Source organism: Sinocyclocheilus grahami, unplaced genomic scaffold (assembly GCF_001515645.1).
Source record: "Sinocyclocheilus grahami isolate Dianchi unplaced genomic scaffold, SAMN03320097.WGS_v1.1 scaffold268.1, whole genome shotgun sequence".
In the NCBI taxonomy this organism is placed as follows: Eukaryota; Metazoa; Chordata; class Actinopteri; order Cypriniformes; family Cyprinidae; genus Sinocyclocheilus; species Sinocyclocheilus grahami.
Genome location: NW_015505447.1, coordinates 1,224,003 through 1,286,944, shown reverse-complemented (window position 1 = coordinate 1,286,944; position 62,942 = coordinate 1,224,003). Strand labels below are relative to the sequence as shown.

The following is a 62,942-nucleotide window of genomic DNA, read 5'->3' as shown; positions in this document are numbered from 1 at the left end:
TTTTTTTTTTACCCAGTCATTTAAAAAGAACATTTTAGAACGGCAATACCGTGATACCGTGAAACCGTGATATTTTTGCTTAAGGTTATCATACCGTCAAAATCTCATACCGGCCCATGCCTAGTGCCTATAGATATTTAACCTCTCAAATATTTAACCTCCTTTTGAATTTACTGCGTGTTTAGAAGCGGTGTTGGGGAAAGTTACTTTTAAAAGTAATGCATTACAATATTGCGTTACTTCCTAAAAAAGTAACTAATTATGTTACTTAGTTACTTTTTATGGAAAGTTATTGCATTATGTCCTGAGCTTGCATTTGACTGTTTTTATTCATTTTGAGGAATACTGAATCTGTTTTTGTGCGAGTGAGATGAGTAAATACATGTTAACATTTAGTCTAGAACTACAGTAACCATGTTCACACAGCGCACACAACGCCTCTGCACTTACACCTGATTTCTCTCAACACGAGGACAGGAGAGCTGTCAGTCAATACATGAGAAACTAAGTAACTGGCGTTAAAGTAACTTAGATATTTTCTTGTAAATTAAAAAGTAATGCATTACTTGACTAGTTACTTGAAAAAAAGTAATCTGATTATGTAACTCTTTGTTACTTGTAATGCATTACCGCCAACAAATAAGTCTGATGATTTTTCCTGAGGTGTGTGTTGGACTTCCTACTCTACTGTTTTTTTTGCACTCTCTTACTAATAACCCATTTGAATCAAACATAAGGAGCTTTATACCTCCATAGCTTCATTTATAATCATAGTTAACTATCCAGAACAGATGTTCATATCTAGACTCGGTCTACTGTATGGGTTATTGTTTTCTTATCCATCCGTTACTTCGTATTTCTTTGAAGCGGAATTATAATTTTAATGGATTTTTATGCTTGATGCACAAAGAAGTCACCTCTGGTCCACGATACCTTTGGATTTCAACACACGGAATGAGAGCTGAAGCCTATAGCCCTTTTCAAAAGCCTGCCATTCCAGAACTAAATGTACGGTACTAAAGTGGGTAGTTCCACAATTAGTTCTGGTACTATGAAAAGGTTCCTGTGGTGTGAAAGGCCCTAATAACACAAGAGTCAAATAAATTTTGTTTGTGTTCTTCCATTTAGTCCGCAGTGTTTCCCCCCTTACTTGCCACTGCAGTCTTTGCCTATAGGCTGGTGTGAATGCAGTAATGATGTGCTGAATTATGCAGCAAACCCTCTGATAGGCCCTTTTGCTTTTACTCAAAACTCCCTTTTAGGCATCTGTCCTTTACGTTTATTGAACTCACTCTTAAATATTTATCTTTTTACCTCCTTTGCTCCCATCATTTCCACCCCTTCTCTTTATTCCTACTTCACACACTCTGCTTCAATCCAAACGTCCAGATCTCTTTCATTTTTTTCACCCCCCACCCCTCCTCCCTGCCTAATGGTCTTTCCCAAACGGATCTTGCTTTCCCAAGTCTTAATCCCCCATTCTGTGTGTCTTTTTCCCAGTATCAAAAGAACCACAAAGAGAATTAATGGGGGAGAGAGAAGGAGGGAAATTAGAGAAGAAATTATGACGTCAGCGTGCCTTCTGGTTCAAAGCTATGACATTAGCAGCTCCGGCACTGAAACGTAGCCAGTATGATGTCGAGATTGATGTGCATTTGCATTTGTGGGTGTGTGAATGTGCTGCCAAGCCCTGAGTCAGTGCTTTACTTAATATGCACATTAAAGTGAGTATAGGTACGCTTGTGTTATACATCACACGGTATATCACACTATTTTCTGTTTGTGCACTCACACACAGGTTGTTTGTGTGTAAATAAGTGTGTTTAGTGGGAGGTTAATTAAAGAGAGTGTATGTGCATGTCTGCAGCGAAGGCGGAGGGATGGGTGGGTAGGTTTTAATGGCTGGCGTACAAAGTGACTTGAAAATGATTCATGGTGTTGCTGGCACTTACATGGCCTTCCATTTGTATCAGCACAAGCGCGCCGTCTCTCCCTCCCTCTCTTGTTCTTGTGTGCTCTCGCTTTTTTCGCTCATTGTGCGAGGAACACAAACAAAAGGCGCGGAGGGTGGCCTCATCCCCTTTATATTCACTTTTATTTACTCAGTCTGTTCTGGATCTACCCAGGCAGGGATGGACGCTTTACGACCAGGCAGATTTATAGCAGAGAATCTAGACTCTCTCCTGCGTTGAAAGATCTAATGCATGAATCAGTGCAGGAGGAGTAATGATTTCCCATGTTCCCTGGGGAATGGTGGGGTTCAGGGAGGTGAGACATGTTAGCATTCTTCTCCAATCCCCATGCAGGGACTAAACTACCGCTGCCGGGGTTAATGTATCTTGGTGTCTGGTGGCGTCCTAATTGATGCTGATGGACCGTATGCTGACAGCCTGCTTTTCATGTTTTCCCTCTGTTCAGTTCAGTTATGTTGTTTCTTACAGTCCTTCTTTCTTTTCTCCCTCAAGGTCTTGTTCCTGCATAAAGCGCAACCCACCCAAGTGACTCTCTGGCCGTGTCATGGCGGCGAGGCCCATCCTTTCGTTCTTACTGGCTGTGCTGGCGTGCACTGGGCCGGCCCAGCCCTCGCCCCCACTGCTGCTCCGCCCCCGGGAGAGAGAGAGGGACTCTGGAGGGGCTTCGGGCGGAGTCAACATCGCTGTAGTCCACTCCGGCTCCTCCCACCTCCCGGAAACGAGTGCCGGGGTGGGGGGCGTGGGCGTTGCCTCTTCGGCGGGCTCCGGCTCCGGTGCCGGGCCAAGCAGCAGCAGCAACTCAGGGACAGGTTTTCTGAGTCGGGCCTGGTCAGGACAGGTGGGCGAGAGCGTGATGACACCATGGGGACCCGCGAACGTGATCTGGCTGGCCGTGAACGAGAGCAGTCCTGGGAGCCTCTTGCTACAGTTGTGTGAGTTACTGGCTACCACTCCACTACAAGGCCTTGTGTTTGAGGAAGAGAAGCCGCCACCACCCAACCGGGCACCATTAGCACCTATGCTGGAATTTGTCTCGGCCCAGACAGGAGTGCCTGTGATTGCTGTTGGAGGAGGGGCTGGCTTGGGGAGGGAGCCACAGGTAAGAGTTAAGATTCATTCATGTTGCGTAAGATTTAATGGTTCTTCATGAATTTGAGAGATTAGATGCAATTTCCTCAAACAAGTTAAACGGTTTCTCTAACCAGAAATAATTCTCTAATTATTTACTCATCCAGATGTATAGGATTTTCTTACTTCTGTGGAACTCAAATGGAGATTTTAGGGAATATAATCCATCTTTGTGAGTCTACGAGTCCATCTTTTTTTGGTCCCTCAAAGCTGATCCTTAAAAAAACACACAATACAAACACAGCGGTACTCCATACGACCCCAGTTGGTGAACCAATGTCTTCTGAAGTGGAAAGGAGGGGCTGGCTTGGGGAGGGAGCCACAGGTAAGAGTTAAGATTCATTCATGTTGCGTAAGATTTAATGGTTCTTCATGAATTTGAGAGATTAGATGCAATTTCCTCAAACAAGTTAAACGGTTTCTCTAACCAGAAATAATTCTCTAATTATTTACTCATCCAGATGTATAGGATTTTCTTACTTCTGTGGAACTCAAATGGAGATTTTAGGGAATATAATCCATCTTTGTGAGTCTACGAGTCCATCTTTTTTTGGTCCCTCAAAGCTAATCCTTAAAAAAACACACAATACAAACACAGCGGTACTCCATACGACCCCAGTTGGTGAACCAATGTCTTCTGAAGTGGAACGATAGGTGTGTGTGAGGGAAAAATACTAATATTTTAAACTTTTTAAACAATGAACCATTGCTTCCAGCCAACTGTCAGCACTCTGTGAAGTGTGATGTAAGTGCGTTGTGAAATTCATGCAACAAGTTTGTGAAACTCTGTGCCTCTGCATCATTTCATGTGTAAGTTTCACAGCGAAGTTTTGGGTGAAGTATCCTTTAAACCGCAGCCGATTTCATTGGTCAATTCAGTCATGCAGTCACCTGTCAAGAAAAGACTTCATAGACTTGATTGCAAACAAACGGTAATTCTGTCTATTAGGATGTGCTATATTTAAGGTTAAGGTGTAGGTTAGGTTTAGGGGTTAGTATTTGTTTCAGTGTTATGTAGGTAATCAATGCTGGGACTGACATGACCAGTGAATTCTTTAAAATTGGCTGCAGGACGGGGTTCACGCTAGGCTTGCTGCGATAGTCGGTGTTGACGGTGTTACCCTTGTTAAGCTGTAACACCGGTTACGTCACTTGCCCACCACGGCACCGCCCGCCACCGTCGTTTTGATTTTTATAGTAGTAAAAATCATTTAGTTCAGTTAGAGAACAGACAATATAGTTAAACTGAACGTGGATGCTCAATGCAGCGTGCCGAACCAGAGTTGCATCACAGATCAGCAGCTGGAGACAAATTTAATTTATCACGTGAGGAGAGTGAGTTGAGCTGACTGACAAGAAGAGTGAGGTGAGACAGACAAGATGATGATGGAAGATTTAGTTTCAAAACGAAATGCAAAAGCGTTTGGCAATATTTTGGATTTTGAAAAGCCTGTTGACTTTTGGCGTTTATCTAAGGTCATTTTGGAATTTTATCTTATTTATTTGGTTCCACTGGTTGCTGATTTTTACTTTATTTAAACTTTGTGTTATTTATTTATTTTATTTTACATCACAGTGTATGCCATGCCTCCAACTTTCTTATTCGTTTTGCTAATAAAAGTTCTATATTTCTTATTTATTTGGTGTGTTTTTACTTGTTTTGTTAATAAAAGTTTTATGTTTAATGTAAGTGAGTTTGTCTTTGTACTGTTTTGTTGTTGTCCATTCAAGCAATTTGCGTGGAATTGTTGCTAATTTGAAAGTGAAAGTAAAATTTTACTTAGACTCCGATGAACACAACCCCACCCCATTTCACCTATTCAAGTACACATACAGAGCAGAGGGTAGTGAAAACACACACGCACACCGTGAACACACACCCGGAGCACTGGGCAGCCTTTTTTCTTTTCTTTTTTTGCGGCGCCCAGGGAGCAGTTGGGGGTTTTGTGCCTTGCTCAAGGGTCTCACCTCAGTCATGGTATTGAGGGTGGAAGAGACCCCCACCTACAATCCCTGCCGGTACCAAGACTCGAACCCGCAACCTTTGTTTTACAAGTCCGACTCTCTAAACATTACGCCACGACTGCCCCCATCTACCAGCTGGTGCCAGACAAACCCCTTGATGCAGTCTAATTGAAAATAAACTAAAGCTCATTACCATTTTCTTTAGACCTAATTTTTTTACACTTTCCCCCAGAGATGTAATAGTATTTGGTCATTTTTCAGCCATGACCTCAGTTGTCCTCTCTATGCACACTGCTCTCAGCAGCCTGGAAAAGCACTGAGCTGTCTCCCAGATATGCCTCTTCTAATTTTAGTGAAACTGGCTAATTATTCAAAGTATTAAGCATTAGTCAACAATAAAGGTCACCCAGGGTTTTTTTTAAATGGTGAATGGGCAGTAAACAGAACAAAATGTTGTGTAAGAGGCCTGTGTACAACAGTAAAATGTTTTACCAATGTTATGGTAGGTCATTTTTTATTTACAGCATCTATACACACTGGAATTTATGTACGTTTTGGCTTAGAGGAAAAAAAAGGGCAGAGCTTTGCGAAAGTGATGTTCCATCATTCGACCATGTCTTGAGAAAATTTTACCTTTTGCCCTCCAAAGTTGTATCCACCCTCCAAAAACATTTCAGAATGGCAGATGCAGAGAGGATTTCTGATTTGGCTGAAAAGGTGTTGGCCACTCCCAGATTGTTTATAGAGCCTTGGGGTGTCAGGTAGGATATTTCAGGACACATTTTAGTGATTGTCAGGATTTGATTTGATGCATTCCAAAGAAAACTGCTTAAAGCACCTTTAATCTAAATGTAAACTAGTATGTACAGTATTAATATGACATTGTATTTTCATAGTAAGGTGCCATCAGTAACTGAAAATCATGTGAAGATGGTTTTGTTCGCACTATGCGATTACAGTGCGCAGGTGTTATTCGTACACAAACACATCCGGTACATCTATTATGTGCAGAAATGACTCAGTCAGAGGCCTTTTGAAGGTCTCTTTTGTCACTTAAGCCTAATGCTGTCAACACATGCCCTGGATTTACAATATTTATAATCTCAGTCTGTTTCGCAATTTTTTTCCATCCTTTGAACAAATACCGCCAGGGCTTGTTTGGAAAAATCTCTACTTAAGTTATTCATTCCGCAGCAACCAGGATCTGCCACTCAAATGTGACGGTGGACAAAAAAATTCACTGTGTCGTACTACTTAATAAGATTTCAGCATAATTAAGATGACCAATTAAACTCGAATAAGTTTCAGGCTACCTATGATGTTTTATTCACACTCGGGAGACAGCCTCTCCGCCACCGCATTTCTCTCCTGTGGAAAAATATTACATTACATTTTGATTTGCTTGCTTAGACTTTAATTAACTACAATTAGAAAGGATCATGTGTTGTGGATTGGTAAGAGCATGGGTTTGGAGCCATGGAGTCAACTCCCTCTCGCAGGGCATGTCTCCAGAGACTTCTTTTACCTCTTCACAAACCGCCAACCAGAGCACGGCACAAAGGAGTCACTTAACTGGTTTAATTAGGACAGTAATTAATTAGATGATGTGGTTAAATATTTCGATGTGAGAAGAAAGTAGATGTTTCAGACACTATTTTGGCACTCGTCACAGCTGCAAAATGTAATGCTGCAAATCCAGTTTCAAGTGCTCAATGTAGATTGATTTCAGCCAAACCAAAGCTGTGGCATCAGAAGAGACAGAAGTCTGTTAGTACTGGGAAAAACAAAAATACCTCAGGCACTCGCTCTCCCCCCCAAAAAGAATGAAAAATAAATGTAGAATTGCATATTGCTTCTGTTTTAAAGGCACAATATGTAAGATTTTTTAATTAAAATATCCAAAAACCACTAGAACAGTGTTACATATTTTGCTGACTTGTGTACTTACATTATCCCAAAAGTTTCGAAGAATGTTTAAATCCAGAGAAATAAGCTATTTTAACTAGTGACACGGAGCGTGTCCATAGTGTCATTGTGTCGCCTGCCAATGACGTCATTCCCCCTCGATTTCCCGTTTTGTTTTGTAGAAAACATGGAAACACCAAAGACGCTTTAATATGTTGTGCGTTTTATTAGACCGGTGACGACCGCACAGAGTAGCATTATAACGGAACTTTCAAATGTATCTAGTATGATAAAACAGCGCTGCTTTTTTTCCCCATATACGCACGACCGGAAGGAGCGGAAGCAGTCGACTGTGACGTAATAAAAGCTCCGCTGCTTTCGAGCCGTGTGTCACGCTCGTTCAGCGGCCTCGTTTCGCTTCGACAGCTTTCGGCCTCACCCTGCTTCATTCTACTACATTAACAAATCATCCATGAACATGATTTCTGCCCGAGTCCCGTTGGATTGCATCGGCTGTGGGGATGAAGATGACAACTCCCACGATTCCACACTCAGTCACGGCGTCATCAAACTACGCCTTTGTCTATTTGTTTATTTTGAATACGCGCCCTTTAGCGGCGAAAATTACATATTGTGCCTTTAAGCAGATTTTTGGTGTTCATCGGAGTGTAAGTTTAAACCTAGCCTTCCAGGGTCCATTTTATTCTCTAAAAGCTTTTGAATAAAGTAAAATAACTTGGTCCATCTGGACCTCAGTGTGGCACATAATGCAGTACGGACAATTATTGCTCTCTCAGGGGCACAAACTAGCACATGAACAACTTCTGGTTCAAGTACAGTGTGCGCATATGAAACCAGCAGGATTCAGACGCTACCCAATTATAATGCAGAGCTATGCAATGCTATAAATATGCGGCCTCGTTTCGCTTCGACAGCTTTCGGCCTCACCCTGCTTCATTCTACTACATTAACAAATCATCCATGAACATGATTTCTGCCCGAGTCCCGTTGGATTGCATCGGCTGTGGGGATGAAGATGACAACTCCCACGATTCCACACTCAGTCACGGCGTCATCAAACTACGCCTTTGTCTATTTGTTTATTTTGAATACGCGCCCTTTAGCGGCGAAAATTACATATTGTGCCTTTAAGCAGATTTTTGGTGTTCATCGGAGTGTAAGTTTAAACCTAGCCTTCCAGGGTCCATTTTATTCTCTAAAAGCTTTTGAATAAAGTAACTTTACATAAAACAATAATATAGTGCTCCAATCCGTTCTTATAATAATGACATAAAATACAAAAACACTTATGCAAGCGAATCGTGCCCACAGCTAAAGTTTAGCTGCTAAACTTTTAACACTTGAAACAATAATGGTGGATACGTTAGCGGAGTGCTGATGAAATGTCTGATGAAACAATATAGTTTGTAAACCAAAATATGCCTACTGTAATGTTTGAAAAACGACAGACAAAAGACGCTCTGTCTTAACTTTTAATCAGAACGCAGAACAGCTGTATTATAATGTCCAGGGGGCGGGTTCCATTATTATTATTTCTGGACTCCTTTTTAATGGTTAAATTAAATTGTATTAATCAAAAAGCATGTCTAATTAATTAAAATCATGAAACTTAAACAAGTTTACATCAATTTATTAAAAATGTTACAAAAATTACATGTTTAGGGCCCTAGGAAATGTTTTATTTTTCCCAACCTTATGTTTTATTGTTACCAAATTTTGTTTTAGCATGTCTAATTATTTGAAAGCATAAAAACAAGTTTCATTTATTCTTACAATAGCTTTATGATTTTTTTGCTCAGAAATTCTGTTGTGTATTTAAATTTTTTAAGGCATGAACATTCATTTAATCTATCTTTTAAGTAATGCAAATTATTAATTAATTAATTAATTAATCATTTAATATTACAATTAAAACATTGAAGAAATATTGTATGATTATTCCTTAAAAATAAGGTTTTAATAATTTTAGTAGTAGTAGTATGTACATGCTACTGAACAACAGTAATATATTTCTGCCGCAATGCCTTCAAGTTAAACCAAACTTTTATTTTGACGGGTTGCCGTGAATACCTTTACATTTCTGTGTGTGTATGACATGATGATAGTTTTACTCAAATGAAACAGTCAAATGCTCATGAAGTGACACTCAGAGCAGTTCTGGAGATGTTGTTCATGTATTTATGTCCTCATTATTGAGACGGCAGACCACCACAAGCTTCAGGCGTGCTTCAGTACAAGTAACTGTTAGTAAACAAAACCGTGTGTCTGCGCGATTAATTAACACAGAAACACGCAGAATTCATATTTAAATAGTGGTTTTGTGGCTTAATATTTACAAATACTAGTGAGAGTGGGAGTGGGAGAACTCCGCTGTGCGTGATACAGAGAGCGTGACCATAATGTAGAGACCGGGCGGGCCGCCCCCTAATATAATGGCAGGGGAGTCTTTATTATTAAACGAAGTAATTAGAACAACATCAGTCTACATTAATCGACACATTCTTAGGAAATAGTGGGTTCACAGCGAATTATCAGAACTACTTCAGTAAGACAGTAATATCGTGCTTTACCTGGAAACCTAAAGCTTCACTAGTTATACATCACATATTAGCATAAAAACTTGATATTTTGAGCACTCAATTGAAACTATACACATAACGTATCAATCGTACTTACAGGTTGTGGTTTGGAGAGCTTGTTAGTCCAAATTAAGAAGATTAGAAGCCAACGAAGATAAAAGCCAAGATTAGAAAAGCAGTCCTTGGTAAAATGACATGCACACAAGAAAAAGTTGGAATTGTATTTCTGTGGTATCCTTGAACACAGCATCTTCTCAACATGATGTAAACACACTAACTAGCGGAAGTGTTTGTGGGCAGGTCAGACTCTGTTCGTATTTCGTGGGCAGACGGGATTATGCAAATGTGTTACCCAGTTACGTATACCGGTAACAGACAAAAGATTTGAAAATATGACGACTCGTTAAGGCGAATTCAGAATCGACTCTCTCTTTTGAGAAACAATATTTTTATTTATCATGCACTTTTTTAATAACAACTTTGCAGATTGTTTTCATTTAAGGATAGCTACGTTATAAACTGCAAAAAAGATATTTTTCAAAAACCCATATGACCTGCTCTTTAAACAAATGCAAAAGTTGAAAAATAGGAAATTATTATTATTATTATATTTTGTAAATAATTAAAAAACAAAACCTATAAAATCACCATCAATTATAAATACCAATTATTTTTTTAAATTATTTATTTTAATTTCTTTGAATATGTACATCAGGAAGGTCTGAAATGACTCTCTTCCTCTCTCTTGCGTTCAGTAAAATGTAATAAAAGACATATAACCTGCTCCAATTTTGATGTATTAAATTTATTGAAGGAAATGTAGAAGTGTGGAAAATGTAACATGGCCAATTTAAAGTGCTGCACTGCTTCAAGTTACAGTACTACTGTAAGCTCTTTGAGCTTTAACAAGCTAGTCTTCATTTAAATATAGAGCGGAGGTGAGCCTTTATGCCTGATTAATGCTCTGCAGTCGTGACATTTTTCTCCTCACCCGGTTTGCAGCTCCTCTGTCTGGCTATTATTTGAAAGGCTCAACAAAATAGCCTGGCTTTATCCTTTGGTCACACTGTATGAACACTTGTTTTGCATATTTGAGGTGTTGTGTTGTAATGAGCATGTTAGAAAATGGGCTGAGTGCCTTGATTGTTGACAGAGATGTTAACAATTCCTCTCTTTTTTTTTTTTACAGGTATGTATCATGAATATACTAACAGTGTAAGTGTAATTATGAAAAAAACTGCCAGATTGCCAAGGTAATGCCTAGGGGGAAATTATTCATAAGGGAAAAGGACTGTGGAGTTTTTTTTTCTTTTATTTGCATTGGAAGTGTTTGTAATGTGGCAAAATTCAGCAAAATCAACATCAAATTGTTTGTGGATGTCATAACTGCTATTTTGTTCTGGCATTATACCAGGTGTCTATACTCTTTAAAAATGCTGGGTAAAAACAAGCCAATTTGGGTAGTTTTTAAACACAGTGTTGAGTTGAAATAATAGACCGGAGACATGCTGTGTTAATCTTATCTGACAAGTTGGGGTGCTCATTTACCCAGCAGGCTGGGTTACACATTTAACACAGATGGTGTCACGTTACGCTGCTGCGGGAAGAACTTAGGAGACACGGAGTAGCATGCACAGTCTTTAATGATGAAAACATGGGGTAATCCACAATAGGAGCTGGGCAAACACACATAGAAACAAGTAGAACCAACAAATACAAACTGAACAGACTGGGGCTTATAAGGACTGGATAACGAGGGACAGACAGGTGAGGGGAAACAATTAATATCAATCAAACTGAACAAGGACAGGGACAAGACTAAATAAGGAAACACAGGAAGGACTACGGGGGCAAAACAGGTCCAAAAGTCTGACAGATGGTAGCTCATTGATTCAACTTCATAAAATGGTTATTATTTTAATCTTTATATAACTCTAGAAATAAATTGATTAATACTGAACTTGAATAGGCTGTTTTTGCAGTCACAAAATAATTAAATCATATATAGATGACTCAGAAAATGCAGATAAAATTAGCAGTTTGGCTCTTGAAAATCAAATTCATTAAAATCCAGAAATAATAATAATGTCTGTGAAAAGATAATCATGGAGTCAATATGTTATAGACAGTGCTGTATTATTCAAACAATGGCAATATATTTTTAATAATTTATTGATTCTTCCTAATTGTTTTTCTTTAAACTCACAATCCCCCTGCAGTTCCTTCATGAACCCCAGTTTGAGAAACCTTGATGTAATGTTTAATGCACTTCATGTTGTTAATAATAATGAATAGAAACTGTTTTCTTTCTCCTTGTATTTTTATATCAATATTGTGCAAGATTATCCTATTTAAATCAATGCGATGAACATGTTAGGTCACAAGTAATCTAAAAGTAATCTGATTATATTACCTAAAATGTGTAATGTAATGGATTACGTTACTGACTACAATTTTTGTCATATAATTTGGAATCAGTAACAGACTACAATTTGCGAGTAATCTACCCAGCACTGGTTATAGACCAGCAAATATGTGCTTAAGCCAAGTTCAATATATGAAAACATAAGCTAATATTCACCTTTATGTTGTATCATCTCCTCTGTCAGACATCGGAGATCACCTCCATTATGATCAACAAAGCTGTGTATATGCTAACTGTACGCATTGACAGCTTTGTTTAATATAACAGGGGCCATCTTGTATGGTCACATCTCTTCACTCGCTCTGACACAGTGAATGTTTGTGTAAACCCAGCAACCCTAGCAAATGAAATTAGTTCTAAGTGAAGCTATACAAAAAACAGTATATTTTGCTGCAGATAAGCCAGGCGTATTTAACCCAGAGGTTTTTAAAGCACACAGAAACAAAGCCCTCATTCTCGCAGAGCACTTCACACTTACATTTCTCTATGTAAACTTCTCAAAGGGCTACACTTGAAATGTTTTCTATAAGCGAATCATTTTTTTTTTTTCAGATCAAGCTGTTAACATGCAGATGTAAGTAATCTGACATGGAAATTATAATTTGTCTGTATGTAATTTGCATCGCTGCAATTACAATATTTACTCTAATGTGAGGTTTTAGCAGCTGCAGTATACACAAAACATCTGCCCAGAAATGATCCTTCAAAGATCTACAGAGGTCACACTTAGCTCGTCTGAATTTTCAAGACATAAAGTCAATTATAAAGGCAACACGCTTCTCATTTAATGGCCAGTGTCACCAGCAGGCACAAAACAGGTGTCATGCCAAATTCGTGATATATTTGATCATGATTATGATGCATTAGCAAGTGTCAGACTAAGCGTTGCTATTTTCCACTATCTGAAATACGGCTTTACGTCAGAGTCATAAATCTCTTCGATTGTACAGTGGAATGGTCACCTTCCAGGGTATAAAAAAAAAGATGCTGAGATGAGCTGAAGCAAAGCTGAACTGACTGTTTCGAATCCTAAAGCAGCCAAGGACACTAATGTCACCTGAAACACAGGCTTATGAATAGCAATGAATCCTTTACGTCATGCTGTGTGGGTATTAAGAATGACTGTACTGATCTGAATGAGTAAGAAGCAGAGGCTAAATGGAGGGAAGAGAAAAAGACCAGATAAATGAGAAATACTGAAACAAAGGGCTTGTAGATGATTGATCTAAAACTACCAACAGATGTTCAGAGAAAATTTAGGCTGGAAAGGGAAGTGAAATCTGTGATGCCTCAGTCCTTTCAGAAGTTCCTCTATTTATGCTAAATATTATGTTGCAAAGTTTTACCATATTTACCCACAATTTCTTGTTCTTTCAGGAGATTGGCTCCGTCTACTTGCAGTTCTTGTGCTCCACTGACCTGCAGCTGGAGGTCATTTTCGAAGTTCTGGAGGAGTTTGATTGGACGGCTTTCTCTGTGGTTACCACACGCCACCACGGCTATGAGGACTTCCTGGCCATGGTAGAAGGCATGATAGATGGCTCCTTCATCGGCTGGGAGAGAAAGAGCGTAGTGATGCTCAACCTGACTGATGACCCGGGAGGGGCTCGTACACGCAGGCTGCTGAAAGAGAACGAAGCACAGGTCAGGAGTGAGAATACATGAATGCATTTGATTCCGAAAGTCTGAAACCACTAGAAAAAATGCTTCTATCTTGTGTGCTTTTGCAATTTAATACATTTCACTGACAAATTTATTATCAGCTCAAATATTTTAATGAACATTTTAGTTTAAAAATAAACACATCAGAATAGTATTTGGTTCGTCTCTCTTTTGCTTTAATGACAGCAGCACTCAAGCAGCTGCTTGAACTCAACAAGTTTGTATAAAACCTGATGATCATGTTCTCCAGCATGATCTGAGAATGATCAAAGAGCATCTTGAGCATCAATAGAAAAAAGAACATGAGACTGTCTGCAGAGAGGGATCACATGATCAGTGTTACAAATTACATATTATATACAAGTTACATATTATTGTATTATTAAATAAAAATACATTTTTATTGATTTATTTCACTTTTTAAATCCTAAAATGGTTCATTTCCAGATTCAAATCACAGATTTCCTGACGTTTTGACATTCATTCATTCATTCATTCAAATCAAATCAAATCTGAAAATCTAATTTTCTTGTACATCATTTTATGTCTTTTTTATTTAAATCATTAAATGTTGTTTATTTCTAGTTTCAAAGCCTAGAAATCTTTAATATGTGACCTGTGCTGGCAAAATGAGTCGGAATGAGCAAATTTAAAAAAAATTAGTTCTCTTCATTTTCACATTCTACATTAAAATACCTTCAAAATAATATATAACTTTGTTGGAATTGGACACAAAATGACTGAGCTACAGCCGTTTGAAGTCGATAGAGTCTTACTGCTTACTGTCTTACTTACAAAATTTACTGCGATTATTGGATGGCAGGCACGCTACAAATAATGAATGGAATAAAGATGTGAAATATTTTCCAAGCATTTATACCATCCTTCCAAGCAAGATACATGTTTCGTTTAATAATCCCAGATCATATGTAATATTTTACTGCATATTTACACGCTGAACAGAAATATCGTTTTTATTAGGTCAATTACTGTTGGCAGTGTGGTATAGTACACCGAGCTTCACGATTAATATCGCTAATCCTGCCCGAAAAGACCATAAACATTACAGTTCACGTCTGCAGTAATAATTAACTAATAGACATGAATCCTAAAAACGAATAATGTCCGAGCAAATCATGACTTTTTCACTTTACACCTACCTCTGACTAGGCTTAAGATTTAATCTCAGACGTAGCACTACGCCGAGATGGTGCAACGGGTATAAATTCTACGCACGACTTAAAGCGCATTTTACGTCCAGCCTAGTCTTACAACTGGGTGTACGTCTAGTTGGTGCAACCAGCCCCAGATCTTTCTCCAACCATTAACTAAACGTTCATGTAAGACATAACAGATTATGTTTGTGTGAATCTCGCCAAGACATTTTTCGCAATATTTCGCTCTCGGAGAGGCGAGTCTTATGCATGCGCTTAGCAATTGTCATGCAACGTCAGTCAGCACAATCGTTTTGTTTTCATCAGCATGGGTTTGAAAATCATATTTTACTAGTTCAGACTCTTGTCATACAGAATTCTCTTTGAAAATTCATAAAGCGGGAATGCTGCGCTTTGCAACAATATATCTTACAACTTGTAGTGAGATGCAGCAGCAGTCATCCAGAAGTGAGAAGAGAAAAAGGTACTCCTCTCCGTTTTTCACTTCTTTTGCCTGTAGCTCAATATTAGACCGTGCACATTCCGACTCATTTTGCCAGCACGGGTCACATATGATCTGATGTTTAGATCCCACTTTTTTTAAAAGTAATTTTACGTATTTTATTTAAATCTCAAAAAGATTATTTTCAGGTTTAAATCCCAGGCTTTTAATGAGATCCTATTCTTATCTTATTGTAATTGTCGTAACATTAGTATTATCTTATCATGATCGTTTAGAGAGAGAGAGAGACTGCTTTTAATTTATTATTGGGACAGCTCACATTTAAAAGCCAAAAACTTGGTAATTGCAAAGTTTTCACAAATAACATTTCTTGTTTAATCTGTTCATTTTTTCAAATCTTCATATAAATCCATCCATTTTTATATGATCTGATGTTTAGATCCCACTTTTTTTAAAAGTAATTTTACGTATTTTATTTAAATCTCAAAAAGATTATTTTCAGGTTTAAATCCCAGGCTTTTAATGAGATCCTATTCTTATCTTATTGTAATTGTCGTAACATTAGTATTATCTTATCTTATCATGATCGTTTAGAGAGAGAGAGAGACTGCTTTTAATTTATTATTGGGACAGCTCACATTTAAAAGCCAAAAACTTGGTAATTGCAAAGTTTTCACAAATAACATTTCTTGTTTAATCTGTTCATTTTTTCAAATCTTCATATAAATCCATCCATTTTGTGAACTGCACTGGAAGCTCTTTCTCTCAATAGTGATTGTCCAGTTCATTCTCTTCCACTGTTTCATTTCCTTCCATTGAACTATCATTCCCACTCCACCAGCTCCTATTTAATTTTTTCCCTTTTTAATTCAAAGTGGCTTCTCTGCCAGCACAATTAACAACTGTATTACCAAATCAGTCTTGGTTAATTATAGAAGCATGAATATGACAGCAAAAAGAGAAAAGACAGCTCTAATGCCCCAGAGCAATTATTCCAGAGCACCCCAAAATCAGCAACATAAGGTAAAGCTCCTCATGCGTTCGATAAGTCACTTCCTCCATATTCCCAGCTTCATTTCTCGATTAACCTTCTCTCTCATCGCTCAGGTATCCGTTCCACTCTTTCTTTTTCTTCTCTGTCTCTCTCTCTCTCTCTCTCACTCTCCTGCATTCTTTGGCATTTACGTGAAGGCTCCCAAAGAGAAGGAGGTCGCGTGACCTACGAAAGGGGAGATGGCATCCGTAATGTTACTGAGCAGCGTGACATTAAATGACAGTTTCCATCTGACCCAAAGGTGGCCAACTCAATTCCGCACAGGACTGGCCATGCCAGCAGACATCCTCGACGTTCAACAACTTGATTGATCCACAGTGTCCAAGCACCCAGACTTTCAGCCCCTAATCAGTGACTGATACAGGAGCACATTCAAAGTGCCTGTCACAGTTCCCGCATGGAAAAGAATGTGGAAAAAATTGGGGTTAGCTTGATGCAATGTGATAGGAACGTCAGTTCGGTTTTTGTAAGGGCCCAACAGACACATGCTACATGAAAGTGCAGATGTTATCGACAAGCTTTGTTATAAATGTAAAAACTCTGCCTTCAGTGATTTGCTTTGAAACATAAGCTTACGTGCTTTATTTTATTTTAAAAAGCTTTACCAAAAAGACCAGCATGCTGAAAAATTGTAAATGTAAACTGCTCCATTATCAAAACTGCCATCAGAATAAATAATTCATTCCTCCTTCACATGTTTAACCCTCAGAGACCCAGCGTGGAAGAATTGCAACGGTTGTATAAAGCAATGAATTAATAAAACAATTCTGCTAAATGTGGGTAAAAACAACACATAACAGTAGCCAATTCTCTAAAAATGTAGAAAAAATTGCATATTAACGCTGAAGTCAAAGTCAGCTGACGCAATTCTTAGTGATATTCTAGTGGTGGGGAAATGCTTACATGCCCTGAAATTTTGAAAATATTTTTTGTAAAAATTGCTATAACCTTATAATTTAATTAAGAGGTATAAATAAATACATTATATTTAAAATGTGCTTTTATATGAATAATTATTGCAGTGTTTAAATAGTCAAATAATGAAATGTATTAACTTTCCATCCCTTTATTTTTTCCCCTCCCAAAATACAAAGCTTTCACTTAGTGTTTAAAAACACTGTGGTAAAATTTTATTTTGCACATCTTTTAAATTATACCCCAATGCAAAATGTATAAACAAAATGTTTTCTTTTTTTAATTAATAAAAGCTTTCTAAAGACATGTTAAAGGGTTAAAATATCACATCATGAATATCAATGCTTGGGCCTCTGAGGTTAAAATGGGAATGAACGGAACCATCTACAGTGCCAACAACATGTCAAAGTTTGCATTGTCATCAACTGCAAGTGTCAAAAATATTAGAAGCTTATATTTAAGGATTTTCATTCATTTTTGCCCATTTATTTTGCTTTTTTGCACAAAACAAAAAAATTATAATAATAAAAATGAAGACCCATGGCCACTGAAAAAACATCTGGGGGTGTAGTCCAGTATCCAGAGCGTAGTCTTGCCCCTGCTGGAAGATCTATTGATTCCACACTTCTACTTTCACTACAGTTGTTAACTGAATTGTTGGAGGAGTGCAGGTCACCAGTCATCAACCCTCAAGAGTAGTTTTATCTCCCTGTCAGGAGCCTGTGGCTACATGTCGACAAGTGGGATAAGCGACCCATCTCCATCAAGAAAAACAACACCCCTGCACATCAAAGTAATTTTACGATGACTGACTTCTCTGACCTTTTTCTGAAACATGTGAAGAAAAAGCCCTTGTACACTATTTCCCTGGTTTGAGGTTTATAAAAACACCCTCGGTCAAGCAAAGGATATTGAAGAACATGAGTTAGTACATGTATAACAAGCTGACTGGATCACTCTGTTCTGATAGGAAAATCTCTGAAATCATAGAAGTATCATGAGGAGCCAGGAAGAGCGTATTGAGCTTGATGATTGTAATATGTTTTTTTTTTTGGTGTCTCTTAAAGTCAGCATATTCATTTTCTAGCTTTTTAAAATATTCTTTGCATGACCAAAGAAAAAAAAGACCAAAGATTTTTTGTTCTTATTTTTCTTCGCAGTAATTTACACCAATGGTCATCATGCACAATAAAATCATGAATGAGTAAATACATTTTGATTTTATGTCGACTTTAAAATGAAAAAGTGGTTCCTTTGAATACTTAATCCTTTCTTGCCCTTCCACTATTTACAGGTACGACTCCTATATTGCTCACAGGAAGAGGCGGAGCACATTTTTAAGGCTGCATGGGCATCCGGGCAGGCTACTCCTTCACATATGTGGTTTGCGGTGGGCCCAGCTCTGTCTGGACTTGGTCTTGAGGGTCTACCCAAGGCTATTTTCGCTGTGCGACCCCAGGGATGGAGGGATGAGCCACGACGGCGAATTGCAAAGGGTGTGTCAGTATTGACGCACGGTGCTATGGCTTTACGTAGGGAGTATGGTGGGGCCCGAGGGACGAGCTTTGCTGGGAACTGCGTGATGGATGGAAATCAAACACAGAGGGTGCCGGATAGGATCAGGTGAGAAAATCTACTTGATAGCTGATAAATTCATGGCTTTGTTTGGTGTGCATCCCTGTCTCATCCAAAAAACTAATAGAAAGAAGAACAATATACACTACCGTTCAAAAGTAAAAACAGAAATATTGTGAATATTGTGCAATATTAAAAATAATAATTTTCTATTTTAATATATTTTAAAACATGGTTTATTCCTGTTATGGCAAATACTGAATTCTCAGCATCATTACTCCAGTTTTCTGTGTCACATGATCCTTCAGAAATTATTCTAAAATGCTGATTTGGTGTTAAAGAAACATTTTTTATTATTATTGTTGAACAGTTGTGGTGCTTAATATTTTCGTGGAAACATTGATTCTAGCCTTTATTATCACTTTTGATCAATTTAATGTGCCCTTACTGAATAAGTTTTAATTTCTTTCAAAAAAAAAAAACTTTTGAAATGACCTCATTTTTTAAAGACTAAGCTAAAACTTGAATCCACAAAACACATATTTTTATTTTATGACGTCATTAGATAATCATGAACAAGTATTTATTTTAAACCATGATCCGCACATGATTGAGCACCTAGCCTTTATTATCACTTTTGATCAATTTAATGTGCCCTTACTGAATAAGTTTTAATTTCTTTCAAAAAAAAAAAAATCTTACTGACCCCAAACTTTTGAAATGACCTCATTTTTTAAAGACTAAGCTAAAACTTGAATCCACAAAACACATATTTTTATTTTATGACGTCATTAGATAATCATGAACAAGTATTTATTTTAAACCATGATCCGCACATGATTGAGCAGGGAGAAGAATGTCCAGCTACATTTGAAAGAATAAAAGTACTGACCCAAATGCAGTCCTGGCCCATTCCACTCAAAAATTTTAAAAGCATTCATTTGATAATTAATATTTATTACATTTTTGTTGTAATATATCTCTCCACAGACTCCTAAAACAAACTGAAATCTTTATTTCTGGCCACTGCTGTTAATTATGTATGAACACTACATTGACTTGTACTGTTAGAGGAAATTGCCCTAAACCGGGTGCACCATGAACGGCCAAAAAACATCTAGCGAGTTCCTGTTTCATCTTTTGCAGCACAAAATTCAAAGAGCAGTGCCAAACAGTGCAACTGTGATGATTGTATCAAAAACCTGTGTTATGTTTCCTGGGTCTCTTTTCACCTATCACCCCAATGAGGCCACATGTGTTCAATCATTTGATAATTAATATTTATTACATTTTTGTTGTAATATATCTCTCCACAGACTCCTAAAACAAACTGAAATCTTTATTTCAGGCCACTGCTGTTAATTATGTATGAACACTACATTGACTTGTACTGTTAGAGGAAATTGCCCTAAACCGGGTGCACCATGAACGGCCAAAAAACATCTAACGAGTTCCTGTTTCATCTTTTGCAGCACAAAATTCAAAGAGCAGTGCCAAACAGTGCAACTGTGATGATTGTATCAAAAACCTGTGTTATGTTTCCTGGGTCTCTTTTCACCTATCACCCCAATGAGGCCACATGTGTTCAATCACACACACACACACACACGCCCTTAACCTGCGTTTGATTTGTGTTTGACAGCCCATACTGCAGGGATTTGCTGCCTGTCAGTCATGCTTCTCACAAATCACTCAATCTCCAAAAAACTGAGGCCTCAAACAGCACCATCGACTTGTCTTTTATGGTGGGGGGAGCTCTCTCAGAAGTGTTCATGTCACTCAGACATGAACTGAGAGAATCATAAATCTTTTAACCACCTTCAAAAGTCAATCACTTAAACATGCCATCAGGTTAGGTTAGCTGACCCGGCCAGTTCATTTTCATATTGAGCGTTCTCTCAAGCCCACTCTACAAACACCTTTATCAATCATCAGATTTTGTTTGATGTGACATCTGCATACTAGGTGTAACCAAAATTATCCATATTTTAAAATTAATTTCTCTATTCTTGGCCTAAAAAGGGATTTGCTTCTCTACCTCAAAGTATTGCAACATCTTTTCCTTCAGGGAGTCAACGGACAGCCTGTACAATTTAAGAGTTGCTGCTATATGTTGCTCAAGGTTTTCCCATTGATCTCTATTCATTAGCGCCGAGCACGGAATCACATCTAGATCCTTTACGAGTGTTTTTGTACAGGCTTTTTCCATTGCTTCCCTCTCATTTAATTGTTTTCTTCCTTATTTTGAAATCATTGCAAACTGCATTTGAACAAACTCTTATCCAATCTTCATGCTTTTCATACTGGATTTAAGGAGTAGGGGAATATGACACCATTAGCACATTCTGCATAGCTTTTTATAGCTTAGTCACAGAGTACATTTTTGTTCTCTGATTAATTTTTAAAAACAGATGGGTGGGTCTCCAACATGTCTGGATCATATTTCAGTTCCAAAATCCAAACAAAAAAAATAAGAAATTATAGTTTGCATATTGTCTATTTTTAGGACCATTAAGATTGTGACACTGTGACATTATTTTCATGACAAATAAGCATATTTTCATTCCACATTCTTATTACAGCAACATATCAGGATATTATACTTTTTAATTTATTGGTAATTCTCATTACTTTCAATGGTGATTCTCATTAGGCTCTCATTAAATAACCTTACAATTTAAATAATATGCCATTATTTGTTTAACAGTATGGTAATGAGTGAGTGTTTTTAATTTTTTTGCCACGTTGTGATAATGACAATTTGAGGGAAATTGTCATGAAAATAATGTCATGATGCAAAGACAATGTTCATTTGGACCCCATTAGCTTTAATTGTATGGACAAAAAAAGTGATACACACTGAAAAATCTAATTAGTTGGGCTTACTTAAAAAAAGCATGCAAACCGATTGCCTTGAAAAAACTAAGTAAAGTGAAATAGGAATAGTATGTTGTACTGACAGATGCTTAGTTAGTATAGTTTACTTACACAAGAGTTCTAGTAACTAAAAAAAGAACTTTAGGGGGTACTTGATCCTTTCATTTAGGTTTACTCATGATTTAGTGTAGCTACTCACTGACTCCCAGAGTGCATTGCGGCATGAATAAATTATGCAGTTGCTTTGTTTTACAGTTGTTGTTTTTATTTGCCAATTTTACTTGCTGTCTTGTGTCAGTAGTAGCACAACCAAAAGAGCAAATAAAATGGTTATTGTTACAATTAATACAAAGAAATTAAATTGAATTGTTACCATTGTTGTGATTCGTGTGCTGAATGTTTAAGTCTGTGTGTGACTTTAGCATATTACCACACACTAAGGATTATATATACCCAATTATAAGCTTCTTAAGGTATTTATGAAAAATAAATTTTGCAGAAGTTAATTGACTAACACAATCACAAAATACATTATTAATTTAATTAGAAGATAGGTCACTTTCTTAAATCAACCCATTTATTACTTTTCTTCCCTTGTAACCAAATTATGTTGAATTCATATTGCATTGCTGCATTAACAGGATGATAATTATAGTAACATAAAGAAAGTTCCAAGTGCCCAACCAAAGGGAACGCGAATCACTATAATGGTGAGTAAAAAAATAAAATAAAACACATTTTAGGAAAATCAACATCAATTGAATATGAAGTCAGCTTATGTGATGTTCTCTCAAATATTTCAGTTGTATTGAAAATTCAACATTCATGATGACTGGGAAACGAGTGAATGCAACTAGTGAAAGATAACTGCAGACATGGAGGAAATGAGTGAAAAGTCTATTAAGACTCATTTTCTTTTCTTCTTCTGCTGTTGTTATGTTGCACATTAGCAACATATTAGTGCACTGCTACCTCTCACTGCTTTATTAATGTCTTTGGTTCCTTTGTGGCTACTTGAATATTTTAAGTAAGTGTCACTCAAAACAGTAAGTAAATTGTTTTTTTTTGCCTTGAAAGTAGCTGTAACTTAATAAAACATAGTAAGTATTCATTCATTCATTATTTATTTATTTATAAAGCACATTTAAAAACAACCCAGGGTTGACCAAAGTGCTGTACAGATAATAGAAGTCAAATACAAATGATAATATCTCAAAAAGAAAAAAAAAAATAATAATAATAAATTAGAGATCCACACTAAGCAAATGTGTTTTAAGTTTTGATTTGAAAGAGGAAAGTGATGACACCATTCGGATCGAAACCAGTTGGCTGTTCCAGAGTTTGGGGCCTACTTTACTTAGTATAACTAAGTAAACTAATGAATTTTACAGTGCAGGTTTGAAATGACATGAGGGTGAGTAAATGTTCTGTATGTTAACTATACCTTCAATGGTCCTTCAAACAGGCTACCTTTTCTTTAAGCAAAATATATTTTCTGTTTCTTTTATTTGAGTTTCATTTGAAATATATGAAAGCCCATTTCCGCCACGGAATAAAAAAATAAAGGTAATTGTTACTTTTTATCTCACAATAGAGTGGCACAGGTATGATGTCAGAACCCAGAAGTCTAATTTGCCTCTGGTTCCTTCAAGATTTTCCTATGGGATTTTATAATGGAGTTTTTAAATTTATGAGTAAAATAAAGCCTGTGGTAAACATAACTTGATGATACTTTGACATTTTGTTTAACCATGTAAACTGCACACACCCACACTGAAAACGCAAATTTGGAAGTTGTTGTGTTTATTTTTGAAAACGTATGTTTCTAATAGATAACTAGATAAGACAGTTTGGGGTGTGAGTGTGTGCAGTTTGTTGCAGAACAAAACATCAGCGTATTGTCAAGTTATGTTTACCACAGGCTTTATTCCATTATAAAACCCCATAGGAAAATCTCGAAGGAAGTCGCGGCAAATTAGTCTTCCGGGTTCTGATGTCATACCTGCACCACTGTATATTTTTCTTGCAATTCTGAGTTTATATCTCAATTCTGAGAAAAGAAGTCAGAATTGCAAGATATAAACTATAGAATTGTAAGAATAGTGAACTAGATGAATTGTGATGTGTAAACTCGCAATTGCGAGAAGAAAGTCATAATTGTGGGAGAAAAAGTCACCATTTTAATTTTTTAATTTTTTTATTCTGTGGCAGAAACAGGCTTCCATACTAAAAAAACACAGAATTGTGAGGTGTAAACACAGAATTCTGAGAAATAAATCAGAATTACAAGATTAAAAGTCGCAATTCCCTTTTTTAGTTTTTATTCTGTCGTGGAAATGGGCTCCCATAGAAATATGACCTGAAGATTTTTCATAAGTATGGTGAGATTCATGCGGCCTCTTGCCTTATTTTGTTTGATATTGATGAAGCTTTCTGAGATATGAACCACCCATGCTTGATATTTGAGCTTGTGGTCATGTGTTAAGTTGAATTGATTATTATAATGGTGGTCAGCTGGTTAATGGAAAGTTACAATACAGCTTCTAGTTTGAATAGGATTTATCTACGATCAACTTTTGAGTTGATGAAATAATGGAATATCGCTTTGATTTATATTTCTTTGTCCTCATTATATTTCAGCACTATCAGCAGTCCGATCAATGGCACTAGTTCACAGATTACATGTACGGTTACTGTATATTATATAGATTCGTCTGACCGTCTCACCGTATGACCATCTGCTCTGGGAACAGTATAATGCAGACACTCCAGATTAAATATGGAAGCAGATGAGCAGAGAGCTGTTCCTAAATCAGTCATTAGAGGCTGGCGCAGGAGATGAGAGCGCTGGCATTACTATGAGTAAGCATATGGCAACAGACCTGTTGCCCCCTACTGCTAACTTTTTGTTACTGCTTAAGTTAATGGAGTGTGATAAATGCTCACCTGCACTCCTGCCCACTGTTATTCACCCTTCATCGCCTTTCTCCTTTCAACCTTTTCACCCTCTTTTTGGGCCGTTTTCTCTCGTTTCAAATTGTTTTTGTTTCTTTTAGTCTCTCAAATCCCCCTACTCATATTTCTGTCATTTTTTCGCCTCTTTTTCATGCCCTGCCACTCTTTCATGCCCGTGCATTTCTCAGTCCTTGCATTCTTTCATAATAACTCTCCTCTCTCATCATGTCGACATTACTGTCCCCACTCTAATTCTATCTCATACTCTTCACTCTCTCTCGCACTCATTCTTTCCTGTCCCCCTTCTTTTCTCCCACCCTTTTGTTGGCCCCCACTGTCTCATCCCTTCATTTTTCCTCTCCGCTCTCGTCTTGCCCCTGCGGGTGGCTCTAAAGAAGCACGTGGTGTCGTTTTGCATGTAAATAGGATAATTGGTTAGGGTGCGCCGAATGCAGGGGGAAATAACACAGACTGTCACCAATGGAACTGATCTCGCAGCCACACAGCTTCACCCACACACACTCAAACTCAATCTTACTCTCATTCATTCACTCACTCAAGGTCTGCTCCATCCCTCATTCGCTCACTCTTACGCCCACTTCCTCCTATTAACTCATGCTGTCTGTGCAGGATGTCGCAGCAGTATTGACGTCTTCAGCCAACTTCGCCAACTTCCTCTCTCTCTCTGGTTGCGTTTCAAAACCTAGTGAGCTGCTTGTCTAGACATTTTTTTTGGACGTCACAGGCACATTGCAACTTTCCTGTATGGGTGCATTCAAATATTTCTACTTTTGTAGCATTATTAATGTGTGTGAATTTTCCTGCATAGGCTTCATTTTTGGCCATCATATTGTAGATACATTCAAATATGCCTACCTAGACCATTTTTGGGATCAAATTACACTAATATCATAGGTACATTCAACATTTTTAAAGACTGAGTTTGTGACTGCATCGTAACTGCATTCAAACTGCATCATGGGTGTGTTTTAATATTCATATGTAAAACATTTTTGAACATAATAGATTTGAAGGATCCTACCTAGACTGTTTCTACAAAGAATATTTTTGGGCAGCTGCACATTTTGAACATTTCTACCTGGATTTAGTTTTTTTGCATTGCAGGTATATGCAAACATTTCTACATTTGGGCACTATACTATAGATGCATTTGAAGGATCCCACAGTTTTTGGACATCGTGGGCACATTCAAATGTTCCTAAATGCATTTTTAGGCATTTGGCACATGCAAATGTTCCGTCACGTGTGCTTTCAAACATTCCTAAATTGAAAATATTTGGGAATTATAGATATATTTGAAGATACCAACCTATTCCATTTCAGCAAGCAGCGGTTTTTGGCACAGTATGTAAAATATTCATAGACAGCAGGCATTGGGTAGAGTGTTCCTGCCAAGATAACTTTAGATAACCTTACAGGCCTTTTATGGGCATCACAGGCACATTTTACTGCTTTTTTGGGCATGATGTGTTTGAAGACTCCAACCTAGACAGTTACTACAAATTGCATTTTTGGGCATCTTGGGCACATTGCTTGTCCTTAGCCAATATTTTTGGGGATCTTAGACACATTATTTTGAGGTATTAAGCACATGAAAATGTTACATCATGGGTGCTTTCAAACATTCCTACATTGACCATTTTTGGGCAACATGGATGTATTTGAATGCTCCAACCCAGACGTTTTCAACAAGCAGCATTTTTTGGCAGAATAGGTTTGTTGATTGTCCATAGGCATCATTAGGGACAGTTCAAACAGAACTCCTTTTTGCATTCCATTGCACTGATTTTCAATTGTTGCACGTAAAAATGCACTAGATGGATGTGTTTGACCGTTGCATTCGCGTCTTACATCTTTTGATGCCCGTTAGAATGTTCTTTTGTCTAGATAACCCTAGAGTCCCTTTTTGAGCATCATAGGCATGTTAAATGTGCCTAGAAAGCATTTTTGGGTATCACAGGTGAGCTCAAACATTCCTTCCGACAGCACTTTTGGAATTTAGTAGGCATATTTGAATGTTCCTCCTTACTTTTTTGGGCATCATGGGTGAGCGCGAACATTCCTACAGAGACAGCATTTTTAGCCATTTCAATTAACTTTTGAACCTGTATGTGAACCCAAAAAATGGGGTTCTAAATCTCTAAATCTCACTAGATTCTGGAACAGCCTCTCTCTCTTTATGACTTTCGATCATAGAGAAACCATATTGTGAATGTATACAGCCATATTATTTTGAGATACTCCCTCTTTCAAACACACATACACACAGCTGCGGAGGGCAGTGCCTCTGCTCATCACCATACTAATGCTGCTTTAATGGACACATTACAACCCCTCAAATGTTTCTGATGTTTAAACACCCCTCTGATGTTCAAACAATCTGCATCTCTCCTTATCCTGTCCTGGTGTGTGTGCCACACACTTCCTCTTCCTTGTGTCTCCAGGCTTTTTCATTTCACATTCCGTGTGACAGTACATCACTGCTACATTTCCATTTTGTGTCAGGCTCACGCTCCCTTTTTCCTTCCTCTCTCTTTCTCGTCTTCATTGTGATGACACAAGTGACATCTGTATTCCGCCACGTGCTGTGCTTTAGGTTGTTTGTTCACCCCACAATGTAAGGCATTAGCAGAACACATGTAATGTCAATGGCTGTGTCGCTATGACAACCTTGCAGGGGTCTAGAGCAAGGGAATGAGGAAAGTGTGGCATCACCGACTCGAGGTTGTTAAGATCGTCACGCTCTCCATTGCACTCTCGAAATGAGTGCGAGATAATTGAATTATGCCGAATTGGGCGTTTTCTTGAATTGCCGATCTGTAGCAGATATCGCGTGTGACTGATCAAACATGTTTGAGAGTGATTTGTAAACTCGAGTATGATTCCCTTGTGAGTATGCATGAAAAAATGCGGCATGAAAAATAAACAGCGTTGTTTATAATCTCCATTTTGTATTTCTAAAAGTGTTTAGTGTGCCATTTCAAGATGGAGGAATGAAGTTTAGCTAAGCAATACTGCTCACAACCTATTAAACGGGGCATTAAACCAGAAGCCCGCTGTAGCTGTCATTGCAACCGTCGCTTTTGAAATGAACATAATCTCTTATATAGAGCCTGACATCAATTATGGATCAGATATCAAGTACATTTTCTCCCAAAGACAGAAGTGGAAATACTTATGAGACATGTCTCATAAAAATAAGCCGAGCGCCCCGTGCAATGACAGGCTAAAATAAAAAAATGAAAAACGAGCTGGTTGAAAGAGTCTTTTTCTCTGGCCAATTACCTCATCACCAATGAAAAGAAAACTAGGAGCAGCTTCCACACGCGCAGGGGAGAAAATACTCTGTTGGGATGTTCACGTTTCGCATCTGTTCCAGAGTTTCAGTCCTACTCTTGTGCTCCTAGTTGTCATGGCGACTAACAAGAGCATCTCGGCAGCATCCTAAGAGCTCCAAACACTGAATATTGAAAACAAGCCACTGGCGAGATGACTGCCGTGTCCTGCCGCCGATCTGGAAGTGTGATAAAAGCACAATCGGAGCCGTGGCAGCAGTGCTTTAGGGCATGCCATTCATCCTCCATCCACCCAGTTCCTCTTTCGTAGACGCATTGATTCATTCCTCTGAAGGTTATCCTTTTCTTTACCCTTGCTTTTTTTCATCCATCCATCAAATTTTTTTTTTCATAATAAGTGAAAACATGAATAAATACAAATTTCATCAGTTTATTCTGAATAAATTTTTTCCCCGTAATCTATTCCATGAATACAGTTTATCCACTTGTTTCACTCTATTTTTTCATTCATTCATTCATTCATTCATTTTTACCCTTTAAACAATTCTTCATTTTTTATCATTCATTCATCCCATTTTTCTTTCTTATTTGTTCATTTATTGATGGTTGATCCTTTTTACATTTTTTTATTTTATCTGTCCATTCATCCATCTTTTTCTACATTCCCTAATTCTACACATTCATGAAAATTATCTTTCAGTACCATTTATTTTTTATTCATCTATGAATGTACCCTTTCTTCCAAAAGTATCCCTATTTCTTTTCTAATTTATGTAAATAAAATGAATATATTATTGATCCATTCACAAATAAATTTGCCTTTCATTCATTTATTTGTTCATTCATTCATCCATTTTTTTAATTCATTCAAAAAATTGCTTGTTTGTTACTCATTCATTCAGCTTTTTTTGTCTTTTTTTAAATCCTTCCATGCTCTCAATTTTCGTCTGTATTAATTAATTGATTCATTCATTTATACTTTTTGAGTCATTCTGTTTTTACGTTCATTGAGATTCTATGTTGTCATTTCTGTTTAATGTCCATACATTTTTCCTCTATTTCATTCATTCATCATTCTTACCCTTTAAACTATAAATTTTTTTATCCATTCATCCATCCCATTTTTCTTTCTTATTTGTTAATTTATTCGTTAAGTTGATCCTTTTTACTCTCGTTCATATTTTATCTGTCTGTTCATCCATATTTTTCTCTCTACTCTATTCGTTTCCTAATTTATACATCTTTCAGCACCCTTCATTTTTTAAATTCATCTATGCATCCATCAGCCCTTTCTTCCATTCACAAATACAGTATACATTCACCCTAGCTATTCAATCATTTATCAACAATTTTTAAATTCAGATTTCATTCAAAATATAGCTTGTTCGTTCATACATTTAGCTTTACTTTACTTACATTTGTTTTTTTAATCCTTCCATTCTGTCTATTTTCTTCTGAATTCATTCATTGATTCATTCATTTGGTTAGGCAGTTATACCTTGAGTTTTCGGTCGTTCTTTTTTATATTCATTGAGAATCAGTGTTGTCATTTCTGTTTAATGTTCAGCAGAGAAGGTTTGCTTAAGAATCCCTTAAGCATTCAGCACAAATCACACACCACCCCAAGTGGAGTGGTGACTAATGGAACTCCCATCTATCACTCTTTATCTCTTACTGCTCTCTCTCCTTCTCTTTATCACTTTCACTCAGACTCCTCCTTTATCACCCTGCTCTTTTTTTCCTCTTCTCCTCCTGCAGGTTCTTCAGTAACATAACTCTATCTGGACGGGACTATTCCTTTAATAATGACGGTTATCTGGCAAATCCGCTCCTGGATGTTATCTCCTACACTGCAGGAAGAGGCTGGGAGGAGGTAGGGGTGGAGCCAGTAGAATGCTTAAATGTGTTTAGATATTCATGGTTATCATTGAACTGTTTTAAATGCAGCTCCCAAGTGAGTTCGCATTTTGCCTTGCCATTTAAATGCAATATAAATGAAATGTGAAGAATGCATTTGAAATGAACCGTGTGTCACACAGAAGGGACTGAAGTGCATCAAATAATAAATATATGCACATTCACATTACATTTTGTGCAAAGCCCGAAGGTTGCATTGACACAATTCTTACTTGTATTATAATGTATAAACTGTGTTATTATTGAAACTAAGCTTGATCTTCATATTCAGTACTTTTAGTACATATACTTGTGATATAATTCAGCAAAATGATCAACCTACTGTACACTGAGAGTTTGCAATCTCTCTCTCCCTCTATTAAAAATTCTAAATTCATGGTAAAAATTAGTAGTCTGCAATTCATACCTTATGTTTTTACATGCTTATTTGTGTTTTATTGTATAGTTCACAACGTTCCGGTTTTTCCAATAACTTGTCTGTTATTTTAAATTACTCTCGAAAGGGAAATTGTTTTCGGCAGGGGACTTGAATGCAATTGAGTGGCAATTGCAAATGATTGCACATACAGCATTTTCCTGGCAAATGTCAACAAGCCATAAGAAATAATAGATTTTTGCAGGAATGTTTTTGGTATTCATGCACTTTTTGTCAGTTTGAAATGGCTAGTTTCAGAACCGTGCCAGTAATAGGGACGAATGGCCTCCAGGGCGGTACCTGTTCCGGGACCCATGGCGGATAAGGCAGACTAGGGAGCCATGGCGGAACAGGCAGTTCAGGGTGCCATGGCAGATCAGGCAGACTAGGAAGCCATGGCTGATCAGGCAGACTAGGAATGCATGGCGGAGTAGGCAGACTAGGAAGTCGAGCTGCAGAAATAGTAGATCATTCATTGTCGAGCTAGAACAAAAGTCTGTTTTGTTTTATTTTATTTAATTGTCATGTTCACTGACAGATAGTTAACACTTGGGATTGGGAATCATGGGATGTTAAAAAGGTGCCATGCTGCAGTAGCTTTGAAAGGTTTGGGTTTACGTGGCTTGTTGAAAGATAAAATAGCTGTCACTTGGGAAGACAGACATTTTATATGTGCTTCAGCTTCAGTTTCTTACTTAATAAAGTTGGCACTACATCCACAAACTGTCTTGAAAATGTCAGATGCCAACACCAATCATATTTAACGTACCATTATGAAATATTCAGCATCTGTCTGAAGTCTCAGAAAGGTTTTTGTGTCATTTTAATGGCATCTTCTTACTGTTGTAGGTAGGTTGGTGGGAAAATGGAGTGCTGCGTCTGCGTTACCCTCCCTGGTCCCGTTACGGCCCATTCCTCAAACCTCTGGATGACTCCCAACACTTGCGTGTGGTTACTCTGGAGGAGAGGCCGTTCGTCATTGTAGAGCCTGCTGATCCTGGAACAGGCTCCTGCATCAGAGACTCTGTGCCATGCCGTCTGCCTCTCAACAACAGGTCAAGGTTCACTCTGTGGATTTTTAGACTGGAAATATTCAACCTTTGGGGTTATCACTTTGGCAAATGTGTCAGTGAATATGCAGATGTTGCAAATTACATTCACATTACCCCAGGGGCATTCATTCCCTATCCTGTCACTAACTGATGGAATTTAAATAAATTAGAAATGCACGTAGAAATGGAAGAGGTTGATCAATGATAGTTCTGTGTTAGAGCACTTTACTTCATTTACTTTATTTAAATGCAGAATTTCTCAAAATTCTTCCTGGTCTAGCATACAGTGCCTGGGCGAATGTCACAAAAACAAGAACATGCCCAAGTCATATTTCATCCCAAAATCAAAAGAAAGATAATATAAATTAGTTTTATTAAATTAGATACATTATGATTTTGTTTAACCAACCAACATTTTGCATAAAAAAATTACATGACATTTTCATTATAATTAAACACATCTACACCACAGATTCCCTGTGAGAAAGCAAAAAAAAAGAATATCTATATTACTTATTTCAAAGTGTGGATTTTAAAAAAAATAAAATTAATAAACACTGCTATTAGATATAGTAATGACTACTTTTTGGCCACCAGTGTATATTTTACAGTAATTATTGCTGTGGTGCTGTCTCTTCAGTTAGGCAAAATGAATACGAAAATAAAAATCTGTTATATTTTTGGGTGCTGTATGGCATTCAATCTTTAGCTAAATAATGAAATTTTCTTGTTTGATCACTGCTCCAGTTTCTATTGAGTAGTGCTTGTTTTTAAAACAGCAGACCATTTCCTTTAAATAATCTTATTGTCAGACTCTGTTCCTGTCTTGTGTTGTGTTTTCCTCCCCCACGTGCTCCATGTTATGTTCATGCCCTTATTTGTTCCTTCCCGTTCCTGTCCTTAATATGATAATTTGTTCCAGGTGTTCCCCATTTAGTTCTTTTGATCCCAGGTGTGTCCCACTAGTTCCCTTTTTACTTAAACCCTGTGTTTCCTAGTGTCTGGTGTGCTGTTTTGAACGTCGATCCCGTGTCCTACGTGTGTTTCCCTAGATGTTTACCCTTAACCAAAGGAGGAGGATGAGGAGAAAAAGTCTGTTCTCCGCCCTCATCCCAGCCCCAGAGCTTGCTCCAGTGTGAGCTCCAGCCCCCGAATCCAGCCCAAAGAGGGTTTAGCCTGAGTTTAGCCCACGGAGGGCTCCAGTCCCCAAGTTTATCTTAGAGAGGGTCCCAGTCCCCGAGTTTGGCCCAGAGAGGGCTCCAGTCCCAGAGTTTAGCCCAGAGAGGGTTCCTGTCCCCAAGTTTAGCCCAGAGAGGGCTCCAGTCCCCGAGTTTAGCTCAGAGAGGGCTCCAGTCCCCGAGTTTAGCCCAGAGAGGTCTCCAGTCCCCGAGTTTAGGCCACAGAGGGTTCCAGTCCCCGAGTTTAGCCCAGAGAGGGTTCAAGTCCACGAGTTTAGACCAGAGAGGGTTCCAGTCCCCGAGTCTAGCACAGAAAGGGCTCCAGTCTCCATGTCCTGCCCAAGGAGGGCTCCAGTTCCCACGTCCAGCCCAAGGAGGGCTCCAGTTCCCAAGTCAAGCCCAGGGAGGGCTACAGTTCCCGAGTTAGGCCTACGGAGGGCGTCTAAAGACGATATTCTCCCCAAAAGTTTTTGGGGGGGATAGAAGGGGTCCGTCCGTGGAGGCCGGGCCGAGTGCTGAGGCCAGGCCTCCTGAACTGTCTACTCCGCCATGGCCTCCTGTACTGTCTGCTTCGCCATGGCTCCCCGAGCTCCCTGTTCCGCCATGGCTTCCTAGTCTGCCTACTCCGCCATGCATTCCTAGTCTGCCTGATCAGCCATGGCTTCCTAGTCTGCCTGATCTGCCATGGCACCCTGAACTGCCTGTTCCGCCATGGCTCCCTAGTCTGCCTTATCCGCCATGGGTCCCGGAACAGGTACCGCCCTGGAGGCCATTCGTCCCTGTAAGCCTGTCCTGAGAGGCCTCCAGAGCCCCCCTCCAGAGTAATGTCAGACTCGGTTCCTGTCTTGTGTTGTGCTTTCCTCCCCCACATGCTCCATGTTATGTTTATGCCCTTATTTGGTCCTTCCCGTTCCTGTCCTTATTATGATCATTTGTTTCAGGTGTTCCCTGTTTAGTTCTATTGATCCCAGGTGTGTCCCATTAGTTCCCTTATTACTTAAACCCTGTGTTTCCTAGTGTCTGGTGTGCTGTCTTGAACATCGATCCCGTGTCCTACGTGTGTTTCCCTAGATTTAAAATAAAGACTGTTGATCATGATTCTCCTCGTTCCTTGCTCCTTGTTCCTCGCTTCTCACAGTCGGCACACCGTGACACTTATACTTTATACTGATAGACCTCAGACTATGTGTGTTTACCTTAGGTGACAATTCTAAGCAGGGATGTTCATTTAGTTTCTTTTACTTGGTTTCTCTACACTATTTCTTTCTTTTGTGTCACTGTCCCATTTCTGTTTCTTTTTCTATGTCTTTCTCTTCTTCTTTTCAATTACAGCATGGTTGTTGAGGGCATTCAATCCATGAAGCACTGCTGCAAAGGCTTCTGTATTGATGTTCTCAAGCGCCTGGCTAAAATAGTGGGCTTCAGCTATGACCTCTATCTGGTGACCAATGGCAGGCATGGAAAGAACATAAATGGAGAGTGGAATGGAATGGTCGGGGAGGTCAGGTCCTCATTTTATCTCTCGACTATTTGTTCACCTTGATTTTATCATCACAATGTTGACTGAATTCAGGTGCAGCAGGTTTTTTTGTCTCAAACTGTGACACTGATAAAGCACCAGGCCATAATATGCAAGCTAATGTTCTTGAATATAAATTATATACAACAAAACTAAAACTTTTTTTTTTTAAATGTGAACTAAGCAACATTCAGATTTAACGGAATTTAACATTCAGATTTAACATTCAGACTAAGTAGTCCATAAAGGTTAGTTACTACTTTGACAAACTTCTTAAATACACTTCCTCTGTTCGTAATGCTATTAAACTCTTTCCCCACCAGGTGGTGTCCAAGCGGGCTGACATGGCGATCGGCTCCTTGACTATTAATGAAGAGAGGTCAGAGGTTGTAGAGTTCTCTGTTCCGTTTGTGGAGACTGGCATCAGTGTCATGGTCTCTCGTAGCAATGGCACTGTGTCACCATCTGCTTTCCTCGGTAAGGGAATAGGAGGGAGGACTTCATTTTTACTTTTAGGCATTTGGCAGACACTTATCCAAAGTAAAACAATTTATCTGTATGAACCTTTCCTTGGGAATAAAGCCCTTGACCTTGATTTTGCCAGCACTATGCTGTACCAGTTGAGCTACAGGCTTCATATTTCTTCAGATTTAGTGTTATATATCATGTTTATGTTAAATGTTGTATTTGCAAAATTTTTTGCTGATTATCATTTGACTTTTTATGCACACATGCCAAATGGTAATGGTTTAAGGATCTTTATAATCTTGTAATTAGCAATCCAACTTGGCCTATCCCTAACAATGATTTTTTTTTTATTGTTAAGATGGTCTTAACAATAACATTTTTTCTTATTTTTATTTTTTAAAATAAAAACATACTGAACTTCCTCCCCCAATTTTTTGCATGTCAGTGCAGGGTTCCAGACTGCGACTAAAACGGTTGCATTTGCGGCCAAAAATATTAGTTTGCGAGTGATATTTTTAAAATGTACATATTATGACTTAAAAATTTGCATGTAAAGCCTTTTTTCCTGCTTGTTTTGCGATCACATCTTTTGTTATGCACCCCTGCTAAAAGCAGCTCTAGTTGTGGCAGCATGAGAGAGATCGAAAATGACGGAGACGTGTGAAGTAAAAGTGAAGAAAACCGGGGTCTATTTCATGCACAACTTGAACAAATTACAACATGCAAAGCTGTCAGCTGTGTGGACATTAACAATGTCGTTAACAATTCTCGTTTATATTTGTGATACTAATATGGCTTCTTGTTATCAAGACCTTTAGTCTAAATGCTGTGTTCTGTTAATGCATGAACTTCATATTATTTGTAGCGCACTTGCCATCCAATAATCGCAATAGGCTTTTAATAAACAAAGTATGAGCTTTAAAATTCTACAAAATTCAAACAAATAAATACCATTTTGGCACTCAGAAATGTAGCATGAGTGATCACTTTAGCGGGTTGAACCCATCATATCTTTCTCTTTACTACTATAGTATGAAATAAACATGAATGGACATCAAAATATCTGAAATGTCTCATGTAAGCGCTCTTTCAATGTTTCAAACTGCATAAAATGTGTAAAGCTTGTAAACAATGCCACGTAACAATCGTTTACCACAGAATAACTATTCGGCGTTCATAAGCTCATTAGTCAGCTAGGGGAAAAAAACAATTAAAGAAGAGCATTTTGCTAAATATATGTGCTATATTGCATATTCATGTTTTACTTAATCTGTTGTCTACATGATAAGAAAGAATGCAAGGAGCTAAAGATAAAATTCAACACCTCTTATATAATTGAATGTTACTAATGAAGAAAAACAGACTGGATGTGTGCAGGACATATGACAACATTTATAGGATGCATTGAGGAGGAGCCCAAACTACACTCAATGGCCAAGTGATTCTAACATAGTTATGGTCTGTGATATTGGCACAGATTCTGTGTAATAAACTATTCTTTCTGACTGTATATAGCAGGGGTGGCGAACGTCGGTCCTGGAGAGCCGCAGCCCTGCAGAGTTTTGCTTCAACCCTAATCAAACACACCTGAACAAGCTAATCAAGGTCTCAAGGGTTACTAGAAAGCTACAGGCAGGTGAGTTTTAATTAGGGTTGGAGCTGTACTCTGCAGGGCTGTGGCTCTCCAGGACCGGAGTTCGCCACCGCTGGTATATAGTTATCAAGTTGGAAATGATGTTTAGTTCTCACTTTAAGTGAACCTTAGTTCCCAGGACATCTACAAGATGGATTAAAATGCTGATGCTGTAAAAGGAGGGGAGACATACATATATGACAGTATGACTGAAATGTTAATGTGTTTAAAAAAGAAATAAATAAAAAAAACATTTATTCTGTGGCACTTAAAAAAATTATTTGGTGCCTATTTTTGTTTCTTATAGGAGCCTCTTTTTTTCTGCAGTGACATGTATTGGGATATCAGAAGCTTGCATGAGATAATAAGAAAATAGAATACGCAGTTCTTCCTAAACAAGAAGAATGATAAAATGTAAGAAAGTTTGTCAAACCGTGTGATGTTCCTGACTGCTTGTAGCACCTACTGCTTGGTAAATGCCATTGATGAATGGCATTTACCAAAAAAAAATAATAATTACTGAAATTTATTTTAATAAGGTCCCTGATCATTTCAAATCTGATTTTAACAGTTTGTATGGCACCTTTTTGCACAGATTTTGCTGTTTAAGTCAGGCTTTGCAAAGAGGCTGATAAATTGGCTGTTTAATAGTGTGGGCAATACTCAGTAAAATCTAAACTATAGACTTATTGGCTCAAAAAAAATTATTATATTATAAATGGAGCCCAGGGAAAAAAATATGTCATGACCCCTTTAAATAGTTTGGATTGACATCCATTCATTTTTATATTTTTTTCCACCATTATAGAGCCGTACAGCCCAGCTGTGTGGGTGATGATGTTCGTCATGTGCCTGTCTGTGGTAGCTGTGACCGTCTTCATATTCGAATTCTTAAGCCCTGTTGGATATAACCGAAGCTTACAGAGTGGGAAGAGTATGTTGTTTATAAATTCAAGCTTTTGCTCTGGGCACTTTCATGAATGCAATCAGCAATGAAGGACATGTTTACAGATTGTTATTATCATTGTAAGCATGTTCCACAGTTCACCTCGAGCTGTGTTCCTCCTTTTCTCATGTGTCTTTTTGATAAATACCTTTACACTTGCTGTTATCACTGTCTATGTCATAATTAGACATGTCTCACTTGGCCTTCCTGTGTTATTCTTCCCTCAGAGACAGGAGGTTCAAAGTTCACCATAGGGAAGTCTATTTGGCTGCTGTGGGCTCTGGTGTTTAATAACTCTGTTCCGGTGGAAAACCCAAGAGGCACCACCAGTAAGATAATGGTGCTGGTCTGGGCTTTCTTTGCTGTCATCTTCCTGGCCAGCTACACTGCTAACCTGGCTGCTTTCATGATCCAAGAAGAGTACATCGACACTGTGTCAGGCCTCAGTGATAAGAAGGTAGACAATGATAAAAGTTATTTTATTTAGTAACAAATTTCCCTTTTTTTTTAGCTATTACATTGAGCTGAGTATATGGAGGTCGTACTTGTGTGGAAACATTATGTAATAAATATGATTGTTTTATATTTGCATGATCTTTATTTGCAAATAAAATAATTGGTATATTAAGGCATTTTTGTTGTAATTTATAACTGTATAATTATTTATCATGTATAATTATCTACCACTATTGGATATTGAATTGTTTCTGCCTATTTTATGGCTTGGGTGACCATTTATTACTAACTTAAAGGGATATTCATAGATTATAGTAAAACAGGACCCTGCTATTTTTCTTGTAGCAAGAATTGAATAAAAATGTTTATTCATTATTCATTCTGCACATTAAGTGCAGATTTTAGTATTATTTTATACTTGTATACTTTATACTATAGTTTAGTTTAGCTAAGGCAACATTTCTTATTTTTGTTTAAGTTTATGTTGTCATCTTGCATTTTATTTCAGCTTTATTTCAATTACTGATGACATTTTTTGGTAGTTTTAGTTAACAGTAACAACATGGTTATCAGCCGTAAAATGAAAATAAATATTGGCTTATTGGTATCAGTCACAATTTTAAAATCAGTGTATCCCTATTTACTAGACATGATGTGAACTAAACTGAGCTGTAGCGAAATTTTTGTATAGGCTGAAATTGTGGTTGTGCAACAATAACTGACATTGCAGTGATATGGATACACACTATAAATCTTTTTTTTAAATAGGTCTCACTTGCATTTGAAACAGACATTTGTTTGTGTGGAGCAGTTGGAGCCAAATTATGCAAATAAATCATCTGCCTATAATCATATGAAACAATGATTCCATTTTCATTCTTTTTACTCCCACCTCACACTTTAGTGTTTACAATCATAGTTAGCCAAATGACTAATTATGTGAATTTCAGTGGCCTAAACTGTAATCTCATATTTCTAATGATGTGTTTTCCTAATGTTGTGTTCAGTTTCAGCATCCCACAGAGCAGTATCCTCCCTTACGCTTTGGCACTGTCCCAAATGGGAGTACAGAGGAGAATATACGGAGCAATTACCCCAACATGCATCAGTACATGGTGCGGAACAATCAGAGAGGCGTGGAAGAGGCCATCGACAACCTTAAAACTGGGTGAGTGAATGACGACCATCGTGAAAGACAACACTAATTCATAGGCATAAACTGTATAATGAAGTGTTTTAGTAGTAGCCAGCATGGCAAATTAATTTAATCCTGGCCCTAAATCAGACCACAAAAGTGTTATGTCCCAATGAATCAAGATGTTCTTTTAAGCCGTGGGGGAAAACAGATGTGCTCACAAGTAATTGACGGATATGGGTGACATGATGGATCACAACAGGGGAGTTAATAATTTTGTTGGCTGTCACTTTTCGAAGGAGGGTGTAAAGATTGACTTTCCTCCTTGGTGCTATGTCACTGAAAGGACAAAACATTCAGCGGGCATTACTACTTTCGCAGGATACTAGGTCTTCAACTGGATTTGTGCTTGCAGGGCGAGCATGGTATTGATATCTCTCGTTTAATGTACTGCAGTCAAACTTTATTTATTTTATTTAGATTTGACATTTATTCATCTAGCACTCTCTTTTATCCAAAGTGACTTAGAAATGAGGAACATCACAAGCAATTTGCCATAACAGGGCAGTCTTTTTAAATGTACTTTTATTCAACAAGGATGCATTAAAGGGGTCATATGATGCTGCTAAAAAGAACATTATTTGGTGTATTTGGTGTAATGAAATGTGTTTATGCTGTTTAAGGTTAAAAAAACACATTATTTTCCACATACTGTACATTATTGTTTCTCCTCTATGCCCCGCCTTTCTGAAACGCATCGATTTTTACAAAGCTCATCAGTCTGAAAAAGCGAGGTGTGCTGTGATTGGCCAGCTATCCAGTGCATTGTGATTGGCCGAATACCTCAAGCGTGAGACAGAAATGTTACGCCCCTCACCATATTGTGATGATGCCCTGTCAGGCTGGAGCGATGATTCAAAAACATGAAAACCCATTATAAACGAGGCATTCGTTGCATCCAGTGGGGACATAATTATGGATTATAATGACTTATACTGTCTTTTTACGCGTTGCGTTGCATCGCATCGCGCTGCGTAAACATAAAACCATGTCTGCATTTGTGATCGGAGAAATGACAAACAACAAGCCCTACTCTACACTGCCCAAAAAACTCGCTTTAAATATATAAAATATAAAAACTCTTTAAATATAAAAAAAACGTACTTGCAGTCTTTGAGTCAGAACAGCCGGCATTGTAGTCTACTCTCCCAGGATCAGGAAATCTGAATATTTGGGTTGAAGTGTTCTGGAACAGTGTTGTAAATACAACTTAACCACTGATTTCTAGTCGTGTCCATTTTTGGAAGGCCAAACAAAGTAGTTTCGCTTTCACAACAAAACAGCGTCACACACGGCAGCCTAAAGTGAGCAGAGGCCGGGGGCTAGCGTGAGGAACGGCCGGTGGGTTAGAGTGAGCAGAGGCGGGCGGGCTTGAGAATGGCGCGGCCGGCGATTTCGATGGAGCGTAGGAAAGACATGTGACGACTCCGAGCTGGACTCCGCTTCGTCCACGGTGAAAGCCAATCCGGCGATCGACAGCGCAAAGTTGTAGTATTTCCTCAGCAACCAGCACGGATCAGCTCTAGGCATGACGAAGCAGATATCGTCCTCTTTTGGAAGACCAAACAAAGTAGTTTCGATTTCACAACGAAGCACACAGCGTCTTTATGACATGGCGGCGGAAACAACAAAACTACAGCGAGAATAAAAGTTACGCCTTCTTTCTTTGCGTGAACATTTTGGCGGCGTTATGCAAATCTACCCACATCCTGACGTAGCTATGTGGGGGTGTGTTAGAACGAGCCATTTTAGGTAGGTGTGGCTGACTCTTAACTTTTATAAAGAATATCTCTTTGGATTTGAGACTTTAGTCTTTGCTGCTTTACAGATCTTCTTTATGCACCAAGAGCTTGTAACACTCCAAAGAGAAAGGAAAAATTGAAATCGCATCATACGACCCCTTTAAATCGATCCAAATTGAAGACCTTTACATTGTTATTTCAAATGAATGCTGTTTTTAAATAAATGCTTAAATGTTTTTTTAACATCTGTTTTTAGCATTGATATTAATAAGAAATGTTTCTTGAGCAACAAATCAGCATATTAGAATGATTCATGTGGATCATGTGACACTGAAGACTGGAGAAATGATGTTGAAAATTCAGCTTTGGAATAAAAATTCCATCACATGATTAAATTACATTTTTAAATATATTAAATTATAAAACAGTTACTTTAAATTGTGATAATATTTCACAATATTAGTGTTTTTATTGTAACAATATACTATTTTTTTAATCAAATAAATACAGCCTTATTGAGCATAAGATACTTCTTTCAAAAACATTAAAAAATTATAAACTAAATTTAATTACATGTATTTTTGGCTGTTATAAATGTAATAGTTTTTAAAATGTTTTTTTTTTCTTTTTCTTTTTACACAATATATTTAAAAATCTCCAAATTACTTACTCTGACTTGTTTTTAGTGTAAATGTATCTGCTCAAGTTGAATGCTGACACACTAAATATGATCTTTGTTGTTATTATGCCATAAAAATACTGCTCCAAATACAATAACAAATCATATAGTTGGACGGTTGTGTGTATAAAAGATTTTGAAAATAAATTTTGACACACACACACTGTGAACACACACCCGAAGCAGTGGGCAGCCATTTATGCTGTGGCACCCGGGGAGCAGTTGGGGGTTCAGTGCCTTGCTCAAGGGCACCTCAGTCGTGGTATTGAAGGTGGGAGAGAGCGCTGGTTATTCACTCCCCCCACCTACAATTCCTGCTGGACCAGAGACTCGAACCCGCAACCTTTGGGTTACAAGTCCGACTCTCTAACCATTAGGCCACGACTTCCCCTATCTAGCCACTAGTGTCATTATCTTTAATGTATTAATATAGAAGGTGAACAATGACACCTGCTTTATACTGTAGTAGCAGATTGTGTTTTTGTTAGTGCCACATTGTGACCACAGCTGAGGCAGCTTAGTTTAGAGGCATGGTGGTATTATAGTTGTTTAGTCAAGCATTGAGTTTTCCTATGATGATGCTTTTATGTGCCTAGCCAGTTGACACAACTCTGCATGACGCTGGTTTAGGAAACAAAAGTTTTTTAAAAGCTTTGCGAGGCTTTGTTATACAAAGAGCATTTTATGTCATTCCATTTTCATCTGGTAGTGTTTAATCACCGAAAGGAGCATTTCTGCACTTGTGTATTATTCATTCACTACTCTGCATCATAAGATGCCATGATTGTTCCAGAATTATTAAATAGCAGTGTGGTGGCGCTAACACTGCTTCACTGCCCTAGGATCTGTGTGCATGGGAGTGTGTGTGTCTACGGCTGTCCAATCTAAAGCTCAAGTCCCTGCATTATGCATACAAAGGGCATGAATATGCATCCCATCGCAAAAAAGGTTATGTTTGCGGGCTAGAATGTGTAATCGCAATGTTTAGGCTTTGCAATTTCTCGTGAAGATTTCATCTGTCATTCATAAGCACTTGGTTTGTGTAATAGTTGTAGCCTGCAGAGTGAGACTTTCGATTTCAAGCCGTGCAATGCAATCGCTAGCCCACGAGTCAACAAGTCAGGTCTCCAACTAGGCGCTAGCTGATTCTCAGAGGCACTTGTGTACCTCAACAGCCTACCTACTGCTGTTACTGCCTTCCTATTTCAGTCGGGTTGCACTGTGGGCCAGTGTGCTGTCAAACACCTGTCTGTGTATGTTCTGTTCATTTGGTTCACCCTTACTGAAATGTGTGACTCATTTTCCCCCAAGGGCTCTGTTTTGTTGGATACAACGCTTCTGACAAAAGCTGCTACCTTGAATGCTAATGTGGTGCTTGCTGGTCTTGGAGGGCCAAGTAGAGCTTGTTAATAACCTCAAGGTGTGCTTAGCAGGAGGTTGAAGAGTAGCCAGTAATAAGCTGTCAATTTGGATTTTTGCTGCAAAGACGTTGGTATGTTACAAGGTGGGAAAAATATGATCAAAGAAAAGAGGCATACCAGTGCACCTGACTGATCAGGCGGAAAGCTTACTTGACTTCTGAAAAAGCAACTTTTATGTTTTTACTGTATAAGATTCAGCTGCTGAATTATTTAGCACTGTGAATATGGAGTAATAAGATTAAAGTGGATTTTTGCATTATTTGAAAAAGAAAATGGCACCATTTTTGTCTGTTTTATCATGCAGCAGGTGAAAATGTTCAGTCTGATTGCTTAGCAAAGTAATTGCACAAAATGCTGTATTCCAAGCATCACATTTCAAACTGTTACTCAACAATCTCCACCATGGAAGAAATACAAGTCCCAGAAAGATATTTGATTATCCACCTGCATATAAAAACAGAGTGTAGCGTCTGCGTAGGATCATGCTGGAGTGTTGGACTGTTTATGGCTTAAAAGACCCTTTTAGCCTTTTGACATTTGCATATAAATTACAGTTCTGGTCAGAGATGTTACTTGTAGAGGGGTTGTAAATTGCCAAATGGTTCTTCGCCGTCAAAAAGATTAGAACCAGCCCCCACGAGAATCCTGGAATCTTCTGATCAAAAACATTCCACAGAGAGCTGTGAATGGCCAAACGAACTTGATTCTGCTACAGTTAATTCGAAGATATAATCTAAATATTTATTATGAATCATAACCATTTATGATTCGTCATAAATATTCCCCTTTTTAGAGCTAATAAATAATAATAAACGTTACAAGAGTATGCATGCATGTAGTAGTTGTTTACTTGATGCTTATTCATGCTTACCAATACCTTATAATTTCCTTTTCTTCACACTTTCTATAGATTTATCACTGTATTTTTATGTAGTGAAAACACATTAATGCAGTGCAATTTCAGTGCACCTGACGTATCTGTTTAAAGTCCTTCGGAAACTTGATTTTAATGTAAATCATAGATAAAAGTAACCTTACAGTAGGAATTTGAAAACTGATTTTTTTTTATGGCGCTGCGCATGGCTGCCTCGGTTTGTAGCTCCTTGGTACTTTTACTATTTTTATTTCTAGTTTGTCCTGTTTTAAGTAACTTTTTTCTGATCAGCTTTACTAGGGACGAGATCCTAGACATCAATAATAGCATGGCAAAATATTTTTTGCCAACTTTTGAGCATTAAGACGTTTTACTGGACATTCTAGTTGGAGAAGCTGTGATCCTATAGACGTGCTCCAAGCGACACAAACAAGGGAAGTGAAATTCCAACAGCACGGTTTTAGGATTCCGCTGCCAATCTGGTGAATATCCGCTCCCTAGCAAATAAAACTGGTTGAACGGAGCCATCCCAGACAGGTCTCATCCAGGACAGCAACGAGTCTTACAGACAAGAGGTTGAGTAGCTGGCTGTCTGGTGCAGTCACAAGTTACAACCTGGAACTGAATACGCTCAAAACTGTGGAGATTATTGTAGACTTTAAAAGTAACCCCCCTGCACTCCCACTTCCAACCATCATGAATAGCATTGTGGAAGTAGTGGAATCAGTCAGATTCCTGGGCACCACCATCTCACAGGACCTGAAGTGGGACAATCACATTGATTCCATTATGAAAAAGGCCCAGCAGAGGATGTCCTTCCTTCGTCAACAGAAATAGTTCAACCTTCCACAGGCGCAGATGACAGTTTTACTCAGCTGTCATTGAGTCGGTTCTGTGCACTTCAACTTACAGCAGACAGTTACAGATCTCTGTAAACTAGAACATCTAGGCATAAAAAGTTTTCCCCCCCATGCCATCTCCAGCTTAAGCCTAGTTCACACTACATGATTTAAAACGTCGGCAGATCGCTGTGCTGTTCAGACTACATGACTTGCTGTCTGTCTTGGAAGTCTTTGTGGTGTTCACATTACGTGACACTACATAAATGATCCGCAACAGGGCTCCACACAATACACGAGCTGACAACAACTCTGTCACCCAATGACTCTACATGGTTCCCAAACCAAGTTTTGTCATGAAAGCACACGTGAGAAGTGGAACGGGAATGACGTGAAACAGGATTTGTTTATTTGAAAATGGACGTAGAAAAGAAATTAGTGCTGCAAGCTGTTTGCGTGATGATCTGTTTTGAAAATTTTGCTCCATTTCTTGTGTCCAAACTTTTCTTAAAGCCATGTTGCTGTTTCTGTTTTGCTTCCGCTGATCTCAACCCATGCCCTGCTCTCAGAGCCGATCCTCCCTATATGCAAAATATGCAAGCTGCGTAGGGCCCCAGAAACACCAGGGGGCACACTTGCTCTCAAAGATGATTTCATTTTAGTCCCCTCCCCCCGACACAGTTTTGCGTAGGGCCCCCAGAAGTCTAGGATCGGCACTGCTTGCTCTCTCATTGGCTGTAGCTTGTCGCGACACATGCCACCACGTTATGTCGAGTCGGCCGACAAGTCCAGATATTTAGCTTGCTAGATATTTGCTTGGCATCGGCAATGCGTCAGTGAGTCTCTTTGGAGCGTTGTTGAGTGGTTCACACATAAAGATTGCTGAGCGCTGATCACCCGCTGATTTTCCCCCAATCATAGTCCGACCTGTTAGCGAGCTCGTTAACTTGCATATCGGGTTTAAATCGGGCTTAAAATCCTGTAATGTGAACTAGGCATAACACAGAAATTACCACCTGTCTTCTGTAATTAATTTCTTAATAAATAATTATTGCCTCTCTCTCAAGTATTATTTAAATACATATACATATTTTTATTTATACTGCTATATATATATATATATATATATATATACAGTAAAAGCACAAATCTGTACATAAATCTAATGTTCCAGATGTATACCACATTATTATTATTTATTTATTGTTTTTTCCTTAGTCTTATTTAAATGTTCTTTCTGTTCTCAGTGTCATATATTTATGTATGTATGTTTGTACCAAGAGCTCCTAAAAAAAAAACACAACAAATTCCTGAAATTAAAGGGGTCATATGGTGCTATTTTAAAGATAATTATTTGGTGTATTTGGTGCAACAGAATATGTTGACATGCTTTAATGTACAAAAAACATTATTTTTCAAATACTGTACATTATTGTAGTTCCTCTATGCCCCGCCTCTCTCAAACGCGTTGTTTTCTACAAAGCCCCTCCTTCTGACAAGCACAGTCTGCTCTAATTGGCCAGCTGACCCAGTGCATTGTTATTGGCCGAACACCACAAGCATGCGTCGGAAATGTAACGCCCCTTTCCATAATCGCGAGCTTCAGCTTTCAACATAAATGTAAAGACAGTAAATAATGTCCTTAGTTTTACCATCAGTTCAAGCCCGAAAGGGGAACAGAGTCGCGTGACAGACACAGTGATGATGCGCGCATGTATTTGCAGTACACAAGGCGTGATTAAGAAAGCTGACTCCACAGTGATGTGACCTCTCTCTGTGTCTCTCTCTTACACACACACACACACACACACAATATGCGTTGCACAAATTCGAACATCTGGGTTGTGCTGTTCTGTTGTAAATAAATCTTAACCAATGATTCCTAATTGCATCTACTTTCGGAAGGCCCAATAAAGTGCTTTTGCTTTCGCACAGAAACACACAGCGTCTCCCTGACATGGCTGCATCAACGCTACTGTGGTTCCTGAAACCACGCCTTCTTTCTTTGCATGAACATTTGGGCGGTATTACGCAAATATTTCCACATCGTGACGTAGACATGTGAGGGCGTGTTTGAATGAGGCGTTTTAGCCTGGTCTGGATCAGCCTTCTCTTTTAGATAGAATAAATCCTTTTGTGGGAGACTTTGAGCTTTGTAACTCTGCAGATCTTATACATGCACAAATAGCTACATAAAACACTAAAGAAAGGAAAAATAGAAAACGCATCATATAACCCCTTTAACAAAAAAAAATCCAAGTCCTAAAAAGTATTTTCAGTGCTGTTAAACCCCAAAAGTGTGGTGCAGAACTAGGGTGAGTGCTTGATTGGCTTCACTAATTACCAATTACACGCTATTTAGTTTAGAAATAGGATTTCCCTGAAGATCATCAATGTTTACATGTAACAATCAATAAAGTGATAATTAGTCTTGTGAAGTAATTCACCCATGTCTTGTTGTTTTGTTTCCCATTTCCTCTTTCTCTCTGCAGAAAACTGGATGCATTCATATATGATGCAGCTGTCCTGAATTACATGGCTCGTAAGGACGAGGGCTGCAAAGTAATGACCATCGGCTCTGGCAAAGTGTTCGCTACAACAGGATATGGCATTGCCTTACACAAAAACTCCCGCTGGAAGCGGCCGCTAGACCTTGCCCTCCTGCAGCTAGTTGGAGATGGTAAGAGAATTTCTACATGAAATGAATACCTAGATACACCCCAGGTGTATCTAATGGTGGTTTGTTGATTGTTTGTGGAGTTGTAATCTCCTATACTCAGTCTCAAACCCCTGATTTTCACTATGACAAACAAACATTCCTATTGTTTTGTTTTCATAGTGAGTGAGCAACATTTTTTGGAAATTAAACCTTTATGAGTGATGTTACACTTTCTCCCTTTCTCTGTTTCACATACGCACACCTTCACATGCTTTTCTCCTGCATTGCTTGAGGATGAGGAACCTAGTGAGTTGCCCCATAATGATTAAAGAATAAATGTGAAAGGGAGCTGGAAGAGTCTCACTGAAATATGATAAATGATATTAGAAAAATTTAGCAAATTAATACAATTATGAATAGCCAAAGGGTCATTTCAGTAGACAGCGTGGTAGCGGAACACCTCAATTTTTTATTTTGATGCATCCCAATTTGGATTGAAATTCTCAGGGCTGATTTTGCTTGTTTGAATGAATAAATATAATGAAAAAAAATTTCCCCCTCCTGAGAATCGGAGCAAAAATCTTGTTGAGCCCCTCGATTGTTCCCGATGTTCGGCGCGGATTATCTGGTAATGTGAGGCATTCACCGATCGAATCTTGCACCTCCCGATCTGCACGCACACAAATCGGGGCCGCCCCGATCATATCAAACATGTTTGATATTTAGGATTTAAATCGGGATGATGACGGCTATATGAATATGTCAGTACTTTCACAATAGCCAATGCGTGACCGCAAAACAGCTGCTGTACAGCCCCGTTGGATAGTGGAGACGGAGGAAATATACTCAGTCTCAAACCCCTGATTTTCACTATGACAAACAAACATTCCTATTGTTTTGTTTTCATAGTGAGTGAGCAACATTTTTTGGAAATTAAACCTTTATGAGTGATGTTACACTTTCTCCCTTTCTCTGTTTCACATACGCACACCTTCACATGCTTTTCTCCTGCATTGCTTGAGGATGAGGAACCTAGTGAGTTGCCCCATAATGATTAAAGAATAAATGTGAAAGGGAGCTGGAAGAGTCTCACTGAAATATGATAAATGATATTAGAAAAATTTAGCAAATTAATACAATTATGAATAGCCAAAGGGTCATTTCAGTAGACAGCGTGGTAGCGGAACACCTCAATTTTTTATTTTGATGCATCCCAATTTGGATTGAAATTCTCAGGGCTGATTTTGCTTGTTTGAATGAATAAATATAATGAAAAAAAATTTCCCCCTCCTGAGAATCGGAGCAAAAATCTTGTTGAGCCCCTCGATTGTTCCCGATGTTCGGCGCGGATTATCTGGTAATGTGAGGCATTCACCGATCGAATCTTGCACCTCCCGATCTGCACGCACACAAATCGGGGCCGCCCCGATCATATCAAACATGTTTGATATTTAGGATTTAAATCGGGATGATGACGGCTATATGAATATGTCAGTACTTTCACAATAGCCAATGCGTGACCGCAAAACAGCTGCTGTACAGCCCCGTTGGATAGTGGAGACGGAGGAAACTGCTTCTTGACGTTTTATAGTAACACGACTGTCTGTATAATGTGGCGCTCCCTCTGGCATGATAATATTAATAAGATCTTGTAGTGTGTGATGCGCCACGATGTTAAAATCTTGTAGTGTGTGCATGTTTAAGATTTGAGGCAAGATAATCTGCAAAGATTCTCCTTATGTGTGTGCTGTAACCAGATTTCATAATCGGTTAGGATTTTCAAACTCCTGTAGTGTGAGCCCGGCTTAAGCCATAGTTCAAGGCCATATTGTCATAAATTGAAACGTAATTAACCTGCGGGTCAGCGCGGTTTTGTTTTTATGCTTTGTTTCATATGAAATGATGATTTAGACTTATCTCTCTCCCTCCTTCGTAGTGAAGGAATAATCCTCGATATAAAGCTGTCATCTAAATGCATATGTCGTTTTTCTGCCAGAAACATACCCTTGTCATGCTTTTATTTTTTCCCACAGTGACATTTTCACTCTGATAAATGCACTAATGGCTATTGTTGGGAGGTAGGCCCATCAGTCTAGAGCTTTCATCTCCAAACTACAACGGGCCTGTCTTATCACAAGAGCCTCGAAACCAGGCCATTTCAGACCTCCATCAAAGCTGTTATTATCCTCCAGTCTCTCTTTCTCTCCTTCTCTCTTTCCACCTCCTTGCCTTTTATGATTCTTTTCCTGTTTTTTCTTTTCCATTTTCACCTTTTTGTGAACACAGTGTAATAATAACTGAAGCTAAAGCAAGATCTCCACTGTCTGTAGATTTGAATTAAAGACTTTTCCCAACAATAGGGTTAGAGTGCTCTTTTGCTTTCTTTAGCCTTTCTTTTTAATTTTCTCCCTTCTGTCCATCTGTCTTGTCCCCTGTTTGTAGGCCTACTTATCTTTCATGCTTCTTATCTCCTGTCATTGTGCACATCTTTTCCTTTTTTTCAGATGAGATTGACATGCTTGAACGACTCTGGCTGTCTGGGATCTGCCATAATGATAAGATTGAGGTGATGAGTTCCAAGCTGGACATAGACAACATGGCGGGAGTGTTCTATATGCTTCTGGTTGCAATGGGCCTAAGTCTGCTGGTGTTTGCATGGGAGCATCTTGTCTATTGGAAGCTCCGCCATTGTTTGGGCCGCTCTGGAGGAATGGACTTCCTACTGGCTTTCAGTCGGGTGAGTGACCCAAATAAAAAGCAAGATAATATAAATATTAGAGCTGTCAATTGTTTTTTTGTTAAAACGTTAATGCATTCCGTTCATTTTTAAGGAAAGAAAACTAAATAATATATGTAATTATTGTTCTTCAATTTGTGTTAATGGCACTCAAAATATATGTGCATACTTCCCCCAGCACCACTGACCCACATTCCTCCGCTGATGATTACATTAACATTTTTATGAATGATGGCGTTCCACTTGTGGATGATGTTTCACTTTTTAAGCTTTGATGATAATTAAATTTCATCATATAAAGGCTGCAAATGACTTTACAATTGTTAAATATCCCATCTGGGTTTGATTTATAAATAAATAATCTGTAGAATAATGGTTTTCTCAGTCATTTAGGCCACTGATAAATGGGAACTCCCATAGGGAATTGTGCATGTGTGTGAGAGACTTTCGATGTGGCTCCAAACTGTTTCAGTCCATTCTGAAAGTGTCCCATTCATTTTTAGAAATCACACAGAACAGATCAAATTTAATATCAAACTGAATAAATGTGTTATTTCACACTTAAAATTTTAAAACATTTAACTAATCACAAGTATTAACTTTAATTTTCACAGCCCTTATAAATATACTTATTTTATGAATATTTCTTATGAAACTGTGCTGAAATTTGAGAGAAAGTGATCAAATACATTAATTGTGTCATAAATCATTCCAGCTCTGCAAACTAAAATCTGTAGCCCAGTAAATGTAAAAATGAACCTAATAAACAAAACTGGAATCATTTAAATGTATTTGCAAGTAAAAGGAAAGATTACTCTTTTTGCAATTCTTGTTACTTGCAACAAGAACAAAGACTGACACGCAGTAATCTCTCGCAATCAGGCGTTAAATCCTTAGAAGGGGACTTTGCAGCACACTCCCTTTATTTCCTGTCATTTCTAAAATGTGATGGCACATCTAGCATTCCCATTGCACACACAGAGGGATTTTATGAAAGCCTATAACTTCTCTTATAGTAATGAATAGGGGTGGAAAAGGATGATAGAAGATGGATCATTTATTCATTCTGCATTATCACTATCTGTCTTTGTGTACATTGTGGAAAGAATGAGAAGAACCTTAAATCCCCCTTGCAAGCAACCATACTTTTTATGAGAGTATTGTAAGGCAGTTAGGTTAGATGGAATACTCAAAGAGTGAGGTCAGCATTGCCATTACCTCAGAGAATGGTTAGCTGAGCTTACAGTGTGTACTTTTGCATCATTAAAGCACTGGGAGCTTTACAATTTCATTTTTATGGTAATGTTTCACGTCTTTACCAAGACATTTTCTAAGCGTCTAAATCGGTTTGTATGTCACCAAGGGAAATATTATGATATCCTGAACTGTTTGCTAAGTAAATCTTTTGCTTGTTATCTCTTACAGGGAATGTACAGCTGCTGCAATTTTGAGGATGAAACAGCTCCTGGAGGCTCCCAAAACACACTTCCTCAATATCATCATGTCTCCACAGTTCCTCCTCCTCCACCTCCTCATGTGATCTCTGCAGTCGTGGCCAATCCCCCCATCGCTATGGCACAACAGCGGCAACAACAAAAGCAACACCACCAGCAGCCACCGGTATACAATGCTCTTCTTCCTGGCTCCCCTCCTTCAGGTGGACATTCTGGAATGGCACTAGGGCCATCGAACAGTCCCATTCTTGGAGCACCCATGCCTTGCTCAACATTCCTACCAAGGCATGATCGTCGATTAGCTGTTGTGAATCGGTGGACATGTCCAAAGGTGGGCCCTGAGAAGCCTGGCGGTGTGAACAGTGGGATAACAGACTTAACGCAATTCCAAGGCATGCCCCCTCACTGGGGTGCAGGAATAAGTGGAGGAGAGGGGGGTCTGGATGAGTACAAGAGATACTATGGGCCAATTGATCCAGAAGGCATAGGGGTCTCTGCTGAACCTCAAAACATAGGTATCCAAACTCCAAAAACTAAGCATCGAGGGACAAAATCCTCTGGAAACCCACGGTTACCTCCTAAAGGTCAAGCCTCTGGACACTTACCAATTAACCCTGCTTTGCCACATCCCTCTCCACCGCTGCAATCTATCTGGAGGAGAAGCAGCTTCTCAAAAAGGAAGGGTTCAGGGGGGCCACTCTACGAAAACATCCTTCCACTCGGAAGGAGAGGTGGTGGCAGATATGGAATGAGGGATGGTGGTGGGAGAAGAGGACGTCGTCCTCCTCCTCTTCCTCTGCCTATACCTGTGCCCCTCTCTTCCCCAACACAGACTCTGCCCTCACCTTCTCCATATGTATGCTACACATCCAATTCCTCCAGCAGCTCCAGCACCTCCAGTTCATCCTCTTCTTCAGAATCAGTCTCCCGATCCAATTCTCCCTCTTCTTCATCATCGTACACATCATCACAGAGCTTCAGATACCGGGCAGATGTACGAGATGTGTATGAGGACTATGACACAGATGAGCTTACGGAGGAGTCAAGCTTGCTTTTGGGGAGGAGAAAAAGTCATTCATGTATGTCCTCTCGATCCCTGCCTAGCAGTCCTCCACCACCACCTATACCACCCCGCAAACCTTGCGGACAGAGGGTGCAGGTGAGAGACAGAGCAGGCAGCCAGATTGCACAGCTTCAAGAGTGGTGGACCTCTTGGGGAGAGAAAGAAAAGGGTAGAAGAGCAACTGGAGATAGAGATGTTAAGGAGGAGAAACAACATCATAAAGAAAGGGAAAGAGAGAGAAAGAGGAGGAAGAAGGGTAGAAAGAAAAAGAAGAGAGAAGAGCGTGAAAAAGAAAGGGAGAGTAAAAGGCGTAAGGTGAAAAAGAAAAAGAAAAAAGAGGAACAATCAAGAAGAAGGGAGAGGGGAAAACAAACTGAACAAGAGGATGTAGATATGGACAGGAAAGATGTCTTTGAAAAAGGAATAGGACAGGAATACTCTTCTTATCCTGCACTGAGGCGAAGCTCTTTCCGAAAAAAGAGTGAAAGCTCTACAAGGAGTTATGAGTGGGATACTATCAGAGATGGAGTAAAGAGAGATAGGGATGATCAAGGTGGAGAAGATGAAGAAGGCAGTAGAGGAAAGGAAAGACATCAGAGAAGCCCAAAATCACAACGCCACTCCAGGCCAAGGTCCAACAACAAGCATTTTTCTTGCTCAAACAAACCTTCTTCAACCGTCAAATTTTGGAGTAGTGGGAACCCAACTTCTGATTCACCATCGTCTTTTGTACCCTTGCTTCCCATATCTAAAAGACGAAAGTCTGTAGGAGCTGAGAGAGATGAGCGAGGAAGAGGTGGAGAGAGTCGGCCCCTTTTGGGAAAAAACAAGAGAGTTAAGCCTTGCTCGAGAGAAGGCCTGTCATTTCACGAATGGGATTCCGAGGAAGAAGAAGATGAGGAGTCTGAAGTGGAAAGAAGTAGGCCAGAAGAACAGGGGCGACGACGAGAAAGCAGAGGAATGGACTCTGAATCCGAAAGGGACAGAGAAAAAAACGTTGAGATATACACAGATGATGAAGGTTCCTCTGGAGAGTTTGGTAAGTTTGAGAGATATTGGGAGGGTCACGAAGGAAGGGCAGTTGGAGGCATTGGAGGAGGAGGATGGTTCTTTGGCACCTACCCTGCCAGAGAAAGAGGAGGCAGCATAAACAGTAGAGATGACTCTTTTTTGGGGTGGGGTGGTGGAGAAAGTAGCTTGGGTTTCAGAACAGGACCAGGGTGGGGATCAGAAAGATTACAATCAAATCAGTGGCCTCCAACTCCATTGACTCCCCCACCTCCTCGAAGATACTGGTCTGTTGATAAATTACCAGTGAAGACCGAAAATAAATCTAAAAGCAGGTCTCAAGAGAAGAGTCGAGTCCACACATCCTGTTCCTGCCAGTCACCCCATCACTTTGCCAGCACTCACTCCAAATGGAATCGGGTGACTTCTAGGAGTCAGGAGGAGCTATTCCCTCACTGCCACAGTTTCAGCAGCAGTGTAAGACCCAAACGGCAATCATCCAAACCAGATCGGGCTCAGAGCCAGGCAAAATCTGGAAGCCAATCCAACCTCAGTGCACAAAGACCACAACGCTCAGACCGGTCCCGACAACTGCCGTCCCCTCCTCAGAGTCTACCGCCATCTTTACCCCCTCCAATGGTCCCTGCACTCCCAGCCCCACCCTCTTCCTCTCACCATATACATGTACCTCCACCTACCTCCTCCTCATCAGTGTCCTCCCCATCGGTTGTCTCATCTACACCTGGTGCCCCACAGCCCTCGTCTTTGTCCTCCTTTAGTGCTAAGCTCCAGTACCAGAAACTGCGATCGTTTCCCCAACCCCAAATGTATCAATCCCCACATCTTCCCCTCAAAACCAAGAGCCTGTGCTCTCGTCGAGGCTCTGCCCACTTCTCCAGTGTGGAGAGTGAGGTCTGAGGAACATAATTAAATGAGGAACATCAGCAAGTAACCCCCACCTGTTCATGCTACAAACTGTTAACTGTTCATAGCAGTCGAGTTGGGTTGTTTTCGCTGGCACCCATCTCTTGCACAAAGCTCTAATGCTCACAGACAAACCTGGATTGGGATGTCACATAAATTGTAGCCCTTTCTCTTTACTTGTATAAGAATGGAATACTGCCATGCTGACAAATCTTTTTGATGTTAGCGAGGCTGTTTGTATGGGATTGGCTTTGCTTTTCTTACTTCTTGGGGGCTTTAAGGTGGAGCGTCAATAATGTGGGTAAATGTGATTTTTCTTGGAGTGTTTTGCTGCTCGATGGCTCTGGAACGATTTTTTGAAGGGAGATTCTGAGGTCAAAATACAAAGCCCTAATATCCCACGCCCATCTTTTTTTTTTTCCTCTTGCTCTCAGAGCTCTGAATCATGATGTAATTGTTGTGTATATTCGTTCAAAATCTCTCAAGGGAAGCTTTCACAAAGGAAAGTAGCAAACCATTTTTCTATTCTCAGAGCATTTTTCTTGACCTCCACCTTCCGCAAACTGACATCTAGCATTCTGTGAGTTGTTGTCAGTGTTTGTATTCCTAGCAACAGGGTAAGTTAGCCATGACTGATCACATATTGGCTTACTGAAGCTGAATGCCAAACTGAAGTGGAGCTGATGTACCATGTACGGTGAAACCATTTCACAGGTCCTCATGTTTCATTCTTGTCCCTTGAGCAATACATAATTAACTACATACAACATACAATACATATATTTTATATTTACAAGTTATTTTATTATATATAATATATATGTTTTGTGATCTGGTTCAAAACAGTTGTGTTGAGTTATTAAAAGAATATAAGCACTGTGCTGTAGGGCACATGCAATGTTTCAACTACCTATAATCAGTGGCAGCCCTTCCCCTCTCGACTGAATGTACATGTTGCCATGACAACACAGTGTGCAACCAAGACACTTTTAAGATCGTAGCTTTCTCGGGGGAGACCTTCTCGTCAGAGCCAGTTAGGGTAGCTATGAATGCTGATGTTGAGAGTGCCAGGATGACAGGGCTAGCCATACTGCAGCACTATACTCACTAAACTAAATGTCAGTGAGTGATGAAAGACATGGCATCATTCAGAGAGCGATAAGGCAAAGGAGAGCACTGTTTACAGTTTAACACTGTGTTTTTACACCTTTTTTTTACAAGCTACTCTGCTCTGCCATTTATAAGTTTTGGACACGATATTCATACTTGCTTAGCAAGTTTGCTTAAGCTGTACAAGTAGCAGCAAGAATAAACTGGTCAAATAATAGCAAAATAGTTGCAGTTTTATGCTTTTACTAGACATATCTGTTAAGTAGGAAAAGATTGATTAGCAAGCCAGTCAGGTAGATCTTTGTTTAATTTAGCTTTTACCATTAGCCAAAAGCTAGCATCTTTGAAGTGATCGCTATAATTGACTGTGAATATCGCTAAGGGCAATGCGTGTTGGCAGCAGGTCTGAGTCAACTATGTTTAATTTTATTTATACAATATTTTGTTTAGACAGTATTTAAAATGTTTGTCTGCAAAGTATGCGTATGAGTTCTGAGTTTTTTTGTTTCAGATTAATGAATTTTGTTATGATGTTGCCTTGACAAAGCCAGCATATTGTAATTGCAAAAAATTTATTTTGGGTTTTTCAAAATTCCAACACCTTTGTGTTTAATCAGAGGATGTTCAAGCTATATCCACCAGACTCGGTATGCTGTTTTGACTTGGGTATGTTTTATATTTTTCTGATTAATCAGGTTTGTGATTTTCCCACAGAATATTCAAAAAAAAGAAAAAGACCAAATATAAATAAATAAATCCTGAATATGTTTATGTATAAATCTTTACGTATTCAAGCTCAAGGCTTTTCAAACTTTCATGCAGGGCTTTGTCAAGCCAGCAGCAAAGTTTGACTATTTTCAATTTGGTTTGAAACATTGTATGCTGTTATTTATATATGTATGAATTTATTTAAGTACATATTTGACGCAGAACCACGCACAGTCCCAACAGGCTAATTGTTTTTTTTGTGTGTGCTTGTAACTGCATCTGAGCCATGTTAAGCTTATTTGTTGTATGTTGAGCTTTTTACAAGTATTACTAATTAATTGGGGTATATTTTGTTGTCAATGGGCTAAACAGTAATGTCAAGAGACTTTGGAGTACTATAGAAACATAATGGGTGATAATGATTTTTATTTTTTTAAACACTGATGACTTCTATTTGGTGAAATCGGGAGGGCAGTAACACAAATCTTGTCAATTCTGACCACAGTCATAACACTCTGCCTCACTGTCACAGATTTTGGAGTAATTCTGAGTAGTGTTGACATTAACATTTAGAATATTAAGGCAGCTTATGTATGTATATCCTTTTGACTCCAACTATGTCGTGTAATACGTGTCTGGATTACTTTATATATAGATGTACCTCATATATGTGTCTGTGACCTTTAGATAGCAATAGAGAAATAGCTGTTCAGCAAAGTAGTATAGCTGAAGACAAAAATATTGTTTTCAAACATTTCTGTCAGCAGACTTGATAATTAAGATGTTTCATGTATTAGCTGCGAAAAATTATTTAGATTTCTCCTTCCATTCCATTGTGCACATTAAAGGCAGTAGACCGCTTTGATAAAACATTTGGGCTGAAACAGCAAGGACCTTAAGATAATGTCGTTTTTCTTTTCATTTTCAAATGATAAAATATCAGGCATATTGCACAAGTTTTATTAGGAACCGCCGCCACCAAGAATCTTAAAATGGCCTTTCTCTAGACATGTGTCTTCTTGTGTTGATAGTGTCTTTGACAGTGAATGTTTTGTTTGTTTGTTTGTTTATTACTCTAAGAATAAGTCTCTTATCAAAGCAGCAGTATATAAATATATACATATAGATATAAATTATATATTTCAACAAATAACTTGCATATAATGTTTATCTACTAAATTTATTATCTTTGAATTGGTCTTCTTTTGTCTCTTTGTCCTCTCTCGTCTCATAACAGCTGACATCAGAGACCAGTTTTCAACTGTGTTTTTATGAATAACATGGCCAACCATCGACCACAATGAATTTATGTTTCAAATAACCAACGCTGTGATTGAGGTGTGTATGTGTCACTGTGGTGAAAGTTTTGGGACGTGGTGATGCACAGCTGTAAGCTCCACACTAGGATCACTATGAGCGTAGCAGGTCTTAGCAAATGGATTTGACCTCGCTACGTCAAAATCTTTACAGTCTTCACGTGTGTCTCACAGGCCTGGCTTTTTTGGAAACGGTATGTGTGTGCGCTCTGTCTGTGCCAAGCTGCAGTGTGTTATGCTGAAAACACATTCGAACACATGCGATGCTGCTCTGTAATACTTTATGATAATGTAGCTGAGCAGAGCCAGTTATGTTTTATGCCACTCTGTGCCAGGACGGTAGTGCCCCCCCGGTACCACTGTGTTAGGTTCTTGTGCCATACTCCTCTCAGTAGGGGAGCCTCACAGGGGGGCCACTCGCTGAGCCGCTCGACCATGGGAGAATATACTATGCTGTGCTGCGAGCAGAACAGAATAAAAGACTTTTAATACAACAGCGTTTGGTCTGTTTTGTTGTTTTCAGCGTGTGTTCAACAGAGAATGTTTGTGATTGACAGCAAACGCGGTGAATAATTGTGTAATTCTTTGTTTTCTAGGTTTCTTGGGAGAGAGAGGACTTGAAAAGAAAGAGTGAAAAGCCTTTTGAAACCACTGGTGAGGACACCTACGTTTTACCTTCATTAATGCAGAGAATTTTAAAGAAGCTTTAATAGAGTTGGGAGAGCCCTTTTATACTGCTGCAAAACACAAATGAGAGCTCATTAATATATCAGATGTTTCTTCTAGACAGGGCCAACACTTCTCATCAAATTCTTCATAGATAAAATTGTCTGAGCTCTTTACTATACTATACACAGTGTAACGAATCAGCTCATGGGAAATTTGTTAAATCTAGCTAACAAAATATATATTGTGTGTTTGAGTGGTCCAGACGCTACAACAGTTTTATTTTAATATTTGTATATTATAGTGTTTATTTTATTTAGTATTTGTAGTTTTATTTTTTTTTCTTATTCTCAATATTTTAAAATTTCATTTTAATTATATATATAATGAATTATATATTATTGATTGAATTATATGTGTGTGTAGATATAATATTTATGCAGTATATCACTTATTAATATTTTTAATTAATAAAATAAATTTTTGTATTTTTAGTTTATTAATTTTAGTTTGTCATTTTATGTACTTTTGCCATTTTTATCAGGGATGCAAACTTGCAAACATTTGAATCAGGGATGCGGTGAAATTCGCCGTTTTGAATTCAAAATGGGTCATTTGTGTAATTCGTGTTGATCCGCTGAGTTTTTCAAATTGTTTGGGGGGGGTGTTATGTTCAACAAAAACACATGAAAACAAAGCTTCGGGTGAATGCTAGTTTACTCAAGGAACTGCAGCGGCAACAGAACAGAATACGGTACAACTGTGAAGCATGCACATCAACATGACTTCACAACAGTATTACTACAACAGATAATAACAATGAAGAACTGGTTAGCAACCACAACATTTCCCCCCCTCCCACCAAGCTTAAGTATGAAATGAAGCTTCAAAGTCCTGGAAGTGTGCAGAAGGCGGTGTGTATATGGGCTATGCCCCTGGCAGCCAGGTACGATAAAAACTCACTGGAAACGAACTGCGGCCCATTGTCAGTGGTAATGGCCCGCGGGATTCCCCATCGGGAAAAGAGTTGCTCCAGGAAATCAACCATTGCGGAGGCTGTAACTGAGCCCATAGGCACAACCTCGGGCCACTTTGAGGTCATACACCACAACTAGAAACCGCTGATGGTGAGGAACAGAGGCGAGCTCCCCACAAATGTCCACCTGTAGATGCTCCCATGACTTGGTGGGCCAGTCAACAGGTTGCAAAGGTGGCGTTGCTGGAGCACCCGTTTTACCACTAAGCAGATAAGGAGCACACTCATGTACAAGAGTTTCTAGCTCTCTGTCAATCCCTGGCCACCAAACCAAATCTCGGCACCTCTGCTTCAGTCTAACTACCCCCACATGACCCTCATGTGCCATTGACAGCATCCGCCCCCTAAGGGACAGAGGAATGACCGCTCGGTGCCCCTGTGCAATGCATGACTCACCCCAACATGTCAGTTCTGCCCTGATTCGGGAGAGAGGTGTCAGGTCAGCGCTTACCCGAGCTGGCCAGCCGTTCTGAATGTAGGTGCTCAGGGTAACGAAGAGTGGGTCTGCTGCAGACTCTTGCTTAAGTTCTTCAAGAGACACTGCGGCCTGTAAGGGCTCATAAACGAACTGCACAAGCTCATTCTCTATATCTGACTCCGTCTGCTTGGCTGTGCTAGTCGGCTCCGCAGCTGAACAGGACAGGAAATCTGCAACACGTTGTCTTTTCCAGGAGTGAACAGCAGCTGGTAGTTGTACTGATTCAACCTGTCAGCCCATCGGTGAAGCCTGAGGGGCTTGTGGCCCGTTCCAACAGAGGACATGAGGGTAGTGAGAGCCTGGTGGTCTGTTCTGAGAGTAAAGGATCGTCCATATAAATATTCTGTTCCGCAATACTCAGAAGCCGTGAAGCAAAAGCAATAGGCATTTCAATGCCATCATGCAGCTGTGACAGGACTGCTGGAGGGATGGAAATTAGCTAGAGTTGGTGGTGACGTGAGAAGGTGTTTGAGTCGTCGAATAGCCTGCTCACAATCTGGACAAGCTGGACACCCGAAGACCAACAAAGTCTATTGCTGGGACAGCAAACACGCATTTTTTTGTGTAAAATATGTATTATATATTAAATATATAATATAAAGAAACTCACGCATTTACTCTGTCAGTTATTCTTTGCCAAGCCAATTCTCTTTCCTTCGACGCTGCAGCTGTGTTGCTTTTCTTTAGGCCTAATATAATGGGCTTGTACTCTTCGTAAGCTAACATCAAAACCTCTAATTCAGCCTCTTTGAAGTATGCTGCCCTCTTTTTTTCTCCTTGCGTTTCCATGGTGAATTACGAATTCGGCGATCCATTGAAAATGCATTTATATATTCGACGAGCGCGCGCATTAATGCTAGGTTATCTATGGAAGGTTGATTGCACTAACTCTTCTGAGGTGTTTTGGAACCGACATGATCAGGGTAAGCAGGTTTTGGGTTAATCAACTGAAAGTTCAGGGTATGGCTGACGGTAAGTTAATCGTGCTTTCTGGAATACACCCCAGAGGTGTTTACTTTAGGTTAGTCAGAATCCGCTAATTTTTGTTTTTGCAAGTTTACGCTCACAGATCTTCCTAACAAGACAAAAAGAAAGCATACACGATGTAAATAAGATATTCATTGTGTAGTTAGTTATTGATTATATCAGGAGTTTTCGCGTGAGTAAGCTCAGTCAGTTGTGCCTTTTGCTCGGTGTCTCTACATAACATTACTTCAGAAAAGTTTAAAGGGGTCATATGATACGATTTCAATTTTTCCTTTCTCTTTGGAGTGTTACAAGCTCTTGGTGCATAAAGAAGATCTGTAAAGTTGCAAAGACTAAAGTCTGAAATCCAAAGAGATATTAATCTTTAAGATTACTTACAACAGAACAGCAATGCATTTTATGGACGACCGTTTCGTGAGCCTAGGAAAAGGGTAAATTCCAACTTTGCTATGACAATCTGGCGCTTCTGAAGCAGCGACTGTAAGTATGTTTTGTTATTAGTTTAAGTATTGCTATTGACTGTTCAAATGTGGAGTTTTGCGCAATGCAGAGTAACGCGTCGTGTATGTGTGTGTGAGGGGAACAGGGTCACATCACAGGAGAGTGAACTGCCTGTCAGAAATCATAGCACGTCAGCTGTCTTGTCTGTCACTCGACTCTGTTGCCCATTCGGGCTTGAACTGATGGTAAAACTAACACATTAACTGTCTTGATATTTACTTTGAAAGCTTGACGCTCGTGGTTATGGTAAGGGGCGTTACATTTCCAACACGTGCTTGTGGTGTTCGGCCAATCACAATGCACTGGGTCAGCTGGCCAATCAGAGCAGACTGCGCTTGTCAAAGGAGGGGGCTTCATTGAAAACAACATGTTTGAGAGAGGCGGGGCATAGAGGACCTACAATAATGTACAGTATTTGAAAAATAATGTGTTTTTTGAACATTAAAGCATGTCAACATATTCTGTTACACCAAATACACAAAATAATGATTATTAAAATAGCATCATATGACCCCTTTAACTAAACCGGAGCAGACAGAACTTGCTGCTTTGGCAAGGGGCGTCGCAGTACTGAAACACCGTCTAAGCTGTTCGCCAATCACAACTCACTGGGACAGCTAACCAATCACATCACATTTAGTTTTTCGGAAGGCGGGCCTTCATCAAACACGGAACTAATTGAGCTGTTTGTGCCAGGATGAGGAGAAAGGTATTGTAATAATATAAATTATGTAAAAAAAATAATGCGTTTTTCGAACCACCAAGCATGAGAGCATGTTCTAGTACACCCCCAAAACAAATTCAAGAGATTGTAAAAGAGCATAATAGGACCCCTTTAAGTGATGCAGAGTAAATTCAGAGTAACAAATCTACAGCAGCAACAAATTTGTGTTGCCCAGTCTATGGTGTTGCTTCTACAGGTAAAGATAACTTAAAGCTCTCCTTTTGAGGCAATGTTTGAATTTTTAATTAAATATCCAAAATATTTAATGCATTATTTAATTATTAAACCATTAATAATAAACTTAAGTTGTAGTTAACTAGTTAAGTATTTAAATAATTAACCCTACTAGGCTGTTTGTGTCTGGGCTTATTTATTTAAAAAATAATAATAGGCATGTAAATAACTACAAAATTGTGATTCGTATCTTGCAAGGAAAATCTGTTTCACTACCACCTTGGCCATATTGAATTGCATGATGTCCACAGGTGATGGCTTTCCAGTAGCACTGCTATCTAGTCACTATCATCAGCAAAGGATTTCAGATGAATCTACTATTTATTCTTGGTTTTCAAATATGCCAGCATCTGCAGTGAATTCAGCATGTGTGCTTTGTGTGAGTGAGAAAATTCTGTGGGGAAATGTTGGAAATGGGAGATAAGAGAGCTATTGGACGCAAGCTGTTGGTATGCAGGAACATTAGAGATTGTACAATCCAAGAGAACTATAAGCATGTAAAATGCAGGTGACAGCAAGTTTGCAGAAAGCATTGTCTCCTCGTCTCAGCAGACACTGAGGTGAAGGCAACTAGTATTACTCATTTTCCAGCAAGAGAAACGCGAGAAGGAGAAGTTATTGTGGGTTGCCTAAATAATAGATTGAGCGTTTATCAAACATCAGATTGAACTGACTGCTGCCGCAATTTATTTTTTCCCCCTCCTCACTTCTATCGCACTCTCTTTTTTGTTTGGTATCATAAGTCCGTGAACTCACTCTCCCATTTCTTTTTAAATGGTAACAAATGCAAGATTTATGTAACCACACTGTTTCCATGCCACCACAGAGGGAATATAATTAACCGATGGGGACCATTTACTGGAGATTAATCGAGGAAATAAGAGGTCTTTACCTTTCAGGGCTTTAGTTGGATAGTGTGAAGAGGAAGTAGAAACCGAGAATGTTGTTGAGGAAGGCTTGTTTGATATACACTTACTTTGTAGGATTATATACAGTAACAGTATGAGTATTGATTAGTAAGGATTTCATATCAAA

At 38.9% G+C, this 62,942-nt stretch overlaps 1 protein-coding gene across 1 annotated transcript; it reads left to right on the top strand.

Annotated features, from left to right (window-relative positions):
* The first annotated feature begins 2,517 nt into the window (after positions 1–2,517).
* On the top strand, positions 2,518–54,827 carry LOC107599531 (glutamate receptor ionotropic, NMDA 2D-like). The gene is made up of 13 exons (XM_016291156.1): positions 2,518–3,072; positions 13,374–13,640; positions 18,539–18,867; positions 29,727–29,841; positions 31,150–31,355; positions 33,863–34,031; positions 34,373–34,526; positions 36,959–37,084; positions 37,324–37,553; positions 38,560–38,720; positions 46,795–46,982; positions 49,466–49,698; positions 51,124–54,827. Exons 1-13 carry the CDS (start codon positions 2,518–2,520, stop codon positions 54,139–54,141), a joined length of 5,751 nt encoding a protein of 1,916 aa, XP_016146642.1. The 3' UTR covers positions 54,142–54,827.
* The last annotated feature ends 8,115 nt before the right edge of the window (positions 54,828–62,942 follow it).

What these genes read in the sequence shown, in the direction of transcription:
- LOC107599531 (XM_016291156.1), top strand. Translation starts at nt 2,518, where the DNA reads ATGGCGGCGAGGCCCATCCTTTCGTTCTTACTGGCTGTGCTGGCGTGC. An exon ending in CGTCTGCCTCTCAACAACAG is followed by an intron (nt 31,356 to 33,862) that starts GTCAAGGTTCAC and finishes TTTCAATTACAG; the next exon opens with CATGGTTGTTGAGGGCATTC. An exon ending in TCCTACTGGCTTTCAGTCGG is followed by an intron (nt 49,699 to 51,123) that starts GTGAGTGACCCA and finishes TATCTCTTACAG; the next exon opens with GGAATGTACAGCTGCTGCAA.